The following is a 72,089-nucleotide window of genomic DNA, read 5'->3' on the forward strand; positions in this document are numbered from 1 at the left end:
ATATAAAGGAAAGTGATGATCAATAAGTTGGTAAGCTTTAATTAGTTGGAAAAAAGTTATAAAATATAATAAAATGTATAATTATGTACAATAAATTTGTCAAATTTGATACTCATTCAGTCATTGTGATGGGCATGCATATAATCATTCGGCCAAAAATAAAGAAATCAAAATTAAGATTGAATATTTTTATAATAAAATTATGTGTACATGTGTTAATGACAGTGCTAATGGGATGTGTATCACCAGCACAATAGTCAGAACTTCTGTGTTGGCGCCATGATTTAGGCGCATAAAGTGTTAACCTAGTCCGTCCGTCCCGAACGTCCCATAAAAACGTGTTCCGCTCTCCTAACTCAAGTTTGCCTCAACCAAATACTACAAAACTTATCGGAGAAAGGTAGAAAGACCATTTAAAAATTGTTTTACATCGTTTTTCTCTTTCGATTAAATAAAAATAATTATAAACCTTTCAAATGTAGAGTTCATAAGATAAAAATATTCCCTGTGGAACACCTCCCCCCCTTTTTTGTGCTCTCTATTTTCAACCCTCGAATTAAGCTTTCCAATCTAATTAAAATTGAAACCTTGCTTTCTAACCAATCTGTTCATGTACCGGACCGGCAACTTTCTTTATTTAATACGAAAATCTACAGTGCCTTTATACACATGCATGTTGTTTGCTTTGAGTATACGCCCGAAAAGAAAGACGTAGCCTAACTCCAAGATACTATTTTCCTGCATCACGTGATTTTTACCACGTGGAGCTTACATTAGAATAAATACCGAATATGGAAAGTGAAACTACAATTCAAAACATAGAGTCTGAAGGCACAAATAAGAAAAAGAAGGTTTTTTTGGCACAGGGTGGGTATTTCTCTCGGTGTTCAAAATATACATGACATATTTGCCACTGCCCTTTTTTTGTTCTATGAATTCTAACCATGAGTTTTCAATCTGTTACATGCCAAGAAATCCTCGCTAAAAATTACGGTCGACCTACTACGGCACCCATTAATAGTTAAAGATTGAATTCATTCAACAAATTAATTTATGACCTTCATGTACGTGATGCTTAGAACACAGCCATATACCAAATGGTCAATAGTAATCATTCATATAATTTGCTCTATGGGGTGTTTGCAGAATTTCAACGGAGGCAATTTCTTGGCATGACACAATATATAAAAGAAGCTGGTGCATGAGTGCCAATGAGAACTCTCTACAAGAGACTAAATGACACAGAAATTAACAACTATATAATGTAGCCTAGGTCACCACACGGTCTTCAACAATGAGCAAGGTTCATACCGCAAAGTTAGCTATTAAAAGCACCGACATGACAATGTAAAACAATTCAAACGAGAAAACAAACGGTCTAATTTATGTACAAAAAATAAACGAAAAACAAGATAGGCACGTACATATAAAATAAGGCGGGGTTAAACATGTTAGCGGGATCCCAACCCTCCACCTTATGTGGCATGAGTGCCAATAAGAACTCTCCACAAAAGACCAGATGACACAAACACTAACAACTATAGGTTGTATACAGCTTTCAACAATGAGCAAAGTCAATACCGCATATAGTCAGCAATAAAAGGCACTGAAATGACATTGTAAAACAGTTTTCAAACGAGAAAACAAAAGAACAAGTTTATGTACAAAAAATGAACGAAAAACAAGTATGTAACACATAAAAAACGACAACAATTGAATTACAGGCTCCTGACTTACCACAGGCACATACCGGTACATACCGAATAAGGCGGAGTAGAACATAAGAAGTGCTGACTCTTTCGTTTCCTTTCTCTTAAATGAGTCTGACTCAATCAAATGTTAGGAACCTTGGGTCCCGATGGCGTCACTGTTCATGAGTTTTTAGATGTAAAAAGTTGTGGTACGAGTACCAATGATACAAATGTCAACCCGGAGCCTTGAGATAGGAAAACTGCTAAATCTGTTGTTTCCGTTCTTTAACTTTAATTTGCCTCAACCAAATGTTTTGAAACTTATTCACAATGCTTATGGTCACAAAACGGTCAAAATTATGCGAATCCTGCATCTATATGTGGAAGTTTACTCATTTTTTTCACAAGCAGGGGCATCTGTGATTAATATACATATTCTACATTTATTTCAGTAATCAGCTTATTTACTTCCATTGAATTCTTCTTTTAAAGCAACCAAAAATCAATCAATCAATCTTTTAATAGATTTAACTTGCACAATTTTTTTTTCAGGATCTCGGTGCAGTTTGGTAACAGACAGTGATATTTCAAGTTAAATGTGACCAACTGAACAAAGTGTTTCACTAGATTGAGCTCTCTGTCTAAGTGTACTTTAAATGTTCTTAGCATTGAGTTCAGTTTATTGATATGCGTATACCTTCTGTGTGAATTTTTAAGATGTAAAAGCAGACTATCCATACCTACATGTCCATGAAATGAAATCTGAGGTAAAATGATTGAAACATTTTGCATTATCTATCACAACTGGCAGCACATGATGCTACTGAAGCAGTAACTTTTCTTACTTGATATTCACGGAAATTAAAGGATTTAGTTTCATCTGAACCAAACATTCTTAAAGATTGAGAATGGAAATGTGGAATGTGTAAAAGAGACAGTAACCATGTCAAAAGAGCAGAAAGCAGTCAAAGGCCACTTATAGGTCTTCAACAAAGCGAGAAAATCCCTCGCCCAGAGGCGGGCTTCAATTGGCCCTTAACAAAATGTGTATCAGTTCAAACTCCAAATCATAAAATAAACTTAAAATTAAAAACATACAAGACTTACAAAAATCAGAGACTCCTGACTTGACGTCAAGGTAATCATACCAAGAGACACACCCAATATGCAAAGGTCAAGAGTCAAAATGGTCATAGTGGATTTTGAGAAAAGGGTCATCGTGGTACATAAAACTAACAAATATCGATCTATATATCTAATATATAGAAGATGTGGTACGAGTGCCACTCATACAGTTAATTCTCCATTTAATTCAAACAAAATATACAAGTTTTACATTGAGGGCAATGGTCAAGCTCACATGAAGTTTCTTGTGCCAATAGACTCATCATCTTATGACAATACATCTACATGTCACATATTCAGAAGCAAGGTCAATTAAAAATTATATTTTGAGGTCAAGGTAATATACCGAGGAACATTCTGCAACATGATGACACACCCAACGTGCATACATGTAGGTCAGGAGTCAAAAAGTCAAAGTCTGATCAAATGTTCCATTTAAAAAATACACACAGCAGTCTTGCACGAAAGCTCATCATGGTACACGTAACAATGTCTTATGTCATGATGCACTACACATGCAAAATATAGAAAACCTAGGGCAGAGACAGAAACACAAGACGTATAATTAAACTCAATTGAATGTTACTTGTATTGCAGGTCACTACAATTGCCTTCAACAAAGAATATCAACTCTCGCAACAATGGAAAGTTAAACCCGTCTTTCACTAAAGTTTGAGCAGGATTCTTTGCAATGATTATCTTACCACTGTTATTTAGGAATCGAGTTGTGCAGTTATGTCAGTAAATTAAAACGGTAAGATTAGACATTAAAACACTAAAAACTAGGGTTTACCATTAATTTTTAACCCAACCATATGATAGTACTATGGTAAACTTATAGAAACACATGATACAGTCATGAAATTGAATATTTGAAATAGTATGACCAGATCAATACAAGACAGAGTTGTAAACAAAAGAAAGTAATGATACATATCGAATTTTTAATCCCAATGCACAAATTAGGAACCGTAGTTTTCATTCAATTTATTTATCTAAAATGTACGCTTGGGTTAAACAATGGAAATTAACACTGTATATTTATATAAACGATCAATCTTGTAATAATATATGTAAATCGCATAAATATTCAAAATGTTTCTGTGTAACTGGTTTTGGTTTGTGCTTCAAAATTCCACCAAAGGGCAGTGTCTGGCCTGAATAAGAACTGCTTGATTGAGAAGACGTGCCTATACTCGTATACTCATATAAGATCGATTATGAATAATAAGAATTCATGAACCTTAAGAAATCTGACATACCAATAATTGGCATTTCTTACGCGAAATTTTTAATTGGCATTTATCCGTTTCACATCCGTTCATCATCCGTTTTATCCGTTAAACGTCCGGTAGAAGTCCGTTGGTAAATTCATCTTCCAGACCTCCAACGGATGTATAACGGACACGTAACGGATACAAAACGGAAACGAAACGGACGAGTACCGTACAAAACGGACGCCTAACGGACGTTCAACTGACATTTTATCCGTTGGACGTCCGTTCAAAGTTTTGAACATGCTCAAAATTTTCCACCGGACAGAACGCACGTCGAAGGATAAAACGTACGCTTAAAGGACATGCAACGGATATGGACGGACGTCTAACGAATAAGAACGGACGTCTAACGGACATGAACGGCTTGAAAAAATGTTATCCGTTAGGCGTCCGTTCGAGCTATCCGGTGAGGTGTGACCGAGGCTTAAATTTCAACTAAGATCACATAAGTACATCCTTAAAGGGAGTGCAAAGATACCAAAGGGCCATCCAAACTTAGAAAACTAAAGACTGAGCAATACCAACCATACTGGGAGTGATCTCAGGTGCTCCATGATAATTAACATGTCAGGAGCGTAGACAAATGCGTATTGTTTATATAAATTGGGCTCTTTATATAAGAGTATTCTATACATTCCAACTGTATTTCAACTATGCACTGATCAATTAAATAAAACCAAGATAACAAAATATCTGAAATTGACAAATGTTTACTGTTAAGTGACGCCTTCATAATTTATTTTTAGTATACTACCAATTATTTCACTCGAAAACTATATACTATCCTTCCTGGAAACAAACAATGCATTAAATGCACAAAGGATAAGGGTCAAGGTTAAAGCAACACTTTAACATAGAACGTTACAAGGAAACGTATTGTTTTGATAACTCTCAATGTCCATTGTTGTCTATCAAGTCAGACGCAAGGTTTGCGATTTAGGATTTTTTTTCTAACTTTTTTCTTAAATTCTAGTGTATGGCTCTCCTTATTTAAAAAGCTTTTTATTCTATCTAACGTACTATAAAAGACCGTTTACATTTAATTTGAAAACCTAACATTTATAAAAGTTATAGAAATATTGAATTATTTGTATTTGGGTATCGATGCTTTTCCGATGTTGACACTTAACTTACTTACACAAGGTATAAGATTGTGTCGCTGGTTTAATTTAAACAAACGGAACCTATTTCGTTAATACGGTGTCACACTTTCCTCCTTTTTTCTTATGCGTACAAATTTTACATTTCAGAATTAAATCAGAGTACCGATATGGAGGAAACTACAACCGTTGTCGTATTCAAATACAAAGAGAACAATTACTCAAGTATATCAGCTGCATCACATCTAAATACTTCTACATCAATGCCTGTGATGTCAACATCGCTCGGAGATTTTGAATATAACGAATTTATAAGACGTTGGTTTGAATTTTCATTTATGATATGTTTGTCTTTAATTGGATCAGTTGGTAATGTCCATACAATATTGGTGTATGTGCGAGTGAAAGATATGCACGAGCGGTTCCATGTTCGAACATTAATTACCTGGCTCTCTGTTGTCGACTTGATAACATCTCTTGTAGTTATGCCATTCGAGACGGTCACTATTCAATTAAATCATTCTATAACATCAAATGCTCTTTGCAAGCTTGCTCGATATACAGGTCACACAACAATCACGTCTTCGTGGTTGATGTTATCGGTTATTGCACACGAAAGATACCGAAAGATCTATAGTACATTATTAGGCACTTACTCCGGGCCAGTGTCATGTCGTAAACTAATCAGTTGGATTAGTTTGAAGTCTACTTCTTTCAAACATGGGTTAATTTGTACTTTAGTTATCATAAGTTCCTTATTGATATCAATTCCAATAGTCGTTATTATTGGGATTGAACAGGTTCAAATAAAAAGCACATTGTTGAATGGAACGCAATGTACAACACTTAAGCAGTACAGAAGTATACTTTCCGCTGGATTGTATTCGGGAATGATCGGTATGTTCTGACTTTTATGCTTCATATACTGTGCTTATCGTTATTGGAAGATATTGCATGTGATACATAAACAATATAAAAAAGAAAAAAGAAGAAAAGCAGACTGTAGAGAAAGGAAACGTAATGCGGAAGAGGAACAACCATTCAAAAGTGGATGCTGTAACTTTGACCGCTACAAAGTTACAATCAGTCTTATTATAGCTACTGGTTTGTCGTTTTGTAGCTTCATCTTGTTTACGATTGGTATAGCAATTGTGATGTCGGATTCACCACTTAAAAATAATACTAGCAATGCTGTTCTGATGCGTTCATTGTTTATAAATAATTCAAAGAAATTTCAGGGGCACTACCTCCTATAAGATGCCATAAGATTGATTCAGACAAAATGGAATATATCTTCATTTCAATAAAGCAAACATTTTGCATTTGCTCTTTTATCTATATATATGTTTAAAGAATGTTGTCGATATCGTTTTTTTTTTGTTACGAAGAAAATGCACACACTTGATAAACAGCGAATAGGGAGTTAATTCTTGTTCGGTTTAGCAGATTGAAATTTATACAAATAAAAGATTTCATTATCATGTTAGATTAGTTACCGTTTAGAATTTGATTATTTTTAGGTTTTGCAAGTTAACCCGGAAAGTATCTAAAATTCCGGTCTCAATAAACGACATCGCCGTAAAATTTATGACGTGGTATTCCGTTTTGAATAATTTTTCTACAGGTACAGTCGGCTTGCAAACCAAATCTTTGTATCAATGGAAGAGTTTAGATATGGTTTGAAATCATTTGTAATAACGAAATCGCTCACTGAATAAATTACTAGTAATGAATACGTATCGTGAAATCGTTGTTCGTCGTACATTTGGCGATGTTTGGCCACAGTGAATTTCAAAATCAAACAAGCACAACGCGAAGGAACCTCGTAAGTTTCAAATACCTTCAATTCAATATTTCCGTTTTTGAAACCAAGATCTATATCAGTGCAAACAGTTGAAAATGTCTTATTAGGGGATCGCACACGAAATGCAAAGATTAAGAAAAGTTGTTAATCTATACGGATTAGAATCATCTTTTTCGTTTATACATGATGTGGTTCACGCCTCCAAAGTTTTTTTGTATTAAGTTTGTTCACAGTATATGTCATGTTTACAATTATGCATACAAATTAAAGTTTGTTTGATTGTTTGTTTGTTGTTGTTAGGTTTGGTGTTGGTTTTTTTTTTGGGGGGGGGAGGTTAACGTTATTGTTTATTATTATACTTCACGTTAAAATGCCAGATTTGGATTGGCTAATACAAGGCAGAGGGTTTAATATAGAACATGGCTCAGTGCAAGACACTTTTTTGTATCACCCTATCGTGCAGACAAATCGAAATCCCATAATTGAAAAGACAATAAATTGAAATTACATCAATAAATTTAGAGATAATGGTTAAGTTCTCATCCAAACAATTTAATAGTCTACTCCTCCGTTGAAAATGTTCAAGGAATTTCAATATCAGCTGTATCAACCTCTCAGTTTTGTATTATTTACATAAAGCTGTTAACTATAACAGGATAAGCTATGAAAAAAGGTTAGTACATCGGACTCGGACTTCTCTTGAACTGAATTTCACTGTGCGTATTGTTATGCGTTTACTTTTCTACATTGATTGGGTATAGGGGAGGGTTGAGATCTCAAAAAACATGTTTAACCCCGACGCTTTTTTGCGCCTTTCCCAAGTCAGGAGCCTCTGGCCTTTGATAGTTTTGTATGATTTTTAATTTTAGTTTCTTGTCTATAATTTGGAGTTTAGTATGACGTCCATTATCACTGAACTAGTATATATATTTGTTAAGGGCCCAGCTGAAGGACGCCTGCGGGTGCAGGAGTTTCTCGTTGCATTGAAGACCTATTGGTGATCTTCTGCTGTTGTCTGTTCTATATGGTCGAGTTGTTGTCTCTTTGACACATTCCCCATTTCCATTCTCAATTTTAAGTAATATAATTGTAAAATAAAATCACAATTAAATATCGGAAGATGCTGGTGTTTCATTTAAGAGTAAGTATAATAAAACAAACTAAAACGTCTTATAATATAGCATTTTTCGCTTAAATGTTGCTTTTGGTTAATTATTTGAGTTGTTTAAAGAAATATTCCAAACTAAATGACAAATTGAAAGAGTTGGTATTGCTTTGTTTCATAAAAAAGAATGACGAACGTACATACAAGTATCTTGTCTTGGGGAGGGATACATCCTATATTTTGTACCCCTCTTCTTGCCGTATTGTTCCTTTATTTTTATGAGGCTGACTTCATACAGGAACTTCTTAGGAAGAAATATAAGGAGTTAGCAATATCTTTTAACTTTACTTATCCGCTATATAGAAAAAAGTAAAATTACAAAAATACTGAACTCCGAGGAAATTCTTAACAGAAAATCTCTAATCAAATGGCAAAATCAAATGATAAAACACATAAAACGAATGCACAACAACTGTCATATTCCTGACTTAGCACAGGCATTTTTAAATGTAGAAAATGGAGGATTGAAGTGGTTATATAGCGCTATACATTTCACGGGTATTACAGTCGCATCAATTCCATTATATTAACAACGATTCGTGAACAAAACAGATATAATAGGTAAAATTGTCAAAATATGGGTATAGCAGTCATCAATGTGTCACAATCGCAAAACAAAAAAATATTTAACAAGGAAGCACTTAAAGCATCTATCAAACTAAATAACCACTTCAATTTCTTCGCGTGTTTCACGTCAGAAAATGTAAACGTCACACAGGAAGAAATAAAAAATAATTTTGTCGTTCAAAGTACTTTCAAAAAACGTATAATTTCACATGGGGAATAGTAGTATACAGGGTTAAAAAAAAATAAAAGGTTGTGTTAGAACTTATTTCAGAAAAAGACCAAGATTTAAAATTATCCACAAGTTCTTTAGAATTTTTAATAATCCACATATGGTTATAACCACTGCGCCAGTAAAATCATTTTGTCGTTCAAAGTATTTTCAAAATTATAATGGAACAATAACATAATGGCGGAATCTTGAAAGGTACATAACCAAATTATATGTACCAAAGAAACACAAAAAGTCACACGTATACAAAACACACCAGCAATATTGAAAGATAATACAAGTACATTGACGGTATGTATAAGTACCGAGCCACGTCAAATGGATATCACAGAAAACTGACCAAACAGTAAAAGTAAATGATGTTCTCTCACTAAATAATTCAAACTTTGGTGACTGTGTTGAACGCATCCATCCCATCGAACTAGAAATAAAGGATACAACAGAAACAGTAAAGTCTGTCTCCTATCTTGACTTGCATCTAGAAATTGACAATGAGGGTCGGTTGGAAACAAAACTTTACGACAAAAGCGATGATTTCAGCTTCCTAATTAGGAACTTTTGATTTCTATGTAGCAACATTTCAGCAGCGCCTGCTTAAAAAGTATATCTCTCCCAATTATACGATATTCCCATGCTTATATTTCCTTTTTATGATTTACGTGATACAGGGTTTGCAGCTCTCAAAGAAGCTATCAAACCAAGAGTTCTTGAGACTTGTTGTTAAATGATTTTAGATTACGATTCATTACATGATATTAAAGAACAAGAAAGATGATATGCCATAAATAGCACATGAATGATAAAAAATATCTAAGTTTTGAAGTATTTTTGTGGTAGATAGATTTTTATAACAATTGAAAAACACATTTGAGTTCAATTACAATTAACTAAACGTATTTAGGGGAAAGCTTTATTGATATGAAAAGAAAAATATCATTATTAAAGTGATTATGAAATTTTTTTGTCAAAAGCGCATGTGACTTTTATCAACAGGACAAAAAAAATAATAAGAAGAATATAAACAATTTTTGACATGAATCTAAAGGGATATGTTTTATTCATAAACAAGCATAGCAAGAAAACAATGAATTGGTTTTTAAAGATATGAGATCTGTTTTCATACTGTAATTTTTAAAAATGAAAGGGAAAAAAATTGCTACAGTTTTAAAACAGATAAAAAATGTGCAGATAAAAAAAGGAAAACGAAAATTCGGATCAGGATGATCATGATGATAATTTGTCAGTAATAGATATATATAAAAAATTAAAGATTTAAGATTAAGGAGAACGACATTTGTATGCCTAAAGATTGATGCAAAGGGTATAAATTTGGTCATTAACAAACTGTTAAAGACGTAGTTGATTATTTATAAATGAAACCGGAAGTTGTTATGTTAACGATCGATGATAATCAATATGACTATCAATAGTGTTAGGATCATATAAAACGTTAAGTAAAAACCAATTTAAAGAAATAAAGACGTAAACCTACCACACTTGGTTACAATTGAAACATATTTTGGATTAACAGTTAAGATGAACGAAAACCAAATATGACATGAAGCAACAAACGCAAACAACTGAATTAGTGATTTTGGACTTGTTACAGGCACATACATACTGTTTATGTCAATTTTTCCCCTGACGGAGACCAAACCTTACAACTAGTACATATCAATTACATACTTCATAAACCAGAAAGTTACTAACCAAATATCGTTTCATAGGACACGAAATCACACAAATTTAGTGATAATTGTCTGCAACTTACAACTTTAACGTGAAATCTTAGAATTAATTTGTTACAAAATTATTTTAAAAAGAGAAAAAAGTTGTTATCAAAGGGACATCAACGTGATAACGATTCATGTGTAGATAACTTGTTTATTTAGTTAATACAAATGTTGTTTGGCTGAAAAGATTAAAATGATAAATATCACCTTCCTAATACGTTAAAGTGTTTTGATTTGTATCAATTTATATTAAGAAAATTATGTAAAAAATCACCAAGACTCACTGGGGTTAAGCTGATGACCATAACTAACATCCAAGATGTCGGATGAAAAATTAGGTCAGTATTTGTATTGGTTGTTAAAGTGTTTCTATATCATTTTCTTTACAAATCATACATTTCAACGATGTAAATTTATAAAAGATTCACACGGAAATCACTAATAACTACCGAGAAATGTGCATGAAACAGGAATTTTGATTTGAAAAAATCGCTAAGATGACCGTAAATCACAATCGAGATGACCGTAACAGAAATAGCGATTCATAACAAGGGTGACCGTAATTGGTTTTAAGAGGACCGTAATTTGTAAATGATGACCGTAACTTTTGAAGGATGACCGTCAATTCTAAGAATTATCCGTTTTTATATAACTACCTTTTTGTATCAAATGATTAATCGTATTGGTATAAACGTATTAATATGAAAGTATTATCCTATAGGTAGAAGAAAATAAGACGTGCTTCAAATGCATAGTTCACCATATGTATCTTTTTTTTTTACAGTAGAGGGTTTAATTTTTAAAATGAATTTGCAACAAGACATGCACATGAACAAGTGGGGAAAACATGCAACAAAAGCGCGATAAAATGACACCTTACAAGTAAAATGAAAAAATGCAGTGTACAGCCTCCAACTATATACAAGACAAGATTTTTTTTAGTATTCCTTTTAATGACATATAATAAATACACATTTTTAAAAATGCCAATACACCCATTTATTATATCGTCTTCCATTTTGTCGTGCAAATAAAATAACAGAAAATATTTTGAAAACATACGACTAAACTAGTGACGGTGAGCTCCAGCAAAGTAGATCCTTAAAATAGTCTTGTACGAATAGCGGATCACAATGGGGAACGTTGTCAATTTGTGCAACAGAAATGTTATTCATACAGTCAGGATTCTACTTCGTCAAAATTATCTCCCCATCGGAGAAATGAAAGCTATTGTAGGGATGACGTGCTGCCAATTTTGCTCTTGAAAACCGATAAATTTATCCACATAGCACCATTTCGATCCTTATATGTCAGTTGTATTTTAAAAGACAAATGTATCTACTAGCTAATGAGCATCAGATAATGATCTTGTCTGCATTTATTCAACGTAAAACTATTGTCTGATAGGATGTCAGGTGGAATTTTCGAAAATTCTTAAACATTTACAAAAAATTCTAATTAAATATTTCTTGGAAGGGCAGACTAAAAATATTCAGTGGTTGAAGATTATAAACCCTAGTTATCACACAAAAATATATATATTTTTTCGAAGATATGCATTTTCATCATCCGAATTAAAAGACTATCGTCAAGTACTTTTAGCCAAAAAAGCTATTCGAACACACCTACTCTGTTTTTGTGATTCATTAGATAGGTATTTCACTTGACCCATATATTTCATCTTTTCGTATTGTAATTTTTTTACGTTATAAAGTCAACCTGTAGCTTTGATATATAAAATTGATAGAATCTGAAGCGAGATGCTATATCAAATAATCATGCTTTGTACGTTTTGAAAGACAAAATATACACCTCTAACACGCCCTAACATTATAAAAAGTGCACTCGGTTTTCACTTTTCGATAAAATCGTTACCTATTTTGGGGGAATTTTTTCTTGATTCACATAATTGAAGGGCAGACACGAAAATTTCTGAATTAATAGATTGATATGTTCTCCGTCCGTGGTAAAAAAAAATCGGAGGTTATTCATTTTCTACATCCAACTTATAGATACCCATTTCGTCGACTTGATATCTTATTGTTCTGCATTAATTTGTAATGGATAAATTGAAAACTTATTCAAAAGTGATTTTAAAATTAAACACTTCGTAATTGAGAAGAAAATGGTCGTTTTATTTGTTTCTAATAACTTTTAAAAATTTTGTTACTATAGTAAACATTACAGTAAACATGTATCGCCTTCTCTAACAAAGAGTTTCGGTTCTTTTGTTCTATTTCAACTGGGTTTCCGCATGCATTCATGTATGTCGAGACAAATTAAGATTTTAATCTGCTTCCTCTGGAACCATACACATGGGTTCGATTACCGGATATTTATATGTATTATTAATGTTTTTATGCTCCATTTACGGGCATAATGTTTTTTCTGGTCTGTGCGTGCGTTCGTCCGTTCGTCTGTTCGTTTGTCCGTTTGTCCAGCTACAGGTTTTAAACCACTTGAAACTTATTATACATTTTCCCTATGGTATGAGCTTTTAATTCTAATGCCAAATTACATTTTTATCCCATTTTTCACAGTCCACTATAAACATAGAAAATGATAGTGTAGATGTCACATCCATGTACTATAGGGACTTATTCATGTTTCAACAAATTTTCGTCGTATCGCTGTCAATTTGTATTAAAATTTTAACGTTATCAATAAATATTTCATTGTTTACGAGAAATATGCAATTTACTATCATTGTCATAAACCCAAAATACGGCCAATAGTTTAAAAAAAGAAATTTATGAAACATATTTATATCCTCTAACCGAGCCACTATTGAGATAAACCCAACAAAAAGCTTTGAATACAAATACGGATATTTCTAAGAATTGGCGGTTATCCTATAAAAGTTGCGGTCGTCCTTTATAAATTACAGTCAGTCTTTACAAATTACGGTCATCCTTTACAAGTTACGGTCATCTTTTTACCAATCACGGTCATCCTTGTTATATGTTACGGTCATCTTGAAAATATTTTGATTATGATTTATGGTCATCTTGACGATTTTTTCAAATCGAATTTCCCGTTTCATGCACATTTCTTAGTAGTAATTTGTGATTTGCGAGTGATTCTTTTATAAATTTACATCGTTTCAATGTATGATTTGTAAAGAAAATAATATAGAAACACTTTAACAGACAATACAGAAACTGACCTAATTCATCATCCGACATCTTGGGATGACCGTGAATGCAGTTATGGTCATCAGCTTTACCCCAGTAAAGACTGTCATTAAAACGGACCAAATTACACTTTTTTCAACAACAATTTGAAACTGAAATTCTTGCTATCATAATCATTTTACAGGAGTAAGTTACAATAGTTATATATTTGAATATCTTCTGATTCGTAAGAGCTCTTAATGTATCTTTTTCAAATCATAGTTATACTTATAATATGCCTACATATGATGTAAGTTATCAGAAAGTACTATACATTAATTTAATAATGAATTTAGTTTTCTCAAATTAAAAAGCAGTAACTTAGATTTTGAATGTAACACAAAATATAAATTGGTAGCATAAACAGGAACGACACACTATTCAATCCAGCCAAGTCATAAAAAAAGAGAAATCAATGCATGTCTTTACTATAGGAAGAGAATCTATATTTTCCTTGACATGTATATCCTTAAATTTTAATTCTTTAACACCGTCAGCAAATCTTAACTTTAACACAGCAAGTGATTAGAACAACTAAGTAAATGGTAATATGAGACAACTAAGCCCTGTCTCAATGGAGAAAACGCATGCTAAGTAAACATTGTAAAGGCAACAGTAGTATACCGCTGTTCGAAATTCATAAATCGATTGAGAAAAAAACCGAATCCGTATTTCAAACTAAAACTGAGGGAAACGCATCAAATATAAGAGAACTACGACACAACAGAAACACAATATTAAAATGTTACAATGTTACACACACAGAAACGAACTACAATTTACCATTTTGCCGACTTGATACAGGACATTTTTAAGAAAAAAATGATGGCTTGAACCTGGTTTTGTGGCATGCCGCTTTAATGGCAATGTTAAATATAACATTAAAATGACAACAGTACATGACAGGACTACAATACAAATAAATGGGAGAAAATAAAGGAGAGAGAAACACACGAATAATAGCTAACAAAAGGTACCAGGTTTAATATACGTCAGACGTGCTAAGAACCCATTTAAGACTTGCGTCAAAAGAGATCTTAGAAAAAGATAATACACCTATCATATAATTAGTAAAAAAAAACACCTCAAGCTATCAGCATTGCAATTAGAGAAAATAAGAAATTCATTGGCAACGTTAACTCCCATTAAAACAAAAAGTAATAATATATAGTTCATGGGGGTTATTTAGCAAATCAAACTTGTAAGAAAAATCGATACAAGTTATTTTTAAGATTGAGATACCAAAAATATTTTAACAATAATTCATAAATATGTTTCATTATTTTTTTTCTCGTCATCAATAACCACCATTAACATGATTAAGCCATAATTATATGTGAAAGAAACGTATATGATACATATCATCTGTTCTACATTGATAATTGTTTTAGTTTTCAGGAGTTATATATATATATCCGTCTCTATTTTTAGGCGTACACTTCTTCTGATCTTTCATAGTGCAGGACAATTGTGATTTTAAAGATTTTTCTTTTTTTCTTATTTGGGAGTTCTCAAGAGTTGTGAAAATGCATTAGCTTATTTTATGTTTAACTTTATTATTCAAAAGTTTGGCAAGTGTATTTCTAGTCTAAGTTAGTCTAAGTTAAAATATAATGCTTGAAAACCACGCTGCGATATCTTTATGTGGCACTCTTTATTACAAATATGCGTCCTTTAACCAACCATTCTTTGTTTATCCGTAAATATTAACATATTTCAGCAAAAGTCATTGACATTGAATAATACATGGGACATAGCCCTAGTTCAACTGTCCTTTGAATTGCCATACACTTCTTCAAATCGATTCTCAAGAGTAAATTTCATAAATTGTATATTTGTTTTTTTTCTACTTACAATTTGCATGCAATATGAGTAGCTGAAAACATACCCCATATTTCTCCCATTGAAATATGTTTAATTTAAGGAAGCTGGCTTGTCATATTTTGGAATTTTTGTAAGATTTTCGGAATCCTCTGGTTTTATCCATTTGAATGCCTTGAAAAAAATTGCCCAGTGACCCCCATTTTTCTTTTTGAAAATCTTTTACCTGTATAATGATAAGCCATCTGTTAAAGTCTTATCAAATTTTAATTACTTTTTAACAGTTTTTGAGAATGTCAACTTGTCAATGATAAAGCTATGAAAAGTCAAGAGAGAATATTTTCCCGCCAAAATTTCAATGGCTCATATCTCGAAAACAAGCACGGTGACATATATATTTTTTTTGTTCTTTGGATTCCTTTATTAATTCCCTATCAATTTAAACTAGTGTTTTGAAAAGTTAATTACTTTGAAACTAAGGAGCGAACTCCATTAAGATTTTTAAAGATACATTGAAATCAACACCCTAGAACTTGATGATGCTAGGCATTGCTGAAATTTAAAAAAAATGGTTTATTGTAAAGCTCATCGTTGCATTTTTAAAAATGATTTCCTTAGAAGATAAAAATTTGATTTTCCTGGAAACACCTCCCACCCAACTGTAACCTTTATACAACCCTAGTCGAAGCAAGTGTGACAAAACCTGTGCGTAAAAATTTTCTGCTGATTATAATTACGTTAACATTGTTTCCATCCTTCCGTTTTAGCATACATATTGTAGACACTTTACAAGCAGTATTTACAAGGTAAAAAGTGTTTATATTATAAGCTTCATTCATATATACATTTCCTAATTTATTTTAAAAAAATATACGATGCTGTGTATCCCAGGCATTGACTACTTAAGCCGTATTTGGCACAACTTTTTGAAATTTTGAGTTTTCAATGCTTTTAAACTTTGTACTTGTTTGGCTTTTTAACACTTTTGATCTGAGTGTGACTGGTGAGTCTCATGTGAACAAAACGCAGGTCTGGCGTTTTGAATTATAATTATGTTACCTTTGCTAACTATTTACACCACTGGGTTGATACCATTGCTGGTGGACGTTTCGTCCCCGAGGGTATCACAAGCCAAGTAGTTAACACCTCGGCGTTGACATGAATATCAATTATGTGGTCATTTTATAAATTTCCTCTTTACAAAAATATTTTTTTTACGAAATAGTAAGGATTTTCTTATCCCAGGCATAGATTACCATACATGAGTCCTCAATGCTCGTCATCTTTGAACTTGTTTGGGTTTATAACACTTTTTATGTAGATGAAACGCGCGTCTGGCATATTAAATTATAATCCTGGTAAACTATTTTATATAAATATTTATTATTATTATTATACAGTATTTATAACAGCGCATTATATAAAACTAAAATTACTCTAAGCGCAGAGAAATTAACAACTATAGGTCACCATACGGTATGTAACATACCATAGTCAGCTATGAAAGGTCACAAAGTGACAAATATAAAACACATCGAACATAAAAACGAACAGAATAATTTTATACAAAGTTATGAACGAAAAACAAATATTCAATTCCCCCCTAACCTAGGACAGTGGTGAAACAGTATTACATAAGAACAAATTATAAAAATCAGTAGAAATAGGTTTCAACTCATCAGATTGATACTCATAGAAATACATTTTACAAAAACAGTTAGTCTTGGACAGGTAATTGTACATCCCAACAACAAAAAGACGCTGAGTAGAGTAACTGATAGCTCGGTCAAAGCCAATAAAAATAATTAAAACAAACATCCATCACAGACTTAAAGTATTAAATAGTACACAACCAATATCCAATAGAATAAGTTTATTAAAATTATTGCTTAGTTACAACCAAGCGTCAAAACCAAATCTTTATATCTATGGAATAATATAGTGAAGGTTTTAATTAACTTGTGGTAACGAAATTCCTGACTTTATAATTCACCAGTAATACATAGATTACGTTCATTTAAATCCAAAAAGTTACAAAAAACAAGGCCAAAACACGACTTATAAATGATATATAAACATAGCAACATGGTGCTAATAATTATCAAAGGTACCAGAATTATAATTTAGTACGCCAGACGCACGTTTCGTCTACATACGACTCATTAGTGACGCTCATATCAAAATTTGTATAAAGCCAAACAAGTACAAAGGTGAAGAGCATTGAGGAATCGAAATTCCAAAAAGTTGTGCCAAATACGGCTAAGGTTATCTATGCCTGGGATAAGAAAATCCTTAGTTTTTCGGTAAACTCAAAGTTTTGTTAACAAGAAATATGTCAAAATGACCAAGGAACATCATCGTCCAAAAAAGGAAAACTAACAATAGTGATTGAAAAATCGTCCCTTTTGTCGTAAATTTGAGTGTGAAGTTTCTCCTGTAAAACTGAAATAACTAAATCTAGGAAAGGACAGTTATGACCGTTTTCATTTGATTTATTGAAACAAGGTTCCTTTGGGTAAATTTCGATAGTATTTTAAGAAAATCTTGATTATTTAATGAAAAATTTCATCAATATAACGATAAGTGTTGAATTTATGAGTTAAATGCAATTTTGACTGGTCTTTACTGAGCTTACAGTAAGTTCAGTGCCTAATTTGAAAGAGGGACGAAAGATAACATAGGGACAGTCAAACTCATAAATCTAAAATAAACTGACAACGCCATGGCTAAAAATGAAAAAGACAAACAGACAAACAATAGTACAAATGAAACAACATAGAAAACTAAAGAATGAACAATACGAACCCCACCAAAGACTAGCGGTGATCTCAGGTGCTTTTATTATTCCCATCCAATAAACTAACGTCCTATTTTTTTTAATACTTCACGTTAAAATGCCATATTTTGATTGGCTAATATGAGGGTGTTAATTTACTCTAACACATGGCTGAGCGAGTGACAGTTTTTTTTATATTCTAGTAATTTCTTTTAGAAGCACACGTATTTGAACATTTCAACTGTTGACTTAATTAGACTGAGCATTCCAATCGAAACACAAAATGAACGCCATTGCTATTTTCGTTGTTTTCTTTGCAGTTGGTCTAGGAGGTAAGTCAACTTGTTTAATAACTTTACTTGGTTTTTTTTTACAACAATTTGTCAGACCTCTTGAAAATGTAAAACTCGATATATCTATTTATAGCTGTACTTTTGATTTGTAAAGTTCTTAATTCTGGACGAGATTTGACAGATAAAATATAAATGCGTAATTGGAAATTTTAAATAACATTATCATATTTTTTTTATCATTACCTTATAAACGGGGGGTTTAGCTAGCAATAAAACCATGCTCAACCAATGATTTTTCTAAAAATGTACTGTACCAAATCACGAATATGGTAGATATAATCAAATAGTCCGTCTCTATGTATTTGTAGTGTTCGTTTTTTGTTGCAATTTTATGTTCCTGTTTTTCCGTTGATTTTCTGTGGTTTTTTTTTCAATTTGTATTTTTTTTTTATCAGATTTTAAATATCTTGAAACGATGGTGCAAGTTTTGACCATTTTTGAACATACATAGATATAGGAAGATGTGGTGTGAGTGCCAATGAGACAACTCTCCATACAAATAACAATTTAAAAAGTAAACCATTATAGGTTAAAGTACGGCCTTCAACACGGAGCCTTAGCTCACACCGAACAACAAGCTATAAAGGGCCCCAAAATTACTAGTGTAAAACCATTCAAACGGGAAAACCAACGGTCTAATCTATATAAACAAAACGAGAAAATGTACTTATTTTGTTTGTTCTTGCACTCACTGTGAGTACATCTCTGTTAGTTACAGACATTGTTTTCTTTTTAAAAATAAAAGGTATATTCTAACTACAGACATTCAAAATATAACGGTCGACACAAAAACCAACGAGACACTCGTATAATCAAACAGGAAAAGATTTTTTAGTGTTGAAAGATTTAACATCACAAAGGGATGAACATTTAGAGAAAAAAATATAAATTTTATTCCTCTGAAGTGATTTTTTTGAAAATTCAGATAGACCGTGAGATAAGTAGATCTAATTTTTTATAGAACATATCTCATGCTGTAAATTTTCAAATTCTTCAAAGCTGATAAATGGATGAAATCTGTAAAAATAAGTAAATCGACAAGTAACATTCACAGTCAGTTATATAACCGCGATTTTCACTTTTCCTGTAGGGAGTTATGATTATTGAAAGATTGAAAAATGGCGTTTCCAATCATGTCGTTGCATTAACTCATGAATCATTCAACCAAACCTTTTCAAATTTTAAAATGTTGTTACTGATGACAAAATGGAGGTCAAGTAGGATAATAGCGATTTTCACTTTTATCGTTCATGAGTTATAGTTTTTGAAATATTGAAAAATAGCGTTTCCAGTCGTGTCTGTACATTTACTCATGAACCATTCAACCAATGCTAACTACATTTTGATATGTTGTACTCATGACAAAATGGAGGTCAAATTAGATATTCAGATTTTCACTTTTACTATTCAAGAGCTTTGGTCCTTGTGATATTGATAAATGCCATGACATTGATAAATATCAAACAATCCAGTTTACTGTCATTCTGACAGCTCTTGTTCTTTCTATTTTAGAAGTTAGATTTTGTACAATGGAACAGAATAAAAGATGCCAAGCATTTTGTAAATACTACATCGATCCACACGTCTGTGGTACTAGGTGTAATTCTCAAGGCAATCCTGGAAAGGCAGTTAGCTGCAAATGCCTTTCTTGTAAGAGACTAACTAGTCTGGACGTGAGTATGGCTTACCTTTTTGAACATATATCGTCTCGTTCCATAGTAAAGAAATGAAAACATATTGCTATAAAATATGTGTTGACTGCTATGTTCGATTATCCTTATAGGTTGCATTTCTGTAAATACTGACAATGCAATTTCCCATAGGAACTCCTTTTACGGCTAAAACTGTACCACTTTTACTGTGAAGTTTTGAATCAAATCTTATTCTAGAATTGAAAGTTCATATGTACCACATTTTTTTTCAAAGGTCAAAATATAGGGCTGTGCGGCATATTTTCAACATTTATATGCCCTGAACTTCTCAGAGTTTAAACTAACACTAATTTTCCTAACTACCCCTACCTCGAATGAAAGGTTACCACAGATTTCAATGTAAACAATATGCACATGTTTTTTTACTGGGAACATTCCCAAGTTATGTCTCTGTGAGATGGAACACAGAGAGCATAACTGGGAACCAGTATGTAAACAAAATTAATTTTCTATGAATATTCAAGATCTACCCAAAAGAGGCGTGTTTTGAGAAACAGCTGTATTTACAAAGTGCAACCTATACAGATATTTATTCAAATAGATAACTCTCTAAAATCAGTTTTTCTCACATTAATACTCATTTATCAGAATTATAGTCTTAAAGAAATCACTGTGTATACTCTAAGTTTTTCTTTACTATACATTTTATATCCCCTCCCCTGTTTCAATTTTTTAAAGAATTTGAAAACAAGACTTTAATTATTGCCAGCTTACCCTATCTGCATATTTTCTGATAAAAAAATGCCTAGAACCTGTTTAAAACTGTTTTGATAACATATTGAAAGCATATCAGAATACTATAAATGTAATGTATAGCAGTCAATCATTACAACATTCAAGATTATATACAGTATCCAATCCAGCCTCTGTCTCCAGTCCACATCTTACTGTATGCCTGTTTGTCAATTAACGAACACATTTTCTGCCTCAAATGGTCAATTTAGAATTCTTGTCACAACAGCATCATCTGTAACCATATATCTGACACAATTTAGCTAATATACATGTATATACTAGAGGTGTTCTAACAAAGACATATTTGCAATAGTTGTATGTATGCAGATACCAGTCTGAGATATAAATTCACTTAAAATGTTGTAGAGATTACTGCTAACATCTGATTTTTCTTAACTGAAAGTTTAAGATGCATAAATTAAGGCAACGTTAGTAAACCACTGTTCGAAAGTCATAAATCGATTGAGAGAAAACAAATCCGGGTTACAAACTAAAACTAAAGAGAACTACATCATATTTAAGAGGAAAACAACGAAACAACTGAAACACTGAAGTGCAACAAAAAACCAAACGACAATGCAACACACGAAAATGAACTATAAAATACCAACTGCCATTTTCCTGACTTGGTAAAGGACATTTTAATAATAAAAACTGGTGCGTTTAACTTGGTTTTGTGGCTAGCCATAATAACGGTTTTATGCGGTATTTCAGTAATATAAAAAAGAAAGACAAATATGGTTGTCAATGATATCCACGAGAGACCAATTAATATAACGTAGATGTGAGAAACTACATAACTTGCCACAGTAATAAAACAGAAACCATATCGCATAGCAAGCTATGAACAACCCCTACATTACAAATCGTGAAACAAATCAAAACCAACGTCTTGATTCATTTGCAAAAAAAAAAACGAAAAAAGAAAATGAATACAAGAAAAACACCAGCGCTAAATGAGAGGCATATGTAGAATGTGGTGGGGTTTAACTCGTTTGGGGGCATAAAACAATCGACCTAACATGGCCCAGCATTTTTACAGCTCCACATACGAACAAACTGTTATTAAGTTTATTTATCTGATTATTCATATCGATACAAAGCAGCAATTTAAACAACTCATAAAAAGACCGAAGACACAAAGTGCCGATTTGACAATACGCATAGTATGAAATCTAGGTATAAACCACTAACATCAAATATCATGTATCCAAGATTAAATATCAACCTACCAATCCAAGGAATTTAGTCTAAAGAAGTCATAAAAATTGTGCAATGCTCAAAATTTAACACATCACATAATAGTAAGTGTCAATAGACCGTAAGCGTTAATAATTTGTTAACAATGCATATTCAGTTTTGTTTTGATTGATTAGTTCCCAAAATTAATTTTAGAACAGATAAATCAATGTTCAATTTTTTAACATTGCATTATTTAAGTATGTGCCTGTCCCAAGTCAGGAGCCTGTAATTCAGTGGTTGTCGTTTGTTTTATGTGTTACATTTTTGTTTTTGGTTCATTTTTTTTTATATAAATAAGGCCGTTAGTTTTCTCGTTTGAATTGTTTTACATTGTCTTATCGGTGCCTTTTAAAGCTGACTTTGCGGTATGGGCTTTGCTCATTGTTGAAGGCCGTACGATGACCTATAGCTGTTAATAGAGAGGTTTAGCAAACGTCCGTGTGCGTGAACGCGTACGTGTAGAATAGAAGTACACGTACCCGTACGTTTCTATTATGCCACGTTGTGTTTAGCAAAGTCGTACGTATACGTGTACGTGTAAAAGACGTAATGCAAAACATTATCTCATTGGATGAAAGAAAAGAATAGTTGCCAATAAATGTCTTTGTTTTATGTTTGATAACTATGGCGGAAAACTTGAAAGTGTTAGCAGCTTTAGAAGACTCCGATGAATTACAGCTTTTGTCATTATGTAAAGAGGAAAAGGGCAATTTTCCAGGTATAGAAGTTGAAAAACTTACAAATGAACAGTGTCAATCTTTTTTTAGATTTGATAAAGATGATATTAAAATTCTTTGTCGAGCCCTGCGTATACCAGAGAAAGTTGTATGTATTAATCGCATCACGGCAAGGGGTATTGATGGACTTTGCATGGTATTACGATCGAAGTTTTCGATTACATACATGACAATCATTGTCATCTTCTCTCAGACTTCAACATGAGTTGGCTCTCACAAGAGAGTTTAGAACGTTTTGCAGATGCGGTTTTCGATCGTGATGGGCCTTTAGGTAACTGCTGGGGTTTTATCGACGGTACTGTTAGACCAATATGCAGACCACAGGAAAACCAAAGACTTGTGTTTAATAGCCACAAAAGGTCATATGCCTTGAAATGTCAAAGCATTGTTATCCCTAATGGGATCATCTCAAACTTGTTTGGTCCCTTAGAAGGACGTCGACATAACGCAGGAATGTTACGTGAAAGTGACATTTTAACACAGATGAGGGTCCATATGACAACTCCAGAGGGGCGAATATTTTGCATCTATGGTGACCCGGCATATCCCATGACTGATGGATATATAATTGCACCATTCAGAGGCGGAGTCATCTCCAGGAATCAAATGATTTTCAACAAAAGGATGTCAGCAGTACGCATTTGTGTGGAGTGGGCTTTATGGAAAGTTTTGTCACTATTTGCATTTCTAGACTACAAGAAAAATATAAAGTTATATCTGCAACCCGTGGAAAAGTATTACAAAGTAGCAGTTATACTGACAAATTGACATACCTGTCTTTATGGCAGTGAAACCGGGATATTTTTTAATGTATCACCACCAACATTAGAAGAATACCTTTTGGGTTGACAATTTTCCCAATGTTTCCAGATTGCAAATAATTATCGTTATTGCTTTTAAATTATTCTGAAGTTTCATTGAAGAGCTGATAAAAATTAAATGTTAACTAGTTAGTCTTAAGCATGTTAAATAGTTTTAAAAAAAACAAACAATTATCATATACTTGTTGTTGCCTGTTGTGTTCTTTGTATATTCCTAGAGATGACATATAGTTTGCTTTTGCGGCAACTCTTTCAAATAAGATGTTGCAGGTGTTAATTAGGCAACTATCCATCAAATGAGTTCAGCCATATTTAATTGTACCTTGTCTGATCATGACTTTTGTGCTGACCAAGTTTTGTTACTGACAACACTTCTAGGCTAATGACATATTACTGACAACAGCCCATGGCAAGTGAATGACACATTACTGACAACCCAAGGTTAGTGACACGTTATGTGAGAAATGCGGAGGGGGTCTTACTTAAGGAAGAAGCAGATCCTGATAACCCTTACAGACCAACAAATATCATTCCTGTATTTCATGCTCTTTGATTTCAATTTGTTTTTAGTTTAATATCTATTTTTGAATATAAAAAAAGATGTGGTATGATTGCCAATGAGACAACTCTCCACAAGAGACCAAAATGACACTGAAACAAATTAACAACTTTAGGTCACTGTTCGGCCTTCAACAATGAACAAAGCCCTTACCACGTAGTCAGCTGTAAAAGGCCTTGAAATGACACTGGAAAACAATTTAAACGACAAAACTAATGAGTCCTTGTGTGTCTTGTTGCAAGGTTTTTCTTTTTGAAAATTGATTGACCTAGTTTTAATATTATTTCGGTTGTCTACTTCTCTTTTGACATACTCCCATAGCTCGATGTATACACAGTATATACATATTACAATTCGGAAAAAATGTAGATAGATGTCTCTTGGATTAGCATCTTATAAGTAAGCAACATGTAATACCACTATCCAAACTAGAACTGTGATTTAAATATTTCAGAAAACCTCCGGCCCCACCTATTTCGCAAATTGAAATTGCTAGAGTGATTTCTTCTTTGTGCATATATACCAGTCATGGTCACACAGAAAACCACATTAAGATACTATTAACATATATCATTGCACTATCTTACCAGTAAATTTGATTATATCCCTTTTAACATTTACAATCGTGGGTAAAACAACAAATATCATAAGATACAGCTTTTCATAATAAGTTGTGTTAATATATTTTTATTTATTATGTTCGATGATTTGAAATATGGCTTCTCTTTTAATGTATGTCACCTAAACATTTTTTAGCAGCTCAAACATAAGTGTTTTTTCTTGTTTGTCATTTTCCAATTTCAGAATCCTTTCTTGTTTCTCTATTTTGAACTTTTCTTCCTCCAATTGAAGTTGCTGTTTTCTAACTTCAAGTTCTTGCCTTCTATATATCAACTCGGCAACATTTTTTTCTTTTAGATATGCAACTATATTTCCGGAACTGTTTCTCTTTGATGGGGTGGCATCGTTAGAATCATCATCACCTGAAATATAGACATAATTTGTTAAAACATGTGTTGGGTTTTGGGCTTTCAAATAGTTGGTTCACGAGTATTATTGGAGACAGAAGAGACATTAAATTTTGGATCATTTTTATGATGTTAATAAAATTTACAATGGTAAAGGGGAATATTTGAAAGAGACAACAACCCTACAAATGAGCAGATAACAAAGTTTTGAACAAACCAGCTACAGCCTATACCCAGTGGTGATTGTTCCTTAACGTTCGAGACTAATAGGCCTTCCTAAACTATATGTTTACTTCCTGACTGTGTCATCACTGTATATCACATGCTATATATATAATAAGGAAGATGTGGTATGATTTCAAAGTAGACATTTCTCCACAAGTGACCAAAATGACATTAAAATTAACAACTATAGGTCAACAAAGAGCAAAGCCCATCACAAATAGCCAGCTTTAAAAGACCTCGAAATGAAATATGCTGTTACCCACCTACGCGCTATGCCATTTGTCCTTGAATTGACGAAATGCATGCAGTTACTTACCCCTCCCTTTCCCAAAAAATCCCAATAAATAAAAGCAACCTTTAAAAGAGATATAGTAACTATTATTTAAACACTACACAAATAGTTCATGTTATAAGATAAGAAGTATGTACCTTTCTTAGAAGTTTCTTTCTCTCCATACTCTTCTTCAATCCCTGAACTGGAATAATAATATAAAGTTGTAATAAACAAGAACACTGACGTTTCATGCAAATTTTGTAAAAAAAGAAATGTTTTTTTTTTTCCGAAATCATGATATTTCCACCAGATTTATAAGTATTTCAAAATTTAGTTATAATATAAACATTTCTATGATTATTTATATTCAACATCTTATTTGTTTTTATTTCACAGTTCATGAAGACTTGATAATACCATATTTAGTATAAACTAAAATTTTAGAATCAGACAATTGCAAAATCTATTTGCAACATTTCAGATTGTACCAACTTATTTGTAAAAAAACCTACACAGAAATGGTACTAAGCATGACTGCATATGCTATACATTTTCAAATTATAGACTTGTTTGCATTAAAAACGTGCTTTAGATTTATAGTGATTTCTGAGGAATAAGGAGAGGGAAGCAGCAGTCAGGCGGAAGGGGGAAGGGGCCTAGAGAGAGGGGGTAAGAAAAAAAGGTTTAAAAACTTTCTACCTTGAAGAAATCATAAAATGGTTAAAAACTTAAAAGCATAAATACCTCTTCAAAGAGTCAGCATTGCATTTTTTATGATGATCTAACAGAAAATGTGTTCTCTCCCGAACGCGTCTTGCATCCACCTGCAGCTTAGATCTGGTATCTGTTACAGCTGATGGTTATTATAATGTTATTTTTGGATAATTAAAAAACCTTCAATATGCCGCCATTTTTCGTCATATACGTTCCACATTCACGTTCCATCCTGTTGTCATAGAAACGTTTTAATGGCACAAAATACCTTTAACACTTCGGGTACATTCTCTTGTTCCTGTACATATTCAATTTTATTCACGAATATCTGTGTTTTAAGAAAAATAATTTTGGTCTCTTGTGGACAGTTGTCTCATTGGCAATCATACCTCATCTTCTTTTTTATATTATATTGAAAACCTTTTAAAATACGCTTATTTATACATGCCAAAGGGTCGTTCAATTTACACGCATTGCATAATAAGGGCCCATGGTGACCAAGTGGTCTAAGTAGATCTACTTCTGTAATAACTAATCAGTCAACAATGAGGTTGCGCACTAGACTCTAATCTTAATTGACTAGAGTTGACAGTTTTCCTATCAAAGGTCGGTGGTTTTCTTCGAGTAAGTGTTTCTTGCTATGTATGCACCACTAGCCATATGCATCCCCCCTCACAATTTGTTAATTTACAGACCAGACGACTGTTCATGTATCAAGAGAGCTAAGCCAACTTAACATATGAGCTAGTGATAAGAAACACTGATAAATCGTTTCGCCCGACAATTCGTAATGGTGACCGTAAACATTATGTAAGATCGATTTTAGTCGTTCTTCCACGTGACATATAAAGCAGTTTTGTATTAGGTGTTAACATGCTCGAGCGTAAAGTATAATCGGAGAAAGTTAAATGTGATGCGATAGAGCAGAGAATATGTTACTGCTGAGAAATTTTAAGAGGATATTTAGAAAGAAGTTGATATTATAACGTTTGTTATAGATTCTAGTTAGATGTTGTCAATCTGTGTCAATATCCAAGAATTAATCAAGATATGAACCAGTCATTATTCGATAGTATCCTAATTACAAGTTGGCTAGAATACAAAAGAACACTCATTAAAAATGGGTTATTGAGTGACAGAACATCATCAATAAATAAAAAAAGGAAGATGTGGTATCATGACTCTTCAAAGAGACCACATGACACAGAAATTAGCAACTATTTGTCGCCGTATGGCCTTTTGGCAAAAGCAAACCCCATACCCGATAGTAAGCTATAAAATGCCCGAAATAACAAATTTGAAATAAAAAGAAATAATAGCCTAACTTATATTACAAACAATTGCACGAAAACCATAATACACAGGAACAAATGACAACCACTGTATTACAGGCTCCTGACTTGGAACATGCACATACATACATAATGTGGCAGGGGTAAACATGTTAGCGGGATCCTAACCCTCTTTTAACCCTGGACAATGTGGAACAGTACATCATAAGAACGAACTAAACAAATCATATGAAAAAGACTTCACTCATCAGATACAAATAAAATTAGATACAAATAGAAATACGGGTATTTGTACATTTTAACAACAAAAAGACACTAAGTACAGATCTGAGAGTACTCGCACTTACTGACAGCTTGTTCTAAGTCAATTACAACTTATAAAATTTCATAAATCTAAGAATATACTATCAATCATTACCCATCCAACATCATATGGATTTAGTTTAAAGACTCCATAAACAGCCAGAGAAAACATGACCTTGTGCAGTGCCGAGACACAGGTGACAGATTGTATATCCATGAATATGCATAAGTATATCACAATAATATTTAGATTGCTTTAAATAGACTGAAAACAAAATCAATATTAATACCAATAAAAACAATATTCAAAGATCAAATTACAGTGTTGAATTGGTAACCTATTAGAATAAGTTTATTTAAATGATCGCTAAGTTACAATCAAACTTCAAAACCAAATCTTTATATCTATGGGGAAAAAAATAAAGGTTTTAAATCAATTTGTGGTAACGAAATTCCTGACTTTATAATTTACCAGTAATGCATAGATTACGTTCAATAAAATCCAAAACGTTACAACAGACAAGGCCGAAGAAATGACTTGTTATTTTAAAACACGACAAGAATGTGCCGAAGGAACATCATCATCAAAAAAGAAAAATTATTAAGAGGGAACGAAAAATCGTCCCTTTTGTCGTAAATTTTAGTGTGGAGTTTCCCCTGTAAAACTGAAATCTAAATCTACGAAAGGAATGTTTACATTTGATTTATTGAAAGTAAGTTCCCTTGGGTGAGTTCCGGCAGTATGTTTAGAAATTCTTGATTATTAAACAAAAAATATCATCCAGATAACGGTAAGTTTTGTTGTATTTATTAATTAAATCCCATTTAGACGGGTCTTTACTGAGTTTGGTCATATTCTGTGATTCATATTAACAGTATAAAAATCAGTCTGCTATTAAAGAGGCACATGTGGTGCCCATAGGAATACTTACAATCTATCGATAAACTTTGTTGCCAAAATGTACATAAATATTATCAAGGAGTGAATAAATAAATTCAATCATCTCATCACAACTCCAATTAGTATATCTAGCATATTTACCTTTCTCATTAGAGTAGAAGGCTTTAAAGGAATTGCAGCATATATATTTGCATTCAGTTTTACCAAAAGACCAATTAAATAAGAAAACTTTTGTTTTAGAAGATTGTGTGGAAGTGTAGTGTCAAAACTTTTATAAGAATCAAAATGACCATCAAAAGCTTGTAAGTTATCTAAAACATCAAAACATTTGTTTACACTCCAAAGAAAGTTAATTCAACAATGTTCATATATTGTATTACAAGAGTTTATAATACGTTCTTTGAAAATAGTTAAGGAACTAGTTAAAAACACTGAAAGATTGATTGTAGAACAATTAGTAGAGGCCGAGATGAAACGTTATTTTACTGGGTTTTCTTTTGTGAAGTTCAGGTAGCCAATAAATAGTAGGGACCTTCAAATGTTCAGAAGAGGCATTGATCTGTGTAGTTGTTATGATATGTTTATTACTATATGACTCTCTGTGGATTGCACGGACTTGAATGTAGATGAATTTAAAATGTCATTATTAAGAACGTCCGTGTAGTATTTACGGCATACCACCACCACATTGTGGGCTGCTTTGTCGGTCGGTACAAACTGCTTCGAAAATTCTTAAAAGTTGTTTTTTAGTCTAGAAATAGGCGTATAATGTACCCTTTTTTTTTAGTTCTGAATTATTTTCAATATTTGATATTCGAATGTCCACAACTTTCATACATTTATTTAAGATAAAAAAAATCAAGAGATTGTTAATCAGATTTGTCATTTTGCTCCTTTAAAAAAAAAGTATTTCACCTCTCCGTCTTGGACGATATTGAGGTCCCCCGTAATAACATTGACATAGCAATCATATCTTAACTTCGACGATTCACAGTTTCAAGTTAGTGGAGTATTTTGTTCTACATTGACGTCAGATGCTACTGACGTATAATTAGAAAGTAAAATTCTTCTGGTTTTATTTGATTTGTACGAAATAATAGGTGGTTCCAAGTAATCAGAATAGGGATGTATACAGTTTGAATGGTAGAGGCATTAAATGGTATTAGTATACTCGATAAGTTGATAAAATTAATATCTCTGTTCATATATTTAATTTTCAGAAAGTGCCGTTTATGATCTTCGGGTTAATCGATGCGCGAGAACGGTTTATGGTGGCAAAAAGCTGTATTATGTGCGAATATTCATAGCGGTGGCTGAAGAAAGAGAGTGTGTCACACTCCTTGAAAATATCATGTAATTAACTAATTTGTATTTGACATGAAATAGAAAATAAAGACCTTTCAAAAATGCTTGAACATTTGGTCTTAACGAAGATTCTGTAGAAAATATCAACATGTCGGTCAATAGTGGTGCACAGATAGTACCCTTTACAGTGCCAATTATCTGCTGAAATATCAATTCTAACTGAAACAAACATGTTGTCGATTAAAAACTCAGCATTAGGATGACATCATCGTCGGTATACTTGTTGTGGGAAATTTGTCATTAACACAGACACAATACCAAATGATACACTATATCACCAAACGGAACAATCAAAAACAGCTGTCATATTCTTGAATTGATAACGGTCTTTTCGGAATAAATTGTGAGGGTCAAACCTCGTTCTATAGCTAGCTAAACGAAAGAATCTAGTAAACTTTTCCAGTAATTTGTGTTACCAAATCCCTGAAATAATGATTTATCAGTAATCCAATTCATTGAATTCTATATAGGGTGAAAAAAGAGAACATTCAGAATTTAACCAAATTTGCTTTATCTCACAAATTTTAAAGAAATTAACTCAAATATGAAGTTTTATAAATATTTTATGAGGATTGATAGAATCCTGGGCCTTAGATATGATGACTCAGAATAAATTCACAATTTACAGTACACATAGCTTTCTTAAAGTCCTGAATACAAAATTAATTCATAATATTTGCATATATGTAAGTTAAAATGTTAAGAAGTGCTTATATTTACTCTTCGCAGTCACTGAAACTCATCGATCATTCCTGAATATTATTTATGGATTGTTTGTGTCCTGTCGATAACCCAAAAGTAAGCCGCAACACCTAGATCTGCTTTTTTGTCACCACGGCATAATAAATACAAGCTAGAAATACAAAAATATTTCAACAAAACTAACAAAAGTGTGTTCTACCCTGAATATGTACTAAACATTCCAAATTGCTAGAAACAGCAGAATAATTTAGGAAATTTTAGCCCCTAGGGGCAAAAATCATAGAATAGTTATCAAAGGTATCAGGATTATAATTTAGTACGCAAGACGCGCGTTTCGTCTACATAAGATTCATCAGTGACGCTCATATCAAAATATTTATAAAACCAAACTAGTACAAAGTTGAAGAGCATTGAGGATCCAAAATTCCATAAATTTGTGCCAAATACGGCTAAGGTAATCTATGCCTGGGATAAGAAAATCCTAGAACATTGCCTACCCCCTGTGTCATTAAACAAATAGTTTAAGTTGTAAATAAAGGCAACAGTATCATACCGCTGTTCAAAACTTGTAAATCCATGGACAAAAACAAATCGGGGTAACAAACTAAAACTGAGGGAAACGCATTGAAGAACAACGACACAACATTAAAATTTAACACACACAGAAACGGACTAAGTATTAGACAAAATCCGATGAGAATAACAAATATAACATCAAAACCAAATACATGAATTTGGGATAGAAAAGTACCGTGACACGTCTTATAGTAATGTGAATTCACACTCAATTATAAGAGAAAACAAACGACACAACGGAAACACAACGTTAAAATGTAACACACACACAGAACGAACTATAATATAACAATGACCATATTCTTGACTTGGTACAGGACATTTTTAAAGAAACAAATGGTGGGTTGAACCTGGTTTTGTGGCATGCCAAACCTCGCACTTAAATGGCAATGTTAAATATAACATTAATATGACAACATAATATTACAGGACTACAATACAAATAAATAAGAGAACATATTAGACAAAGAAACACATGAATAATAGCTAACAAAAGGCATCAGGTTTAAAATTCAATACGCCAGAAACGGGCCTCGTCCACACAAGACTTACCAGTGACGCCCAGATATAAAAGTTCGAAAGTGAAAACAAGTACAAAGTTGTACAGCACTGAGGATCAAAAGTTCAAAAATGCTGTGATTTTATGATTTTTAAGTTCTTGATATAGAAAACAATAACTATGCTTGGAAGGTATGCACAAATCAGATGTTAGCAGTCATCTTTATAATATTTTAAGTGAATTTATATCTCAGACTGGTATCTGCATACATACAACTATTGCAAATACGGCTTTGTTTGAACTCTTTGTATATTTATCAGATAAATTGTGTCAGATATATGGTTACAGATGATACTGGTAGGACAAGAATTTCAAATTAACCATTTGGGGTAGAAAATGTTAACTTAAATTAACAAATAAGCATAAAGTAAGATGTGGACTGTAGACAGAGGCAGGATTGGATACTTTATATAATCTTGAATGTTGTAATGATTGACTGCTAAATATTACATTTATAGTATTCTGATATGCTTTCAATATGTTGTCAAAACAGTTTTAAACAGGTTCTAGGCATTTTATTACAGAAAATATGCAAATAGGGTGAGCTGGCAATAATCAAAGTCTTGTTTTCAAATTCTTTTAAAAATGGAAACAGGGGAGGGGTATAAAATGTTCAGTAAAAGAACACTTAGAGTATACACAGTGATTTCTTTAAGGCTATAATTCTTCTAGATGAGTATTAATGTGAGAAAAACTGATTTTAGAGAGTTTCTATTTGAATAAATGTTTGTATAGGTTGCACTTTGCAAATACAGCTGTTTCTCAAACCACGCCTCTTTTTGGGAGATCTGGAATATTCGTAGAAAATTAATTTTGTTCACATACTGGTTCCCAGTTCTCTGTTATCCAGCTCATAGAGACATAACTTGGGAATGTTACAAGTAAGTATACATGTGCATAGTGTTTACATTGTAATCTGTGGTAACCCTTCATTCGAGGTAAGGGTAGCTAAGAAAATTAGTGTTAGTTTAAACTGTGAGAAGTTCAGGGCATATAAACGTTGAAAATATGCCGCAAAGCCCTATTAGACCTTTGAAAACAATTGTAGTGCATATGAACTTTCAATTCTAGGATAAGATTTGATTCAAAACTTCATAGTAAAAGTGGTACAGTTTTAGCCGTAAAAGGAGTTCCTATGGGAAATTGCATTGTAAATATTTACAGAAATGCAAACTATAACATCACCTATATAGATACGTGCACATCAAACAAGGTGGTATACAAAACACTGTAGTTGTATAAAAGAGATATTACCGTCTTAAAATTTATAAAAAAAACTAGAAATAAAAGATTGAAATGTAAGAAAGGAAAGTTATTGCTGTTTATATTGGATATGTATTTAAAATTCCAATGATAGATTGAGGTAGTATTAATAAAATAATCAACGTACACGAATTAAACCAGGTCTTCACTGATTTTGCATAAAACTTTGTTTCATAAGAAAACAAAAGCTTGTGTCTATAATTAAAGAGGACAACTGGCGCCAACGGGAATACTGATTTTTTTTTCAAGAAGAACATTTAGGACTTTAGTCATCTCGTCACAGTTGGCTTATTTGGCACAGAATAATGTTTTATATGAGTTGCAGAAATTCCTTTGCGCTTTGTCAATATTCAGACTTTTCAATGGACTGTTATAAGATTGTGTGCATGCGTAGTACAGAAAGTTGAAAATCAGGACTTTCACCCGAATTGTAAAGCCCCAAAACACCACTTAATTTATCTAAAACATCGAATTTTGTATTTCATATTATGATTCCCTATATAGATGTTTGCACCTTTCAAGAAATTCTTAAACCTAGTGACGAACTTGGATTCATCCCTTGGAAAATTATGCATACGCCATCCCAAGTTGGTTCACCGTTCAGGAATATCTGTTTAAGAATTGACGATGGATAAGTTCCAATAGTCGTTACCTAAACTTGTTTTTTTGTTGCGTTTGTGACGTCACCGATTTAAAATTATCACCCAGTCTATACTGAAATGAGCAACACCACCGATGTAGAGCAGCATCTGCTTATCCTTCTACATAAGCTTGATATCAATCCTAGCAATGTTTAAAACGGGGATGTGTTGTTCTTGCTTTTGTTTGAAGTGTTGGTCTCATTATGATTTTGCGACATACGTTTTGTTAACAGTCTTGTCTAACCTTTTAGAATATCACTTTCAATCAACTCAAGCGGTTTGAAAGTATTCAAGGTTGTTTACAAATTTGATTATGCCTTTTGGTAGGATTAGAAGTCTAACAATCAAAACCAAGGAGTAAACAAAAACTCACAAAACCAAAGGACATTTACATCAACAGTTATAAATAAGTATTCCAGTATTACGCTAGTTCGTTGTATCTGATATACCACAGTTTGTTTGTGTATCAAAATTTCGTTTTTTGTCACAGTATTGTCAGTTTGATTTTCGGCATATGAGTTTGATTTTACCTTTGGTATATATCACCTCTATTATAAACCTTTTCAACGTTATTAAAATGTTAGGCAATATGATTGAACACATGCCCCTGACAACATGGACAATACAGTTAAGTCCGGCTGTTTCCATTGTATTGGGGTCCTACATAATGTATATGTTACAATTTAATTTTTAGATACCTGATTCTGTATACCCCAAGGAGCGTATATAGTCCTTGATTATTCTTAATGTTTTTAATAATTATTCAAATATCTTATTATAACACATTTATATAGGGGGATTATATGAACTCGATTGACTCAAATTCTCGGAAAAGTCCGACAAATTTATAGACCAATTTTATGAAAAAGTGAAATTTTAAATCGGATGTAGTTATGTCACCTATAAATAACTTTAATTATCGATAAAAGCAGCGTAATTTTTGTTAACGAGTATCATATATAATCACATGTTTATGTTGACCAGTAATTAACCCCTTGGTGAATTGTCCAAGCGGAACTTTAGTTTGATGAACATGTTTGATGGATATGAAAGCGAAACAAATTCAAATGACTCATGTCGACAATAAATAAACAAATATGATAACTCAGGTTCCTTCGATCCCTTTTAAATCGTTTTGCTACATGTACCTACAGACTATACTAATCTTTTAGAAATACAGTGAATTTCATATAAAAATTAATAACAAATAACATTTTTTATTAACATTTTATGTATTATATTTTTATATATATATACTCTATAACTGTTTATAATGTGTCTATATATTGTGAGACAGTATCGACAAACATCTGAAAATGTAAAATGAGAAATATTACAACACAATAAAACGTTCAATACAAACCAGAGATTTCGAGAAGAATAAATTTTTGTCTCGGACCTATGAAAGTCTTAATTGCAGCGTTTACCACGGTAATTACAGAGATAATTTGATGCTTACATACAGTTGAGTTACAACCTATTTTACGTAATTATAACTGATTTGTACTATGCATTCCATTAGATATATTTACCCTTTATAAACAATATCATGTGTATATGTTTTGGTTATTTTTTTTTTAATTAATTCTTTTATGTCCCTCCATTTTGTTTTTTATTAAAGCAGTCCTCTTCTGAGAATGTCAATTTGTGAAGCACTTATATGCACAGTTGCTTTTTGTACTTTTATGGCCATTATTAATGTTAAACAGTATTGAACTGGAACGATACATAGCAACAATCAATCAATCTAGTTTTGAACTTTTGATTTTTTCCCCGTTTTTTTAGGAGTATGCATGCATGCACATCAAGCTCGAAATGAAGATTTCAAAACAACAAAAACTTGATTTATTTACAATTTATTTACAATTATTAGCATTGGATATAATTGTGTTGAGGGAAAAATCTATTATATTTATTAAATTGATAAAGTTACTCACACAATATAGTTAATAGAATTTGTCTGATGGGAATTCCTCATTGAATTCGTCTGAAGGAAATTCCTTAGTCACTTCGTTAGATGGGAAGTCCCCAATAACCTGGTCCTGATTAGACTTCCTACACCAAAAGCATATGCATTTCTTTTTAATCCAGCCTCCTCCTCCACATTTTCCAAAACAGCGTTTAGTAAGACAGTGGATTTTACATGCAATTTTAATTGGACAGCCATAATTAGCCTCACATACTGCAATATATTTATATATATTTGAATAAGATCATTTTCGTTTGCTGATTCTATTTAAAACTATAGATTTTATCATTTGAAATCATGGTTTCTTAAAATTTCAACAAAATGATTTGTATAACAATTTTTGAAGTTTGAGTAATGTATGGAGACACATGAATAGCTACGATTTTGCAGCGTTACACCTTTATGAAGCTACAATTATTTTGTCATTTTTGCACTTTTTCCATTACATAAAGAGACTTTACCGCATAAACGAATACAGTGATTCCTATAATTTATTCGCATCTTTAAAACGGAAATGTTTACAGCAATAAATATCATTTTCAATCAAACTTATTTGACTCACATTTTTCGAGAAAATACAATTTAAATGTGCATATTTGTCGTTGCTTGTGACGTACATTCTATACATCTTTAGACTTTTCCATCCATATTAATTTGATTGTATATTTGATCTAATAGAGGGTAGATATTTTTTTTTATATTCAGATATTTTGCCTTAATCAGTATATTTTAATATAATTGTTAAAAGAAATAATTTTTCAAAAGTTAGAGTTGTTTGTGGTTGTTCAAAAAGAATATTATATAATTCCATATTTACAAATTTGGTGTATTGCTGAACCCAACCTATATGATGATATGAATAACAACTTTTATTCATTTTTCTTAAGAATATTGTTAAAGAATGCTTGTAGCGCATTGAAGAAAATTGTTTAGATTTGTAATTTAGTATACTAGATATTTAATTCTACAATCAGAGATCATCATTTGCAAATTTCGCTGGAAATTTATATAAAACCGTACGTTATCAATTTAACAAGCAAGTATTTTTTGACGAAGTATATGTCATAAAATACATTAATGTTGCCAATTCCTTTAAAAATTATGTGTATTTATGATTTTTACTATAATAAAATTTTTGAACGAACCTTGCGTTTGTTAAACGCATGTGTCTTATAAACTTACCTGTGAAATATGCTACACAAAAACAGATAAGTAAACCAACTGCTGCTTTCATTTTGGAAATTTTCTTTGTCAAACTAAAAAAAAAAAGTTGCATTAGAAATTTAACATGCGAAATCAAGTATGCATCATTGGTTGTTTCTGCAAGTAAAAATATAAATCAATTTTGACTGAGATTAAATTCGCATGGCAGATGATTTACGCATATTAGGAGACGCTAAACTATCGACGTATCTTGCTTCTCACTCTTTTGAGTTCATGCGATCCCAACCGAGTTTTTTAATACTGTTATCTGTATCTTCCTATTCGGTGAATGAAATTTGATAATCGTTAAACGCCTTTATTGTAATCAAAAATCTTCCATATTTTTTATGATTTGAACATCCATGTATTTAATATAGAAATAATAATTCAACTCACCTTTTAATGTTTTGCAGATTTCAAACTTTTCTAATCAATTTAACGCATAACAGAGATTTATATACACGCCAATAAACAAATTACGGAAAACAAAAAGGGAAATCACTTCTGATCTTTGTATTTCTGTTTCCTAAGATATTGTTTTTTTATTTGTTTGTAAATAGTCTTATTGTTACTCATATCCGATTCTTGACCCATTTTTTCCCTTCTAATTTGATTTATTAGATTTGAACTTCGGTAGATTACTTTACTCTTAACTTTGCTAACCCTATGAATAAAAAAGTCTTCTTTATTCGCGTTTAACCAATAGTTAGTGGATAATATACCTACATTTTGTGGTACTCTGTTGCAACTAACATTTGTATGTAATTCGTATAGAGTTGGGTTTGTATCAAAAGTACATAACCTTTATAAGAGAAACTGGATCATTGTAAATATGTTGTTGTTTTAGGAAAGACAAAGGTCGTTTGGCGGAAATGTACAAAAACAGTTCATCTTGGCAATATGTTAGGTTGTAATTTTTTATAATTGTCCTTATTTAAGACAATATAAGATAAAGTTGATATAATAAAAAAAAATCACAAAGACTGTTCCTAAACATTTGAAACTGTTTAATCATTTCACATTATTAAAGAGAAATTAGATGACCTATTCTTAATATCTGATTTGTTATGCCCCCGCTAACGGAAGTTAGGGGCATATTGTTTACCCCTGTCCGTCCGTCCGTTCGGCTGTCCTTCTGTCCGTCTGCCCGTCCCATTATTGGTATATAGGTTTTCCACAGTGACTTAACTTCTCCTACAGCTTGAATTCTAGGAAACTTTCACTTTGCTGTCTGTTTGTACATATTTTGAAGGTGTGTATGTGGTAAGATTTTAGATTTTTTTTAATATTTGCTTTTTAGGCAGATAGTTGAACTTTTTCAATTTTAGGAGTATTGTCTTGCATAAGAAGAACGTTTCCAGATTTTCCTTCTACAATTTAAATGCTAGGTGGTCAGGTTTTTATTTTAATTAATATTTGCTCTTTTGTGAGATAGTTGAACTACATTTTTGAGGGTATAGGCGGTTAAATATTATAAGTATTTTAAAATATTTACATTTTGCATCTGACCTTCGTATCTGTAGACGGGCAATTGTGTCTCGTAGACACAATATTATCTCAAAGAAAGTCTAATTTTAGCCATGTCGGCCATTTTGTTTGGTAGGTGGGGTCACCAGACACATTTTTTTTAACTATATACCACAATTATGATTGTGGCCAAGTTAGTTTAAATTTGGCCCAGTAGTTTCAGAGAAGAAGATTTTTGTACAAGTTACAAAAAATGACGAAAAAGTTGTAAAAATTGACTATAAAGGGCAATAACTCCTTAAGGGGTTTACTGACAATTTTGGTCATGTTGACTTATTTGTAGGTCTTATTTTGTTGAACATTATTGCTGTTTACAGTTTATCTCTATCTATAATAGTATTCTTCAAGATAATAACCAAAAACTGCAAAATTTCCTTAAAATTACCAATTTTAGGGCAGCAACCCAACAACGGGTTGTAGGATTCATCTGAAAATTTGTGAGGGGATAGATCTTATTCTGATGGACATTTAAATCTTAAAAGATTTGCCCTAAATGTCTTTGTTTCAAAGATATAAACAAAAACTGCATTTTACATCTATGTTCAATTTCAAAATTACAAATTCAGGGGCAGCAACCTAACAACAGGTTGTCCGATTCGTCTGAAAATTTCAACAATTTTACCCCATGTCAGATTTGCTCTAAATGCTTTGGTTTTAAAGATATAAGCCAAAATATACATTAAACCCCTGTGTTCTATTTTTAGCCATGGCGGCCATCTTGGTTTGATGGCCAGGTCATCGGACACATTTTTTAAACTAGATACCCCAAGGATGATTGTGGACAAGTTTGGTTTAATTTGGCCCAGTAGTTTCAGAGGAGAAGATTTTTGCAAAAGTTTACGGACGACAGACGACGGACGCCAAGTGATGAGAAAAGCTCACTTGACCTTTCAGGTCAGGTGAGCAAAAAAATTAATGGGGAATGTGTCCAAAGGGACACAGATGATGCCCCCACTGTCATTTATTTTGCTCTGAAAATTCAATCAAAGATATTTTATGTCTGTTTTCCCTATATTTAGCCTATTTGCACTCATTTTCAGAGGTCATTAAATCTCTTGGATGGCCGGTGACCCCCAAATTTTATTTCAATTTTATAAAATAGAGACATCAAGCTTTACAGTATGAAATAATGATCAACTTCTGTCATTTATTTGGCTCTGAAAATTCAATCAAAGAGATTTTATTTCTGTTTTTCCTATATTTAGCCTATTTGCACTCATTTTCAGAGGTCATTAAATCTCTTGGATGGCCGGTGACCCCCAAATTTTATTTCAATTTTATAAAATAGAGACATCAAGCTTTACAGTATGAAATAATGAGCAACTTCTGTCATTTATTTGGCTCTGAAAATTTAATCAAAGAGATTTTATTTCTGTTTTCCCTATATTTAGCCTATTTGCACTCATTTTCAGAGGTCATTAAATCTCTTGGATGGACGGTGACCCCCAAATTTTATTTCATTTTATAAAATAGAGACATCAAGCTTTACAGTATGAAAAAATGAGCAACTTCTGTCATTTATTTTGCTTTGAAAATTCAATCAAAGTGATGTTTTGTCCATTTTTCTTATATTTCCATATAACCTATTTGCACTCATTTTCAGAGGTCAAAATATCTCTTAGATGGTCGGTGACCCCCAATTTTTTTTTTGCATTTTTTCATTTACAATACTTCAAAGTTAAATTTCACAAAGTATAAGAAAATTCTGTCATTTTTTTTCTATACCCCTGAACTACCTTAAAGACATAGTTTTAAACAGTCAGAAGTAGAGCTGATTTGTCCAAAGAGTAGAACCGAAACGGGAGACCTATGCCATGTGTTAACAACTTGTTCATTGTACAAATGTATATGAATATCAGGAAAACATTATTTACTCATGCCAAAGTCTTTATGTTGAGAATTATATATTAAATAAAACTGACAACTGACTTCAGTAACCGTGATGCAGTATGTGCGCTTATAGTTTAATTTCAGATCTATCCAAATTTGGTAATCATGCCAAACAACTCAAAAATTCTTGAACAGATTGAAAACATGTCAATGGAAAAAATGATGTGAAATGAGTGTCAATGAAACAATTCTCCATCCAGGTCATAATTTATAAAAGTAAACCTTATAGCTCAAAGTTCGGTCTTCAAAACGGTGCATTGGCTCACACCATACAACACGCGATAAACGAGGGCGAAAGATACCAAAGGGACAGACAAACTCATAGATCATAGAACACCATGGCTAAAAATGAAAAAAAAAACAATCAGACAAATAATAGTACACAAGACACAACATAGAAAACTAAAGGGCCCTAAAAATAACTAGTGTAAAACCATGTCTATCTGTAATCAGTAATTGAGGTATTTTATACGTTTGTGTGTACGCAGAGATAGCTTGGCTCGTATATTTGTGGAATTTGTACAGTGGAATCTTGTTGCCTCACTGCATAAGTTATACTTATATTTTGTGAAATCAGTACAGCTGCACGTCATATAAGGCTTGTGAATAGGGAAAGTAGGACTATTATATTTTTAATAAATGTATTGACCTTAACCATGTTAACACTCTAAATGCATCTCCCTTTAAATCTTCACAATCTGAACTATACAAACGTCATAGTAGATGCAGTAGTATTGTATCATTAAAACTAAAATTATCAGAAATGACAAAGCGTTCATTTATAGAGTACTACAGATACAGCTTTTTAGCCTCAACTTAACTATCGGTTAAGCGGTTAATCGATCGATAGATTATTCTGAAGAAACATTATTATCGTACTTTAATTATCCGCCAAATAACATGTATTTCCTAAAATAATAAAATATGCTATGAATCATCATTATGACCAGTTTAGGTACAAACAAAATGAAAGCAAAAAGAAAGAAAAACATTTAAATAATTCAAATATATTATAACATATAAATTACCAAACAGACTAGTTTGATTGTAGATTGTATCCATGTATATATTTTATGATTCCTTGTGTTGCTTTTGAATTTGTATCTGATTAGCGTACAAAGTCCATCTTATTCTATTCGCATTATATTTTTTGTTTCATATCTGAACTTTCTTTTTGAGAATATTCTTTATTTCCCCGTTTGAATGGTTTTAGATTAGTAATTTTTTGTTGGCCCTTTAAAGCTTGGTTATCGGTGTGAGCCGATGCTCCGTGTTGAAGACCGTACCATGACCTATAATGGTTTACTTTTATAAATTGTGCCTTGGGTGGAGAATTGTCTCATTAGCACTCATACCACATCTTCCTATATCTTTTGACATATATCCCAAATTAAAAGTTGTGGGAGATATTTCCAGTTTTGTTGTCAACGTTACTTACAAATACAACTCGAGTTTCACACGGCGACAATTTCCGATGGAATGACTTACATTTTCTTATTTATGTAGATTGGAAATAACTTTGCTATGAGTTGTTTAAACTTAATGCTAACTTTGTAAATTGTAGAAAATACAGATATCTTCAGACGAACACTTCATAATTTAGTGTTACGTCTTTTAAGATCAATTGCAATCAAATTGGCCTTTTCAGACTCAAAGTGGTCTATTGGTGCTTGTTGCTAGGTCAGAAAACATGGTTTAGTTCTAGGAATACAATATGTATGCTTGATACACTAAATTAAGGTTTTTGATAGGCTTAATTTGGAGTATGAGTACAAAAAATCAATGACCTTTTAAATTAGATAGTCTTTTATTATCATTTAACATTTTACATAGCGGGCTTGTCAAATGATGAATAAAGTGCAAATGTAGGCGTAAGGCTCGCTGCATAGTAAGCACATAGAGCGGACGGATATAGTAATTTTAAATAAGAAACGAAACAAAGGAAGTATTTTAGGGTTTTTAAACGATCCTAAAATATTTCAATCTCACTCTGTTTAATCAATTAAATACAAAGGTTAGTACTTCTATATATTCTTTTCTAAATATTTTAACCACTGTATTTGGTGGAGTCTTAGCCTTTCTTTTGTCTAAAAATGTTTCTCGGACATATCAAAATCAAGTTTGAGTATAAACATAAATTAAAGTAATAGTATGTCCTTTATTAAACTGTTGTTGCCTTTATAATGGGAAGGTCTGATTTACTTTGACATTATTATGCAATAGAGAAATTCATGGATAGAGTTGGAATAAAAATATTCATTTAAATACGTACGCCATTTATACTTATATACAAACATTTTTGCGTTTCAGAATATAACCTTTTTGCATTTCAAATGGATAAATCTACAACCTTTGCTGAACAAAATTACCAAGAGGATAACTATTCAAATTAATTGGCCTACTCTGTATCACAACTTAATGTGTCAACCTTAATGCCATCCAAGTCAACTTTACTAGGAGATATCGAATATAATGAATTCAATAGACGTTGGCTTGAATTTTCAATTATGATGATTTTAATTTTAATTGGAACGGTTGGAAATGTACACACAATTTTGGTTTACTTGCGAGTGAAAGAAATAAAAGAACGGTTCCATGTTCGAACATTAATTATCTGGCTCTCTGTTGTCGATTTAACAACATGTGTTGTAGTTATGCCTGTTGAGACGTACGATTTTCGCTGGCGTTATTCCATATCATCAAATGCTGCTTGTAAACTGTTTCAATATATTGTTTTTACGACAGTCATGTCTTCGTGGTTGATTTTAACTGTTATTGCCTACGAGAGATACAAGACTATCTGCGGTATGAGGTCAGATATTAACTAGTAATACCTATCAATATTTGTAAAGTAACCAGATGGTTTAATGGAAAGTCTAAAATTTATCAAAACAATTTAGTCTGTTTTCTTATTGTTATATCTACTTTTGTGGTTTCCTCGCCGACTTTGGCCATTTTAAGGATTGAACCAGTTCCGTTGAAAAATGGAACACTTTTCGGAACGGAATGCACAACGCACAACCATTTTAGAACTAAACTGATTGCCGGATTGTATTCAGTTGGAGTCAATTTGTTTGGGTTTGTGTGCTTCGTGAGCTGTTTTTATTGCTATGGAAAGATAATATGTTTTTTGTATAAACAATACAAGGAACAAAAGAAGAGAAGAGAAAACGTTATTTTACTTTCAGCAAAAGTTCATAAAGCTCAACAATTCCCCTACTACATCGTCCATTCAATTTTTTTTAAAATAAAGAAGTCAGAGAATAATGGAGCAAAACAAGTTAATTCCGGGCTTATGTCAAAGAATTGTCGCATGAAAAGTCTGAAACGATTATTCAAATCATAGCGTAATCTGAAAAGCATGAACAGTAAGTTAGTAGGTCATATTCCACCTTTTAGTCAATTTTCAAAGAAAATTAATCCAATGAACTGCGGTAAATACAATACTGTTCAGACAACTCGATTGCAGTTTGAATAACTGTTCGGGTAAAAATTACTGCACAGTCAGAACATAGAGTAAAACAATCTTATCTGTCTCCAGGCCAATTGTTTAAACAGTAATACGGCAGTGCATTAGTCTGAAGTTGACTGAAAGACTGAAAAACTCTTGATTATTTATTGTATGGTCTTGTAAGAACCATTCAGATAAAAGTTTATGACCTTAAACCACTACGTCTCCTTTTAATTTATATAGATAAATGTCGTCTGCTCTGATTTTTTTACCCTATACAAAGTAAGTTTGTCAATAATATTAGGAGTGGGCGTTAAAGACACGGAATAGTTTGCACTTAAAGTGAAAGGATATAGATACTTAGAATAGGAAACGAAACAAGGACGTATTATGATGCTTTCAAAGTGCTCGCAAATATTTATATATTATCAATTCAAAACATTGGTGATAACTACTACTTTATTATTTCTTTCTTTTTAATCGTTAAATTTGAATGAATATATGGTTTTCTTTTGTTTATTTTATATGTTTTTAGCTTCATGCAGAGAAATCATGGATATACCACATAAAGTACGAAGGATGGACATGTCCTGTTATTAAAGTTTCATAATATGATTTGTTTGTATTTATTTTGACATTATCTAATGCAATTAAATAAATTAACAGATAGAGTTGAAATAAATGAAATCCTTATGACACGTACCTCTTTTATTCTAATACTGAAACATTTTCCTTGCTGTAGCCGAATATAAATCCTCTTATAATGGAAATGGAGAAAACTACAAACATTGCAGATTTAAATCACATGAAAACAATAATGAATATATTGTGTCAAAACTGTATACTAGTAGTTAGTAGATATAAGAAGATGTGCAAATGAGAAAACTCTCCATCCAAGTCACAATTTGTATAATTAAACCATTATTGGTAAAAGTGCGGTCTTCAACACGGAGCTTTGGCTCACACCGAACATAAATGACTAGTGTAAAATCATTCAAACAGGAAAACCAACGCTCTAATCTATATAAAAACGAGAAACACTTATGAACCACATTAAACGACAACTACTGAACCTCAGATTCAGACAGGTGCAAGCAAATGCAAGCAAATGCAAGCAAATGCAGTGGATGTTAAGTCAATAGAATTGCCAACCAGATCACCTTCCCTCGGGGTTTTTTGGGGGGGGAGGTGTACGACCTTTATCGGGACTCCTGGATCGAGTGTTCTTAAGCTCGGGATTTCGGGAAGTATTTTTTTTCGAATTTCGTGATGTCGGGATTAGTTTTTTTTTAATTAGGGACCTCGGGATTTCAAGCCAGGGGATTCGGGATGAGGACCGCTCCTACCCTTCCCCCCCCCCCCCCCCCCAATCTGTGATATCGTCTGAAATGAATTGACTAAACGTTTTAACTGGAAATTTTAAAATGTTTAAACAATACTGGTTTGAATGCGAGTGAATGATATGAGGAAGAAAAAACAGTTCCAAGTTCATACAGTAATTATCTGGCTCTCTGCTGTCGACTTAACAAAATGTGCCGTAGTTATGTTTTTCGATATGTACAGATTTAGATTTCGATGGTGATTTTCCACATCATCGGGTGCTGCTTGTCAATTGTTACGATATTTTTTTTCATGCTTTTTGATATCACATAATTGTCAAAATCAAAATTTCACCATCGGTACAAAGACATGATAAATAAATATAAATCAAAATGAATACATCTTACACGTTCAGGTATTTCACATCCAATATTTTATGGTAATATTCTTTACGTATACAAAGCACAAAAAATTCGGTATTCATTTCAAAAGTTAACCAAACCTTTAAACAGACTTATGTGGAAAGGAGATAGTTAGGATACTGTTGGCAGGTCATTAAAAATTGCATATTTTAGTATTGATACTGATTCACTCTTAGTTATAAAGGGTTATTGCATTGGAAATAAACACACTTGTTCTAAAACCAGTCGTTCTCATTATAAGGGTTATGTTCGTCTCATATATTTTATGATGGTATGATACTAAACCCTTGACGGAGGGATTGTACTTGATTTTCCTGTGGTTAAGATATAATCTTTCAATCAGTTTAGTTGAGGTCTGGAGCTGGCATGTCAGTAACAGCTAGTAGTTCTTTGTTAATTTACGTATCATCGTCATTTTGCTTAGTTTCTTTTGTTACCTTTTCTGACATCGGACTCGGACTACTTTAAAACTGAGTTTTCTTGTACGTATTTCTATGTGTTTCTTTATTCTACATTGGGAAGAGGTATAGGGGGAGGGTTGTTGAGATCTCACAAAACATGTTTAACCCCGCTGCATTGTTGCGGCGGTCCCAAGTCAGGAGCCTCTGGCCTTTGTTAGTGTTGTACGTTTTTTTGAAATTTTAGTTTATTTATATGTTTTCGAGTTTAGTGTGACGTCAATTTTCACTGAACTAGTACACAATTTTATTAAGGGGATTTTCTCGCTGCGTTGAATACTTATTGGTGGACTTCGGCTGTTGTCTGCTTTTAGATCGGGTTGTTGTCTCTTTGAAATAGTCCCCATTTCCAATTGCAACTTTGTATCCAACTTAGAGCAAAAGTTTATGAGGCTAAACAAACCGCTAGCTACAGAAAACCACACTGCAAGGCTACAGTCAGTCTATTTAGCTTATTGTCGCAACGTGATCTCCGTTTCTATGGTATCATTATCTTTGCGATTGCAACATAAATTAAAATGAATGATGTTGCAAAATCTTGTTTTTGAAGCGTGGAAGTTTTATAAATAATGCATGCAATTCTGTTATATGTTGTATATTTTATTTGTGACAATGTATCAGAAAAATTTGCAAAAAACTGTATATAAAAAAATGATGATAGCGTTTGCAGAATTTGTCTTGTGAAACAACATTTATTAGTTTCAAGACAAAGTTTTTGGTGGTAAAATTAACATTTGTATTCAAGTTTTTTGTTTTCCCAACCATGCTTTACATGTATCACCCGCTATGTAAATCAATATAAAACACAATTCAAATGAGGTCAAGGTCAGAGACACCTGTCAAGTGAGATTTCGTCTAAACCACGAACACTTAACCTTGTTCAATGATCCATCAAATGAGGTCATGGTCAAGTAAAAACTAATTTTGGTCGCACACCATATTATATATTTAAATTGTGCGCACAATATATTTAAATTATGTGTACAAAATATTGCGTGCGCACAATATATTATTTCGTGCGCACAATACATTATTTTGTGCGCACAATATATTTAAGTTGTGTGCACAATATATTTTTTTCCTTGCATTTCCCTAGTGGGGATCCATACCGGAGAAACGAATCAAGGAAGTATTTAAAAGTTTTCAATCAGCCAGGAAATATTTCTAACTCACTCTGATTAATGAAGTTATAGCAAATGTCAGTAATTTTTATCCGTTCATTTTGCAACCAATATATTTGGATGTGTCTTAGGTTTTCTTTGTTTAAAAGATGTTAAAGCCAACTGCCGAAACATTTTATTTGAATTTGAATATGCAATATAAAACGTAAGGAATACAATTCGAAATTTTTTTCTTACGATTAATATTTTATTTTAATAATGTAATGATTTGATTTTTTTCAAAAGAATTAAAATAAAATGTTCTTTGTTCTTTTTTAAAAGTTTTTTTTTGCGTTTCAGAATAGACCCATCAGGTTATCAAAATGGAGAAAACTGCAACCTTTGCCGTTCTAAGTTACAAAGAGGACAATTTAACAAAATTATTGACACACTCTGCATCACAAGTTAACATGTCTACATTAATACCAGCCAGATATCCTAACCTTGAAGATATCGAATATCAAGAATTTATTAGACGGTGTTCAGAATTTCCATTTATGAACATCTTATGCTTAACTGGAACGGTTGGAAATATTCATACTATATTGGTTTACCTGCGAGTGAAAGAGATGAAAGAACGGTTCCATGTTCGAACATTACTTATCTGGCTTTCTGCTATGGACCTTACTATATGTGCTATAGTAATGCCGTTCGAAACGTTCGCTGTTCGCTTCAGCTTTTCCGTATCGTCAGATGCTGCTTGTCAGCTATTTCGATATACTAATTACACGACAAGCATATCTTCATGGTTGATATTAACAGTAATTGGCCATGAGAGATAAAAGAAAATCTACGGTATATTATTTGGTACTAAGTCAGTTATGCCTTGTAAAATTTGTAAAGTAACAAATTGGTTTAAAGGAAAGTCTTCTTTTTTCAAACACAATGTATTTTGTATTCTAATCGTCATATCTGCTTTAATTATATCTTTTCCGGTTTTTGTATTTATCGGAATTGTTGAAACTGTTCCGTTAAACTATTCAAGACTTCTTGGAACACAATGCACAACACGTAATCAGTACAGAAGTCTTGTAACTGCTGGGTTGTATTCGGGGGTAGTCGGTTTATTTGGGATATTGTGCTTCGTGTACTGTTCTTATTGTTATGGAAAGATATTATTCGTAATTCACAAGCAATCTAAGAATGAAAAAGCTAGAAGGGAAAACAGCATTCAACTTAGAGCTAAAGTTCACAAAGCCCAACAAACCACCAGCTACAGAAAAAGGAAACCACACTACAAGGTTACAATAAGTCTCATTGTGGCAACTGGATTCTCGTTTTTAGGGTTCATTATTTTTGCGATCGTAACAGCATTTGAAGTGTCGAATTCACCTTTTAGACATGCTACCATTACAGGTGTTATGAAGCGTGGAATTTTCATAAATAACGCATGCAATCCTGTAGTATATTTTATTTGTGACATAACATTTAGACATGCTTGCAAAAAACTGTATTTATGTATAAGAAGATGAGCTAACAAACAAAGGTGTGTACAGATTTTGTCTCATGGATTGGAATATGTATCTCTTCGTTTCCTAAACAAATGTTTTATTTTGGTCTAATTTTGGATTTATATTAAAATATTTTGTTCACCAAAATGCTCTTAATTAGAAGCAACATTACAAATAAAGGTTAAAAAAAACTGCTTAGAGAATCACATGAACTAGAAAAAACAACACATGGTTCATCAAATGGTAAGCATTTCCTAGTGTGTATACATCACTTGTCATGTGAATCAATAAAACTATATTTGAACGATTTGAAAAATTTAAAAAAAAATGGTTTTGCCCAATAAATGACATGTATTTAATGTTTTCAACCCTCTTCTCCTTGTCTTTTTTAAGGAATCAAAATCGTAACCTTTTTTTACAAATCGTTATGATTATAGAATTTTTTAACAAAATCTGATATTTATTTTTTCTGGTAACAACATTAATTTGTAAATAAAACAAATAGTTACTTTTTAATTTGGCCGACATTTTATTTTGTTCCTTATCTATAGATAGCACACTGTCCAAAGTTATTACACGTGTAAATACACAATAAGAGGATAGGGTAATTCAACTTTTGATTGCATATACTGATAGAATGCATATTTCACTTTTTTATTTTAATATTTTATTCAATAGCCATGAAGACAATGTGTTCAGTACAATCTATGCTACTAAAGAAAATAAATTACATAGACATTTTCTAACATTGATGATTCCCAATTTCTTATTCAAATCTTTTAGCTCATATCCAAAAGTATAAAAAATATAAACAATCAAAAAAAAAAAGATCTTGATCAACAATTTATGAATTTAAAGAATATGAGAGAACCATGCTATAAAACGATTACGTGGAAAGACGACCCTTTTTAACAATTTAGAATATATTTCTGAAGCTTTAGTGATGATATTTGTAATGTAGGCATCGATAAGAGCTACAGGTCGAATCATTTTTCACTGATTTTGATTTATATAATTTATGACTTATGAAAACATCATGGATAGGTACAAGCAGACATAGTCATGACAACATTTGTCAAAAGCGGGGACTGAAGGGGGGTTCTTTTACTGTCGAATATTTGGTAGCACTTTTTGTTTTAATTTAGATAGAATCTAAAGCCTACATTATGCTCCACTAGTAAAAGGAATTTAAATATGTTACCAAAATTGTCAAAATAGTCCCTTACCCCATTATGAAATATCAATTTTACAGAATTTGCCTGTGTTTATTTTCGAAGCATTAAAATACAAAAAAAAGACTTATTTTGACATGAAGTGTTTTTTTGTTTTTTTTTAAATTTTAAACATATTTTATTAATAATCACCTATAGGTCGATGCCACTGCTGGTGGAGTTTTAATTCCACCAGCCCAGTAGTCAGCACTTCTGTGCTAACATGAGTTATCATTGATATGGTCATATTTATAAATTAACTATTTACAAAACTTTTAAATTTTTTAAATACTAAGAACTAAGGCTTTTCTACCTCAGGAATAGATTACTTTAGTGTATTTGGCAAAATGATTAGGAATTTTGGTTCTCAATGCTCTTCAACTTCGTACTTTATTTGGCCTTTATAACTTTTTTGGATTCGAGCGTCACTGATGAGTCATTTGTAGACGACGAAACGTGCGTCTGGCTTAAATACAAAATTTAATCCGGGTATCTATGATGAGTTTATTAACATCAACCAGGAAGCAACTAAGGGGCCCCCAAGTTTTACAGGCTCATTTGTCGGGGGAAAACAAATGAGGAAAAAAACTCCCATTTTATGCAACATCTATCTTTATTAATATCATCTATCTTTGTACACATGTACATGTAATATAATCTCTGATCTATATATCTATACCTCACACCAAATATAATCATTTGAATGCAGTATTCATTCTATCGGATTTTTTTTTCTCAAAGGAGGTATCTGTATTTATTTACAAGCAGTTTAATTTCTAGTGCATATCATATGAAGTTTTGATACCTAGAAAGATACACCAAAACTCAGACGTCGTCTTCATTTTGAAGCGAACATATCGGCATTTCTCTTGAATAATGATCACATCAAAATTTATTATGTCAACGTTGAATTTAAACATTTTTCTCACCATTGGATATGAACTGTAAATGGCTTGTTAGAAGAGCATAGACATATATTAACCTATGATTTTCTTTTTGAAAGAATGTATAACTCAACAGCCAAGTTCTTCCAGTTTTTAAGGGCATATAATTGTACTCAAAAGTGATTGCAAGCCATTGGAAACAACATATAAAGAGGAAAATATCAACAAGCTTTTATTAGGTCAGATAAGGGTTCTAAGGAAATTTATACTTTTTCAAACTAGGGTAATAGACCTACAGATTTTGCAGCAGAAACAATGGAAAGGAAATTCTAAATAATGTTATTGGAAATAAGAATAAAATACAATTTTATCTTCCCAAGGTTTGACAAAACGCTACGCTATTTTGGTTTCAATAAAATTTTAATTATTCATAAATTTTTGGTACAAACGCTCTACTCATTTAACTGAACATTTTAAACTTTAATGTGTGTACGATTTTCAAGAAAGAGCAAGAATCTAAAGAACATTTACTTTTGGGTTGTCATATTGTAGCTGACATTTAGCAAAATATGAATTCTTGGACTTTTTATATATTTTATTTCGAAATTCAACTAAATGTGTGTGTTGTCATGTTTGGCATCTATGAAAATTATAAATTAAAAATTCTCAAAAATAAAGTATTTCACTCACAAAGTAGATCAGTTACAGATGTGCGGTGCAAGATGTAAGACCTCAAATAAAAGGACATCAAAGTTATATAAAATGAAACAAATTTCTTCAAAACCAGTGAGTGGGGAAGAACACAAGTTGTACTTGAAACTCTCGCTTAAGGTAGCACAATACAAAGATTTTTCATCCCCAATCAGACATCTTTAAACTGATGTAATTCCACTCATCTTTCTTTAAATTTTATAAATGGGGTACCAAAAGAAAGAAGAAGGATCAATCTTTCAAATTGTGATAATTTCATTATGACATCAATAAAATTTAGTTCGTCGTGCGTTCATGAATATTCATGACATGTGACCATTTATCCGCACTTAAAACCCGTGCGGTCACCTTTCTGACCATCGACTCTCGCTATAGCCAGTAAGAAGACAAGTGTATTCACGGATGATTAAATGTGTATTTGTAATTGGACAATGTTGGAATTATGATATTATTGTTATTATGTTTGTATTTGATACATAAATTGATGTATTATATAGAATTAAAGGTTATAGCGAGTAGCACACCTACATTATGTCGTTTGTTCTTTGTTAAGGCCATAGAATATTAATTACCTTATATTCGGACGAACGTAGTGAGGGAGAATATAATTATTACATAATTAATTGTTATGTAATTAGTTGCCATATTGTGATGTCCATACTTGAATGAATTTAGCTTCTTTGTTATTCATAGCATTCCAATATATTTTTTAGATTCTTGCACACAACACAGTTTGACCTCCAAAACTGTGTCTCAGATTTTTCCTATTGCATTTCATTCTCTCATAAATCTTCAATGAAGTTTGCAACATCAATTCATAAGAGACCACAAAATTCAATTGGGTATAAAATTTGTTCTATTGATGATTTTGGAAATCTGAGACACAATATTGAACAGACTTTTGCCTTTCCATATATAACTTTCACGAAATACATCTGAGGGAGCTTCCATTTGATTTTTATTCGGTGGGTGGGGCGGGACTAGGATTAACTTTGAAAAAAGACAGGACACGAGTCTTTAGTAAAAATTGCAGTAAGAGACACTTTGCAAAAAAAGGTAGGATGAAAATGTATGTAAAAGAAGTCAGGATAAACTTTATAAAAAAGGCAGGACAGAGATTACAACTAAACAAAGCATTTCTTAGTCTGTTTTTTTCATAGGTTGCTTGATACGTAAGAAGCTTCATAGGAAGGTTCCATTTTATTGGTCGTGCTAATCAAGCGGACCTTGCTCGGATACGGTGTACCCTTTATCTATTTTTAAACTAGCAATTTCTATAGATTCTATAGTGGTTTACAGAAATTGTTCCTGAATACTCCATTTGAAGTATCCAACGTCAAATGTGAAACTAACACGATAATATTTTGAATCTCATTAGACAACATTAATCTCAAACATGCATTCATTTAAAAGTTGCAAAAATTGAGCACACCTCATACATGAGGCGTGTTTGAATTTTTACTTGAGAACATGACACAAGGAAAAAATTTCGTTAACATGTTTTCACATTTGAATTTAAGGTTGAGTTTACTTGGTGATAATAGATTATATAAACATGTGGAATATCAAGATTTCAACGCGGAGGTGTTTAAAATGTTTGAATAATTCTGTTCTTGTTAATTTTGCATTGCAACAGATGAGTTTTTTTTTCAGTTGAATTATCTGATGATTCTGTTCTAAAAAGAAAGAAAATGTGTTACATACGAATAAAGGACGTTCATTAAGAAATGATACATTGATTTTCGTTTCTATCTAAAAATGTGCATTAAAATGCCGAAGTAAATTTAACCCTCATTCTAAGTTCAAGTTGAAAGCAATCAACTAAAATACAGAAAATATGTATATATTATGTTGAACATTCTAATAATTAAAAAGAAGCAATTTTTAAACAAAAAAAGTCTTAATTAAACTCATCTTAGATACCAGGACTAAAATTTGACACTTACGCCAGATGCGCGTTCGGTCTACAAAAGACTCATCAGTGACGCTCGAATGAAAAAATGTTTAAATGACCAAATAAATTACGAAGTTGAAGAGCATTAAGGACCAAAAATTCCTAAAAGTTTTGCCAAATACAGCTAAGGTTAAACACGTGCTAATGAAACTGTTAAAAAATCTAAAGAAAACATCTATAAATGCAAACCTTGTGTAATGACTTCATTAAAAAGAGTGAGTTAGAAAATTAACTGGAAGTTTAAAATTATAAATACATTTTCTAGGTTCTATTGTTATCGAAAGTTACCATATCCTTTTTTTTATGAATTCTATCGCCCCGTTTCTTCTAGGAGTTATGAACCTACATTTCTCTAGGGAAACATTTGAAGTGTATTGAAATTTAAAAAAAGTTGCTGTAATTTCTAGAAATACTGAAACCTTCTTAAAGATTTTTTCAATCTATCTTTGGATTGCAAAACGTGCACTTGCATGTAGCCTTTGAAATACTTTAGTAACCTCGTACAACAGACTTTTTCACATTTTGTCCACCAATGCTGGACAACACTGCTGTTTCCGTAGAATTTGTAGCAATGTCTGTAACTGTTGTCAGATATCAGTTCAAGTAATGCAGATTCGAACAATTCGAACAAGTCGATAATGTGTAATTTGTGGCATACAAGGAAGATGAGGAAGATGGTGATAATTAATCCTTCGGAAAAAGTGGTACAAAATATGGTCATCACTACATTTGAAAGGAAATTTCAAAGATGGTTATTGAATGTCAAGTATGGGAAATTATCGTTTCATATACAAGTTTTTTTACAAGTTTGACAAGTTTATTAACACACTCAGGCACACATTGTGTGTACCAAGAGCAACATAATGTAGTATACAAAATAATAAGTTGGTCAATAAATATGTAGGACTGTAAAGTGCGATGGTCACGCTAAAGTGCGATGGTCTATGCTAAAGTACGATGGTAAATTGCGTTAAAGTGCGATGGACCAAAAGGGTAAGATTCGAGGGATTAAAACATTTAAGTTAAAAAGTAGTCTTTTTGCAAAAGCTAATATGCTAAGGTATAACATTTTTGATAGGCTTTATAATTTACCGGTAGGCTTAAGTAGATGTTTCTAAATTTAGAAAACCGACCATGTCATAACTGCTAAAAGGGTAATTTATGTATCGCAAAATTTTATGTTTCATGTAAAATTATTTTTAAACAAGTCGGAGCTTATGCATTATTTGGATAATTAGTGTAATTTGCCGTTCACACTCATGTTACAACCTCCCTTACAGTCGTCATTCTAAATAACAAATACAAAATTCGTTCATTGTCGGAATATGCAACATTTATAAGTATGAGATTCAATTTGAATGCGAGAGAAAGGCAATGTTCGCCGAGCTTTCTCCTTTTTCGTAGCGAGTACAAATACATGTTTTATTTTCCTACAATGTACAGAACAAACTAATGTTTTAGCAGATTTTTTTATAATTCACGCATGAAAACATGTATCGTTATTTTACCGGCGTTACTTTCATAAGGGTCGACAGCATTTAACGGGGATCGCAAAGTAGACTGCCACATAAACAATGATTCAAATGTGTCCGTCTCCTTCAAATACAAGCAGGATAAGTATGCGTATACTATTTTGTATTTATATAGAAAAACGGTTGAATGTAGGATACAAGTTCTTTTTTCAGCCGACAAAGAAAGGTTAAGTTTAAATCACTTACTAGTAAGTCCTGAATATTTGGTGTAAAAGTTGTTAATAAAATATTCCTAAAATATCTTCAGGCAGGTTCATTTTTAGTTTGTATGTACGACTGTTAACGTCATTATCAAACTACGTTTCTAACGTCTATATTTTCGCGGACCATCGGACTTTAGCGTATAGAAGCATTGCACTTTAGCGTAGACCATCGTAATTAGCGTCCCATCGTACTTTAGAGTCCTACAAATATAAATATAAATATAAAGGGACAATATCGTTGACATAGATTTTCTTTATAAATTCAATTGTTATCCATTCGTTTTATGGGTTTGACCTTTTATTTTACGATTTGCTACTATAGTGACTTTCCTTTCAGAATTTTCTCCGGAGTTCGACATTTTGTTATCTGACTTTTGTTATTCAATTAAATGTATTGAATGCTCCAGGCTCAGCCTATGCTGAAATCTCGGTACAGAGAAAAATATCGCTAATTTGGAAAACCTGAAAAATGTATGGAATGCTCCAGGCTCAGCCTATACACAAATCTCGGAACAGAGAAAAATATCATAATATATATACAAAACCTGAAAAATGTAACTCAAAAATTTTAATGTAAAAGCTTTGGACTTTGGTTTTTGAATTGATTTTTCTACTACTAAAGTTATCGTACCATTAATTTATCATGATAGAATAATATATTCTCGAAAATTGTACAAATAATAAAAAAAGTTATAAACCTGATGGTAATCAACCATTCTGTAAAATGAACTTAAATAAAACTAAAAACTATACTTCCTAGTATTTTATTGCATTGATAAAAATCTTTAAATGTCCGTCCTTACATTTTCCCCCTGAGAGATTGATATTAACCAGAAGGTTCCATAATCAACAATAGGGTGCAATTAAGGTGGTACCCATTATTTTCACTTAAATTAATTTGGCTCGTTTAATTTTCATAAAATTTTGTCAAAGTATTTACTTTGACCCTTTAGCAAAAATATAAAAATGTCAAAAATTTTGAACTAACCGCATGAACCATTTTGTCAGAAAAATCACTCTGGTTATATAGCAGTTTTACATACACCAATTTTGGTTATTGAGAAGCATAATATTCCTTTTACAACACAACGTAATTAAAACGTTTAGCTGACTATACAGAGTTATCTCCCTGTATTGTTAGGTACCACCTTAAATTATACAAATTTGAATATAGCGTCCATAGCTGTCGATGTGAAATTCTACGTTCGCGAGGTAAATATAAAGGTCTTATAATATATAATTCAAATTTGAACTAATCACATTATCGCTCGTGACGCGTGAAATTTATAAAGTGTAGCTTTCATGATTTTTATTATATGTATGTTTAATGCACCATTTCTCTTTTTACGCTGTCTTTTTAGTGCTACCACTTGTTTTGAATTCTAATGATAAACTCTTTTAATCTCCGTCCTTACACTGTTTCTCTTGGACTTGATTTGTATTATTTATATTTGAATAGCTTTTGCAATGGCAGAAGTCATAACATTTCTGGCTGAACAAATTCTTGTTCACTACGTTCTTTAATGACAATAGTTGAATAATTTTCTAGATTTAGATTAATCATCCTTATATTTTCAACAAAGATTTGTTTTCTTTGTTCTTTTGATACTCTTTGTTTAATCAGCTCTTCACCGTTTGTTTAAGGGTATACATGTTCAAAAAGTATAAAATAAACAGTAAACAATCTATGGCCATGGACTCGATCATGTGTACCAACAATTCGTTTGTATTTTTGTATAGACGTTATCTTCCAATGATATGACCTATAAACCCGATATAATCCTAGATATAAATATTGATAGACAGCCTGCATGTTCAATATGATTTTTCAAAGTCTGCTTGATGTTATGTATAAAGAGTGTAGAAATATTAATCACAGAATATTTTTTAAGATAAAATCAGTTAATGAAAAGGTTCACACTTGTTCCACTTGTTTCCATCATTGTCTACATAAGGAAATGCCTATACCGAGTCATGAATATGACAGTTGTGTCCCATTAGTTTGATGCTTTTGAATTTTCATTGGAGGTTGGTATTTATTTTAATTCACTTTTCAACGTGGCCTTCATTTGCTTTTGATAGCTGACCAAGCTATATACAAGCGTAACTAATCTCAAGCTCAGGAGTTAAATTGCTTTAATTTCGCCTTATCCATCAAGAGTTATTAGTTATGGAGTAGCTTTTTCACAAATGACGAGGGACATGACCTAAATACCGTAACGACTATACTGTCCTCGTATCCTTCAATGTGGCATACCATAAAAGACCTATCACAAAATGTGTACTTACTAACATGACAAGTGTTTCATTTAAATTTTTCTGAGTTTCGTTTTGTAAGTTTTGTTTGTCTCCTTTCAGTTTTTCATTTTCATTTTATCATTTTCTTCTAAACAAAACAAAAGTATGTTGCTTTACAGCTATGACTAATTACGTCGCTATATTCTGTAGATACTTATGTCTTGGCATGGCAAAGGAGTATATGTTACTCTTGACTTTTGTTGTTTGCTGCTGTATATCGTCTAATTATTTACATAAGTGGCAGAGATGTAACAGCACAAAATTATAACAAAGTATACAAACCGTTGAAAAAAGCTTTTTGTTTGTATACTTCTGTTTTAATTTTATGTTGTCACACCAGTGCCGCAATTATGTGTAACCCTGAAATATTATGATCTGCATATGCCTGTATCAATTAAGATAATGTTGTGTAATTGTTGCTGTTTAACGTTTTAATTATTTACATAAATCAGTTTTTTTGTTTAAACTATTAATATTGTTTATGTTGATGCGTTTTATAGTTTGATTTGCGGTATTGCTAATTGTTGAGGCTTCTACGGTGATTTATAGGCAAATATGGTAAGTTCTACTAATTTTGTATCTGCATAACAGTTGTATCTTTGGCAGTAGTACCAACGTATAATATCCTACTTGGAAGAAATATTTCCTGTTTTTTAATAATCCCTTAGAATTAAGTGTGTCGTAATTCGAACTTCTTCGCAATCACCTGTAAACATGTTTGCTACAATATCCATCTTCAAATAGATTTAATCTTATGCTAGTAATTATCTTGATAACGTAATTATATCTTGAAAAAAAGATGAGTATATGATTGTGAATGAGACAACTACAAAAAAAAAACCATTCAATTCTCAAATAAATGAAACATTTCGAATCTATAAGTTTTAATAGTTCAATGGACCAGTCGTCAAATGTTATATGTGCAAAATAAGTTATCAATATTCTGACTGTATTATAGATAAAACCAAATGATTGGAGTTTTATCTATGCATCGTACATGTGATAATCTATTAATATAAAGTTCACATAAAACAAGAACATTCGCAAATGATTAAATTAGATACTATGTCACAAAAAACAAAATTTAATTTTGTTAATAAATCGTATTAGGTTAACCTTAAAAAAAAATTAAAAATGAGACAACTATGCATTAGAGTTGAAATGAAGTGGATGTAAGCAATTATCGATCCGATTGGGTATTTGCAAGATTTTGAAAATTTTGTCTGCTTTTACCAGGAAATAAACTAGAAACATAAGTAGTTTAGAACAGCTTATCACATACTTTAAGTTAACGAAGGTTTTAAGATTTTGTTCATCAACATAGAAAAGAGAGACAATCTTAACACTAAATGAGTGCATTTTGGCATTCTTACAATTCAAATTTTTGTTATGCATATGCAAATCAGACCACAAAACCAAAAACACATATTCTAATTCATGAGACAAAATATGTTCATACTTTTGTTCTAATTGTTTAGGTTTGTTTTATATACAGTTTATATAATAGGATTGCATGCATTATTAATAAAACTTCCACGTTTCATAACACCAGTTACGATAGCATGTCGTAGGACTGAATTCGACACTTCAAATGTTGCAAATGGCAAAAAAAAATGAACCCACAAAGCGAGAATCCGGTTGCGACAATAAGACTGATTGTAACTTTGTTATGCAGTTTCCTTTTTTTTTTGTAGTAAAAGGATTACTGCGCCTTATGAACGTTGGCCGTAAGTTGAATGCTGTTTTCTCTTCTTGCTTTTTTCTTTCTTAGATTGTTTGTGAATTAAATATAATATCTTTCCATAGCAATAAGAACAATACACGAAGCACGATATCCCAAATATGCCGACTACCCTCGAATACAATCCAGCAATCAGTTTACTTCTGTACTTATTGAGTGTCTTGCATTGTGATTGAACAACATCGTAAAACCTTCGTTTACTAATAGTATATAATAATCTGCTCTAACCTATTGTTCTAGTTTATTTCTTGGTAAAAGCAAACATACTATTTAAACTCCTGCGACTACCTCATTTGTTTGAAAATTATTTACATCCAATTTATTTCAACTTTGATGCAATTTTGTCTCATTAGTCCAAGGAAACTAAGTTTGAAAATTAAACTAGTTGCATGAGAAAATGTTTAGTTCTAATCTATAACATAAAATATAACTTGAGAAAAACTAAAATTTTGCATATTTTATTTCTTATGGAAATAAACATTGGAAGAGGAGATAACTCCGAAAAAATAAGTCTTTTTCGTCAGTTTTTAGTTGATTTTCTTAAAAATCTTTAAATTCATGTAAAATATGATACTTTGTTGGGGTTATAAGTTTGTATTTAACTACATTATATAATCTTCTGCTCATGAAAGAAACAAAACTGAAGTGTTATGGGTATATTTTTTTTTTTGGGGGGGGGGGTGCACATTTTTCATTTAAAAAAATGCAAATTTATGGCTTTGTGACCTTTTTGAAAAAATAAAGTGAATATTTGGTATTGTTTATATCTGTAAATTATAATTGTTTAGCATCTTCCTTGTTCAAAGAAACTTTAAACCACAAAAAGAAGAATAATTAGTTTTACTCAATTTGAGATTCCTTACCTTGACATGCTGAAAAATCTAACAAGTAGTCAACTAATGTATCAAGAAATCTAGGTTGAAGCTTGATAAAAGATATGAAAACACGTTAAGAGTTGTTTGTTATACTCTTAAGACGGCTTAAATATCAAGTTTTAATACATTTTGTTGAATAGAAGCGGTAAAGTTATAATTTTGTATCAATTGTCATTGATATTTGTGCCTTTTTGCAGAACTATCTCCCATATCAATACAAATCTCCATAGGAATTTTAAAATCATTATTTTTTAGTTTTCCTCAAGTTAGATTTAATGGGAATTTTGTGCGTGTATATTTGGGGTATAATGCTGAAGACAAAAACTTAAAATCTTCTGTTGCTTTTACTTCAAAATTTATGCTAGATTGATTGGACTACATTGGCAATCATATATCACCCTTTTTTTATATATAAATTAGGCTATCAAGATAATTACTAGTATTTTTATATTCAGCATGACATACAAGTATTTCTTGTATTTAAGCTAATTGATTTAGAATTAGGGTTTTTAAATTTATTGCGGTATTGTAATGCATATTTTTAGATAGAAACGAACTTAAATGTATCAATTCTTAATGGACTTCTTTTGTGTGTAACACATTTTCTTTCGTTTTAGAATAGAATCATCAGCTAATTAAAATGGAAAAAAACTCAACTGTTGCACTGTTAAACTATCAAGAACAGAATTATTCAACTCTTTTGAACAATTCCACGTTCGAACCTAACACTCCTACTTTATTGTTGCCAGCTAGCTCACCTTCCCTGGAAGTTATCGAGTATAATGAATTTGTAAGACGTTGATTCGAATTTTTAGTTATGATAGTTTTGTTTTTAGTTGGAACGTTTGAAAATATACACACAATACTATATAGTTTACTGGCGGGTAGTAGATATGCAAAAACGGGCCCATGTTCGTACAGTATTTATCTGGCTCTCTGCTGTCAACTTTACTACATGTGTTGTAGCAATGCCTTACGAGACGATTCTCGTTCGATTTTGGTTTTCCGTATCATCAAATTTTTTTTGTAAACTAACTCGATATATCTCTCACACGGCAGTCATCGCTTCATGCTTCATATTAACGTTTATTGGACACGAGAGATATAGAAATATATACGGTATATTGTTAGGTACTAAACCAGTAGAACGTTGTCTGATTTGTAAAGTCACCAGATGGTTAAGAGGGAAGTCTACTCATTTTCGACAAAATTTAGTATGCTTGTTTATCATAATGTGTTCCTCAATACTCTTCAGCATGATTTTCGTCGTCATTGGGATTGAAACGGTTCCACTGAAATATGAAAATATAAGTGGAACGCAATGCATAACGCTCAAAGAGTACAGAACTAAACACACCGCTGGATTGTATTCAGGGGTAGCCGGTTTGGTGGCATATTATGCTTTATGTACTGCTGTTATTGCTATGGAAAGATATAATATCTAATTCATAAACAATCCAAAAAAGAAAAAGCGAGAAGAGTAAACAGCATCCAACTTAGTGCTAACGTACATAAGGCTCAGCAATCTTATTGTTACAAAAATAGAAAACCGCACTACAAGGTTACAATTAGTTTAATTGCCGCAACTTCATTCTCGTTCTGTGGGTTCTTTCTATATTCGATTGGATCAGCAATTATAGTCTCGGATTCACCACTAAAAAATACTACCATTACACTTCTTCTAATGCGGGCTTGTTTTTTAAATAATTCATGCAATGCTATTATATATTTTATTTTTGACAGCAAATATAGACATGCTTGCAAGAAACTGTACACAAAACAATGCTAAACGAACAAAACAAAGATGTGTACATACATAGCAAAAGTGAGGAAATTGCCATATTTCAAAAAGGAGCATGATCGGGTGTACCGAATACGATGCATAAATCACCCGCCATGTAAAACAATTGGAACTTTTTTGAAAGATTTGAAACACGATTATCAAGAACGGTATGTGTTCACTATATATAACATGCACTTAATAATTAATAACTTGTTATGAATTTATCTTAGAAATGAATATCTCAGCCTTATTTGCAGTTATTATAATTGTAATGAAAATTATCAAAGTAATTTCTTTTCATTTAACTGTAATATTTTTTCTGTCTATGAAAAAATCACATAAACATTAGGGTACACCCTATTTTTTAAATCTTATTTCGAATAATACCCCAAAAATATTACAATTATTTCTTATAATTTAATTCTAAATTCCATTTTAAACCGTAGTATCCATGAAAAAACGTTGATGACGTCACGGTCACATGACAAAATTGTGTCTATGAGCTGATAAACATAACAACGTCAGCCAATCAGAAGACTCGTTACATCCATAATTAAATTATTCGTAAATATATCTAAGACATTGACTTCAAAAAAGTGCACTTGATTAAAAATAATTTTGCTAAAAAACGATAAATTTTCGATCTTTGGTGTTTGAACGACATCTATGAATACTAGTCGGTCGATTTCCCAGTTAATTCCTTTGTAAAAGCTCATACAATCTCCAAAATCCCGTGAATACTCATAAAGCCTATAAAAATAGATTCTTAAGATAATTATTTGGTTTTAATCTTTTCAAAGATAAAAAATGTAACAAACATGACTCAAATGGTAAGAAAAGTCTGTGTATTTAGAACTAAAATGCCACCCTAGTTTATTAGTTACACAGTGTGCAATTGTCCAAATACGAGAATTAATCGGGTCAATGAAATTCATTTCGGATGAGGCGAAGACAAACCCGATATGAATTTTATTGACCAGATAAATTCCGTAGTAGGACAATTGAACACTGTGTAACGAATTTATCCTGATTTTGTTATATTGCATATTATTATTTTCAAATTCAATATTAGGACAATATCAACCAAATATATTTTAGATATTAAATCTAAAATTGTGCGCAAACAAAAATATAAGAGCTATAAATCAACTCAAATTTATTTTATTAGATCAATGGTATAAGGGAGATTATTCCGATTGACGTACTAAATGAGGGAGATAATTCCAATTGACGTAATAAGGAATTGTACTGAAATTTATTTGGACAATATCAGCCAATCAAATTGCGAAAAATTATTCACAATGAGGAAAAAATATCTTACTAAAAACTAGGGATGTTCTTATCTCAGGAATCGATTACCTTAGATTTATTTGGCATAAGTTTTTCGAATTTTTGGTTTTCAATGCTCTTCAACTTTGTACCTGTTTAGTTTTATAAATATTTTGATCTGAGCGTTACCGATGAGTCTTATGTAGGCGAAACGCGCGTCTGTCGTATTAAATTATAATCCTGCTTCCTTTGATAACTAATTACGATATTTGGATATACAACCAATTGTGCGCCTTTTCATGCCAAGATTTTCCCAAATATTCCATACGAGTTGATCGCTTCAGACAATTTAACAAAACCAGAAGAGTAATTATTTTTACATACAACTATAGTGATGTTGTTCTAACAATCTAATCATTTCTTCTTAAGCCTAATTAATTTTATCCGCCTAAAATGGAGATTAAAGAAACCATCTATCCAGCTTTTTCCGACTAATCTTTAGACAATACATCGAATTTGACTTCATTAGTCATTTTCAACCAAAGTCTATGACTATCGATACGATGTCGATTTCTCTCACCTCAGAAGCTTATACCCATTTTACCCACGAAGGATTATATATTTCTCAGCTCGAACGACATTCATTAGCTTGCATCTGCTACTTAGATTTTGTAAAACGTAATAGGTGTCTGAGCTAAAAGACATTTTAGATAAATGTTAAATGTCACCTTAACAAATATTACAGGATGGTTATGAGTTATAAATCATGTGGGCTTGTGTGGTGTATCGTTTTATTTACTCTCAATATCCCCTGTATGTGTTTTTGTTGTTCGTATGCCTCTTAAGATGCTCAATTTTTGCGCATCAAGCTATCGGTTTTTGGCTTTGGGAACGCTTGTCCCAGAGTGCAATTTGGACAAATGAAATTTTTATTCTCTTTTTTTTTTTTTATCTTTTTAATTAATTTGTATTTTGTCGGCAAAGTGCGTAATTGTCATTTTTTTTAGCTTTCAACTACTAAGAAAATCTATTTGTACCTTTGTTTTGATTTTTTTGTCAGTTGTGTTGTATATATTTGTTATGTATTTTTACATTTATTTGGCTGATGAATTTAAATTAGTTTTATGTTAAGCAATTATTTCTGTCTCGGTTGCTCACACAGTCTAACAAGATAACGATTACTATTAACAGCTTTAATAGAAGTTGGATGTTTAACTAGCTTCAATACCCGGTTCAAATCTCCATTTTTCATGGAAAATATCCGGACCAAGTCAGGAGAAGAGTATGTGTTTTACAGTTGTTCGCTATGTGATATAGTCGAGTGTGCTCTCTTACACGTTTGGTGAACATTTGCCGTTTTGAATTAACCTTTAAGTTCGATATTTTTGTTAGAACATATCGTCTATTTTATTGGTGGCTATTAGTCTTTAACTCTGAAAACTTTGTAGTGTGCCCTTTAGTGAAATATTCTACAGAATGTTTAAGTGTTTAATCAAAGATTCGCTTAACTAAGCAGTACAATTTTTTTTAAGACATATGGAGACTTAACAATATTTCAAACGATGCTAGTCAAAGAAACATTGTCTTTAGATGGCACTTTTCAAGCAGGAATCGTTATGATGAAGGGCAATAACATCAGTTATCGAGAGTTATCGTGATGGTATCATCTGTACAATTGATTTTGCAGGTAAAAGTGTGGAAAGTCATGCGAGTTATTTATCTTATAAATTATGTATAAAATAACCTTATGTATTGTTCTGTTCATTCAGTTTTTTATTGTACATTTGTATGTATTTATGTATAGATATATTATCAAACCCTATATATTATATGATAGCCGCAGATTAAATTATTGTTGTTGTTTTATCTTATACTATTGCTTTTATTACTTTGAAAATAAGTGTACATATGCAGATGTTACTTTTTCATTATATTCAAAATAAAGGTTAACTTATAACACCACAACGTTATATCTTTTTCTACTATTTGTAGTGGTGCTGCCCATCAATGATATTTTGTTCTTTTGTTAAAGCGTATACCTTTTAATAATTTTATTTACCAGGCATATGCCAGATGCCTTCTATGATTGATATCATTATCATGAACAAGATCATAGTCTATAAGAAACAAATTAAAGAACAATGACAAAGCAACAAAAAAAACACATTTTAAACTAAATATACCAAAGGATCAAACAACAATTTTATAGCGTTTTGTAAAAAGTTGGTTTGAAATATTGCTACGAAACTAAATGTCTTATTCACCAATCGCAATTCTGTTTTCCCTTTGTTATGATTACTTTGATGTGCATTTAGTTTGTTTGCATAAACAACTACTCCGTTAAGGTACAGGCAAACAATATCAGCTTGTGACAACTTCAACATTCAGGAATAAGAAACAGTACCGAGACACCAAGCTTGACAATACATGGTATAAAAAAACAAAGCTGAGTCGTATTTTTATTCACTTCAATCGACAGAGAACGATACACTTCTCAAAGTCGATATGTAACCATCTTTATCGCTATTTTACGACTTTTCCTTTGATCTTACTGATTGATTATATCCTTTCCCAGTTGAGTCGAGTGGTATGAAAAACTGAGTCAAGTGATATAAAAATTTCGCTAGAAACTAAGGAAACACTTACCGTTGTCAAGGAAATTAACAACGTCTTCATAGGTAAAATAGCAATAAACAGATTATGATTGGTCATTTTGATTGCTTTTCTAACTTTCGCTGTACCGGTTCGAGCGAGAAATTCAATCTCGTTGAGATGATCAACGATAATATATAAGTATTGACTTCATACAAAGACCATATATGTTATATTATTGATTTGAATTGATGCATCTATTTATAGATATACCGTACTGTATATAACATGTACAGTATAAATATTTTAATAGATAAAATTCAAAATTTAGCACCTTTATGTTATTTCTTGAAAATCATAATCCATGTTTAATAACGTGGACGGGTGTTCTACAACAGACAAGTTCATTGTGTATATGTTAAGGTATGAAGATAATTCAAAACATGTGAACAAACAGTGTACATATCTCTAGGGTTCGTGAAAAAAATACGCGTAACTCTACGGTACGTCAACAAACCTATTCGCGTATCTCCAGGGTAGTTAAACAATATGTTATGTGTACCTGTAACGTGTACGTGTAACAAAATGAAAACAACTGGAACGGCTTTTATAGATCTCAAGCAACCCTCATTGTCACATGTGTGGTTGTCTTAACGAAATCTGTAGTTTCATTTATTCCGAGCTCAATGGAATACTTCCGTATAACATATAGTTTAATAAACACTACTGTGATATTGTATGATCTTTTAACTAAAAGATAGTTAAAAAAAGGTCTGAAATTGACAAATTCTTCATATAAAGAAAAAATACTGTTACGCTTCAATTGATTTCTTTAGAAATGCATATTTATCATTCCTGAAAACATCGAATAAAATGCATAAATGATAAGGGTTTGGGATACATCAACACTGCAATAAGAATTAACACATGGAAACAGCTATTTGTTCAAACTCTCCCTTAGAATATGTGGTATGAGGGCCAATGATACAAGTCTCCATCAAATGGAGAATTAACGTTACAACTGTTGCAGTCCCAAATTACAGAGAGGTCGATTACACATAATATCGACACTCTCATCACAATTTTTCTTCAGTATTGACAACAAGTTCATCTATTCTGGGAGACATCGAATATAATGAATTTTTTATACGTTGTTTAAATTTTCATTTAATATATGTTTGTCTTTAATAAGAACGGTTGGGAATGCTCATATATATGTATTGTCGTAAGAAAAGTTTTTTCTTTATTTGGTATTCTAATATTTCATTGCTCAGTTATACGACTTATGCCATTTGGAACATACCTATTTATATTTCAGTCTTCCAGGAAAACACGATCTTTATCATGTTCCTTGAAATCAGAAATTAAAATCATTTATAGACGGAAAGGAAAATATTTGATGAATTAAAATAGAACAAAACACAATGAACTATTTTTTAATAGATTTTAATGATAAGAGTCAACTTTATTGATAAATGTGGGAGTTTTTGTATTAATGTTTTGATATTATTCCAACATATTTGTACTTTTACACATTAATAACATAAATAAAGGCATCAGTAGTATATCGCTGTTCGAAATTCGTAAATCGATTGAGAAAATAAAACCTGGGTCACAAACTGAAATCGAGGGAAACACATCAAATGTAAGATGAGAACAACGACACAACAGAAACACAACATAAAAATGCAACACTCACAGAAACGAACTATAATATAACAATGGCCAAGTTCCCGACTTGGTACAGGACATTTTAAGAACAAAATGGTGGGTTGAACCTGGTTTTGTGGCTAGCCAAACCTCCCGCTTTTATTGCAATTTCAAATATAACTTTAAAATGACAACATTACATGACAGGACTACAAAACATATAAATGGGAGAACATATACATGATGCATACAGGAGAGAAAAAAACACAAATAATAGCTATCAAAAGGTACCAAGCCTACAATTTAACACGCCAGACGAGCGCCCCGCCCACACAAGACCCATCAGTGAAAACAGCCGATAAAAATACAGTGTAGAAGAAGATACCTTTTCATTGAAATCTAAATTTATCGTTTTTTTCTATTGATATGTATAAAGTTGCTACTCAAAACAATACGTCCTGAAATAAAATAATTAACCTTTCGAGGATTTGTTGTGAAGACAACTTGGTTAATCACCTTACTACAAAGCGTTTTAAACTAAACAAAGATGGAGTGTTTCGTTTATGTTCTAAATGATTTGATTGACATTTTCTTATGTGCTAGTTTTTATCATTTGTAACATAATTTGACATAGAATTATAGAAACCTAATTAATGCACATTCTTATGCAACTAAGTGGTTGTCGGTCGTCTCTCTTAACTCCGATTTTTTTTTCTCAATCGATTTATGAATTTGAACAGCAGGTTACCACTATTGCCTGAAAAAAATCTATATTAGTTTTCTACTTTCAATATTGGCGTTGCACAAGCTTGGAGTTCATATTTTTCGGAGAAAACTTATGACATCATTATGCTGAATCTGTTGAATTTGTACTGATTGATCCTTTAGTCAGGAAGAACATTATTCATTTATCAGTTGCAACTGGATTTTTAGCTTTTCTCTGTAACTGAAAATTCTTCTGTATTTTTTTTTTTTTTTTTATCTTTTAAAAGGTTTAACGTCAGTTGTTTGTTTGCGTTCTTATTTTAGTTCAGCTCATTTAACCTGATCTTTAATCTTTCTTCTTGTGTTGTGCTGATTTACAACAGTACCAGGAAATGTGAGTTGAGAGCGATCGCAAACATGTTTGATCTCGCCAAATTCTGTATGTGCATATTCAGAGCCAGAAGCTTATAGTTTATATGTTGCCTTTAGTTCATGTCTGTTATATTTGTTTTTGTTAAATTGTTTGTTATAAATTATGCTGCTACGTTTCTTGTGAGCATTGTTTCACACGTTTTTATGTCAGGTCCTCCATCCGATCACAAGTTATTATTTTTTATTGCAATGTCTTTAGTGACTTATAATTGCTTATATCAACTAAATTATTAAATGTAAAAACTAGTGTATAGTTGTCTCTTGGTTATCATTCCAAATATTCTTATTTATTTATAATCATAATTTGTCAATATTTAGGGACATCCAAATTCATTCATTCAATCATTAGATTTCTGTTTGCACTTGCCTCATTTATATAAATGATGAATTCATATTGCACTTGTATTGCTATGCTTGCACGTTTTGTCGTGTTAATGAAATCATAAAACATTTTGTTTTTTCTTATATTAATCCAAGCCTACCGAAGGAAATTTGAAAATTAAAAAAATTTACTAAAGAAATTACCTTTTTTGTAAATTTAAAAACATCATATCATTTTAAAACTCTAAACCAGAAATGCGTATTTTATCCTTTATGGAATCTTGATTTGTACAAATGATAAATATAGAGGATATAACAACAATAAAAATAGAAACGAAACAAGGAAACATATTTTTTTCATGTAAATTCTGTTCAATAAAAGCACAACAAAGGTTTGTAAATCTGAATTTATTTTTATTTATTTTTAATTTTGTTACTTTTACCTTTGGTCGTATTTATGGCTTTCCTTATAAAATCTTTTTTTTAAAACTTACTATTAAAGGCGTTTTAAGTTTAAATTTGAAAATGTGGCATTTAATCTTAAAGATAAAACTATTTTATTAGTACGTGTAAAAAATTTTAATTTGGTTTAAATAAAAGGTACTACTGAAATAAACGAAATTAATCTCATTATGTTTTATTAACGTACTTAATCTCATAGAAAGACAATGATTGTACATTTCAGAATTGAAAAAAAAACAATTCATTGTAATGGAGAACGCTACATCCGTTGCTGTGACAGTATACCAATCGGACAATTACTCATATATATTTTCACACTATGTGTCACAGCTAAATATGTCAACAGCAATGCCAGCCAAGTCACCTGTCTTAGGTGATATCGAATATAACGAATTTGTAAGACGGTGGTTAGAATTTTCATTGATGATATGTTTGTCTTTGATCGGAACGTTTGGAAATATTCATACGATACTTGTGTATGCTCGAGTGGAAGAAATGAATCAGAGGTTCCACGTTCGTACATTAATTACATGGCTATCTGTTGTCGACTTGATAACATGTTTTGCAGTAATGCCGTTTGAGACAGTTACTATTCGCTTAAATTATTCCGTGTCATCAAATGAAGCTTGTAAACTATTTCGATTTATTGGTCATACGACAATCATGTCTTCATGGTTGTTATTAACTGTTATTGCACACGAGAGATACAGAAAAATTTACAGTATATTCTTAGGTAATCACTCATCGCCAAAAAAAGGTAATAAAATAACAAGTTGGGTTAAATCAAAATCAACTATTTTCCAACAAAACGTTGTTTGTACTTTCATCATTATACTATCCGTAATAGTTTCTTCTCCGTTATTTGTGTTTCTTGGGATTGTTACAGTTCCGGTAACGTTGAATAATACAGGACTATCTGGAACGCAATGTACAACGCACAGACAGTACAGAGGTAAACTGACCGCTGGATTATATGCGGGGATAGTCGGTTTATTCGGGTTATCGTGCTTCATATACTGTTCTTATTGTTACGGAAAGATATTATATCTAATACGTAAACAATCTAAGAAAGAGAAAAAGAGAAAAGAAAACAATTTTCAACTAAGAGGAAAAATAAACAAGATTCAACGAACTCCTAGCTATAATAAAAGGAAACCGAACTTCAGGGTTACAATCAGCCTAATTGCTGCAACTGGAATATCGGTCTGTGGTTTCATTTTGTTTTCGATTGGAATAGCAATTGTTGTGTCTGAGTCAGCACTTACAAATGCTGTCATTACACCAGTTCTGCTGCGTGGATGCTTTATAAATAATGCTTGCAATCCCGTTGTATATTTTATATTTGATAACCAATTTAGACATGCTTGTAATAAACTCTATATCAAACAAACATAAACACAAAAGTGTGTAGAAGCTTTATTTTAAGAATTAAAAGTGTTTATTTTAAGAATTAAAAGTGTTTATTTTAAGAATTAAAAGTGTTTATTTTAAGAATTAAAAGTGTTTATTTTAAGAATTAAAAAGTTTAAATTTTTCGAAAAACTAAGGATTTTCTTATTCAAGGCATAGATTTCCGTAGCCGTATTTGGCACAACTTTTTTGGAATTTTGGATCCTCAATGCTCTTCAACTTTGTAATTGTTTGGCTTTATAAATATTTTGATATGAGCGTCACTGATGAGTCTTATGTAGACGAAACGCGCGTCTGGCGTACTAAATTATAATCCTGGTACCTTTGATAACTATTATCTTCTTTTTCGAAACAATTATTTTCGTCAGATTTATATCTGTGAATAAAGTGTGTGTATGTAATAAAGGCAGCAGTAGTTGTCCAATGCCCAAATTTCTTGTATCCTTTGAAAAGATACACATCCGGGCTACTTTATCGGAATTACTTTATTTAAGGGTCATGTCTATAACTTTGGGTTGGGTCAGTCTTCATAGTTTTTCTTATTAGATTGTAATGTAAGAATGTTCTTTAATAATTAAAATACTTTTTGTGAGAAAGAATTTTATCGTTTGGTATTGCAGTCAAAGCTTTTGTTTATTGCATTTGAAAGACTTGTCAACTAATATTATACGAACCAAATAAAATAAAACTACCATTAGTCTCAGCTATTCACGTAATACCACTAGACCTCACACAACTGGTTGATCACATCATGTTGCTTATGATTTATTGCTGATAAGTCTTATACGGTGTTTTCCAATAG

The 72,089-nt window shown here is 31.8% G+C and overlaps 1 long non-coding RNA gene and 1 pseudogene across 1 annotated transcript; one reads left to right on the forward strand and one right to left on the reverse strand.

Moving 5' to 3' along the window:
- Window positions 1-23,441: 23,441 nt before the first annotated feature.
- On the forward strand, window positions 23,442-24,089 carry LOC143049495 (uncharacterized; annotated as a pseudogene).
- Window positions 24,090-35,604: 11,515 nt separating this feature from the next.
- LOC143047615 (uncharacterized) lies at window positions 35,605-45,447 on the reverse strand. Its single transcript, XR_012969610.1, has 4 exons — window positions 45,147-45,447; window positions 37,555-37,628; window positions 36,341-36,585; window positions 35,605-35,713 (listed from the first exon to the last, which is right to left on the reverse strand). It is a non-coding gene; the product is annotated as an uncharacterized LOC143047615 (long non-coding RNA).
- Window positions 45,448-72,089: the final 26,642 nt, after the last annotated feature.

Source organism: Mytilus galloprovincialis, chromosome 10 (assembly GCF_965363235.1).
Source record: "Mytilus galloprovincialis chromosome 10, xbMytGall1.hap1.1, whole genome shotgun sequence".
In the NCBI taxonomy this organism is placed as follows: domain Eukaryota; kingdom Metazoa; phylum Mollusca; class Bivalvia; order Mytilida; family Mytilidae; genus Mytilus; species Mytilus galloprovincialis.